This window comes from Triticum aestivum, chromosome 2A (genome assembly GCF_018294505.1).
Source record: "Triticum aestivum cultivar Chinese Spring chromosome 2A, IWGSC CS RefSeq v2.1, whole genome shotgun sequence".
NCBI classification, from domain to species: domain Eukaryota; kingdom Viridiplantae; phylum Streptophyta; class Magnoliopsida; order Poales; family Poaceae; genus Triticum; species Triticum aestivum.
Window position 1 is genome coordinate 136,795,228 of NC_057797.1, and position 72,089 is coordinate 136,867,316.

The 72,089-nt window shown below is 46.0% G+C and overlaps 1 long non-coding RNA gene and 1 pseudogene across 2 annotated transcripts; one reads left to right on the forward strand and one right to left on the reverse strand.

Annotated features, from left to right (window-relative positions):
- Positions 1-18,238: 18,238 nt before the first annotated feature.
- LOC123187997 (putative anthocyanidin reductase) lies at positions 18,239-32,226 on the reverse strand (annotated as a pseudogene).
- Positions 22,199-25,774, forward strand: LOC123187998 (uncharacterized). 2 transcript variants are annotated; one of them, XR_006494288.1, is made up of 4 exons: positions 22,199-22,663; positions 22,733-22,849; positions 24,618-24,738; positions 25,432-25,774. It is a non-coding gene; the product is annotated as an uncharacterized lncRNA (long non-coding RNA). The 2 variants fall into 2 exon arrangements; XR_006494289.1 differs by having other exon boundaries at positions 22,739-22,849.
- Positions 32,227-72,089: the final 39,863 nt, after the last annotated feature.

The window sequence follows — 72,089 nt, forward strand, 5'->3', positions numbered from 1 at the left end:
ATCCCCTTGGATGATTTTGCTAACTTTAGCTCCCAATGCCCACTTCAATTCCTCCTCTCGAAGGAGTTCTTTCAGTCTCAACTCCGCCTCCACTTTAGTTTCTAGCTCTCTGGTATCTAAAATAGTGGATTCAGCTTTTATATCAAGGGATTGAATAAGTAGATGGAGCCTTTCCTTATCAGCCTTATAAATCCCATGTGTATGCTTTGCCCATCCACAAAGGAATCTTCGTAGATGCCTAATCTTATTCTGCCATCTTTCAACATGAGACCTCCCTCCTAATTCTTTAGCCCATTCCCTTTCTATCAGATGCATGAACCCTTCTCTTTCAAACCACGATAATTCGAAAGAAAATAGTTATTATTCCCCACATGGGTGACTTCACATGAATCAATTAGCAACAGGGTGTGATCCGAGACTACGCGCGATAACGCTTGGACTATTACCAAGGGAAACTTCTGGTCCCATTCGACGCTAGCGAGGACATGGTCTAGCTTTTCAAAAGTCGGGTTTGGTAATGAATTGGCCCAAGTGAATTTCCTACCAGAAAGCTCTATCTCTCTAAGATCCAAGCTTTCGATTATGGTATTGAACATAAACGACCATCTGCCGTCAAAATTCTCACTATTCTTTTCCTCCCTTCTTCGAATAATGTTAAAATCGCCCCCAACGAGTCTTGGGAGTTGCTCGCTACCGCAGATACAAACGAGATCAGCCAAAAAATCTGGTTTGATTTCTGGCTGCGCAGCACCATACACCACCACCAATGCCCAATTAAACCCATCGGCCTTTGATCTGACCCGAAATTTTACCGCAAAGTCTCCCATGACCACACTCCGAACTTCCAATGGATCACACTTAACCCCAAGTAAGATCCCGCCAGACCTTCCTCTTGGGGTAGGCAATGCCAGTCAAAGTCGACACCCCCAGAAAGAGTGCTAAAGAACTGGGGGTGAAGTTGTCCCTTCCAGTTTCGGAAAGGGCGATAAAGTCCAGCTTGTGTTCAATAGACACATCGGCTAGAAACCTTCTTTTAGCCAAGTCTTTAAGACCTCTGCGATTCCAAAAAATTCCTCTCATATTTCATCATGAAATTTTTTAGAGGTACAGATCCTAGCACTTCTACGTACATCTGAAACTGGATAAACCTTCCATTTTTTACTTCCGCTTAGGCTTATTTTGGTCCGTCGTCCGATCCTCACAACTGGCCTCCGTGGACCTAACCTCTGGAACATCAACATGGATCGACTCATCCTCATCTTCCTCTGTCTCAGGAAGCGAAGGAGCAAGATCCACACAAAAACTATCAAGAACCCTGACCCCCAACGCGTCTATGTCGGGATCGTTCATGGGTTGAACAACTACTAAGTTACAAATCATTTCCAAAGCACGCTCCACTTCGAGATCGAGGATATCATTAACTGATCTAGTGATTTCACTACCATTACTACCTAGTGAGACCCCTAATTGATTTGCATTGTGAACAATCTCATCATTGGAAAAATGTAGAATCGAATTTGACGTATTGACTGACATACCAGTAGTGACCTCAACATCACGAAGCTTGGCCGCCTGCATAGCGCACCTCAACTGCATGTCATCAACATCTGGCTGCTCATGGAGACGACTGCTCGTCTGTCATCCTTCAGAAATAGGACCCAAGATCCCTCCAAAAGCAATGATCTCCTCCCACATGGCCCCGTTTGGGGTGGGGCCTCCTTCCCAACCCCCAATAGAGCTCGACTGAACTGGAACAACCGAAAAACCTTCGAGAGCCGTGGAAGCCTCCCGCGGCATCGTCCGGTGGCCGGATGATACGTCTCCAACGTATCTATAATTTTTGATTGCTCCATGCTATATTATCTACTGTTGTAGACATTATTGGGCTTTATTTTCCACTTTTATATTATTTTTGGGACTAACCTATTAACCGGAGGCCCAACCCAGAATTGTTGTTTTTTTGCCTGTTTTAGGGTTTCGAAGAAAAGGAATATCAAACGGAGTCCAAATGGAATGAAACCTTCGGAAACGTGATTTTCTCATCAGATAAGATCTAGGAGACTTGGACCCTCCGTCAAGAAAGCCACGAGGTGCTCACGAGGGTAGGGGCGTGCCCCCTGCCTCGTGGGCTCCTCGAAGCTCCACCGACGTACTTCTTCCTCCTATATATATGCACGTACCCCCAAACGATCGGGGAGGGAGCCAAAAACCTAATTCCACCACCGCAACTTTTTGTATCCATGAGATCCCATCTTGGGGCTTATTCCGGAGCTCCGCCGGAGGAGGCATCGATCACGGAGGGCTTCTATATCATCATCCAAGCCCCTCCGATGAAGCATGAGTAGTTTACTTCAGACCTACGGGTCCATAGCTAGTAGCTAGATGGCTTCTTCTCTCCTTTTGGATCTCAATACAATGTTCTCCCCCCTCTCGTGGAGATCTATTCGATGAATCTTCTTTTTGCGGTGTGTTTGTTGAGACCGATGAATTGTGGGTCTATGATTAAGTCTATCTATGAATAATATTTGAATCTTCTCTGAATTCTTTTATGTATGATTGGTTATCTTTGCAAGTCTCTTCGAATTATCAGTTTGGTTTGGCCTACTAGATTGGTTGTTCTTGCCATGGGAGAAGTGCTTAGCTTTGGGTTCAATCTTGCGGTGTCCTTTCCCAGTGACAGAAGGGGCAGCAAGGCACGTATTGTATTGCTTCCATCGAGGATAACAAGATGGGGTTTTTATCATATTAATTGCATGAAACTATCCCTCTAACATCATGTCATCTTGCTTAAGGCGTTACTCTGTTTTTAACTTAATACTCTAGATGCATGCTGGATAGCGGTCGATGAGTGGAGTAATAGTAGTAGATGCAGAATCGTTTCGGTCTACTTGTCTCGGACATGATGCCTATATACATGATCATACCTAGATATTCTCGTAACTATGCTCAATTTTATCAATTGCTCAACAGTAATTAGTTCACCCACCGTAGAATACTTATGCTCTTCAAAGAAGCCACTAGTGAAACCTATGGCCCCTGGGTCTCTTTCTCATCATATCAATCTCCATCACTTTACTATCGCTTTGCTTTTACTTTATTTACTTTGCATCTCTATACCAAAAATACCAAAAATATTATTTATTATCTCTATCAAATCTCACTTTCGTAAGTGACCGTGAAGGGATTGACAACCCCTAAGCGTGTTGGTTGCATTGAGCTATTGTTTTTGTGTAGGTACGAGGGACTCGAGCGTAGCCTCCTACTGGATTGATACCTTGGTTCTCAAAAACTAAGGGAAATACTTACGCTACTTTGCTGCATCATCCCTTCCTCTTCGGGGAAATCCAACACAGAGCTCAAGAGGTAGCACCAGACCCCAGGTACACCACCGGAACCGCACCAACCGTCGGTGCCAAGGGAGAGGAAGGAGTGGAGGCCACGTGCCCACGCCCCCCTTCCGACCTGGTCCCACCGACTGAGTGAGGCGATGTCACCACCGGACACACCACTCGGGGAGAAGCGGATGCCGCCAAGGGAGAAGTAGGGACGAAGGCCTCCTGCCCAAGTCCTCCTTCCGGTCCTGCCGCTGAAGCCGAGCACGATGAAGGAGAGGCAGGGGCGGATGCCTCCTTCCCACGTTCCCACCCTATCTGGCCCCAGTCACCGGGTGCGCCACAGGAGAATCATGGACGGAGGCCTCCTGCCCTCGCCCCCACCTGGTCCGACCACACCAATGGCCCGTGGCATGGCCTCCTCGGCAGCAGTCCTGAATGGGATCCTCACCTGCGGAGAAGCACCACTTAAAGAGGTAGATTGCATGGCTGCCTGCCCAAGATCATCCTCACCAACAATACATAGCTGGGTACCCAGATCAAACGTTGCTGGTGCTGTCGGTGCACTCTCCACCGAGGGTAGCACGGCAACAAACTCATCATCCACAGGAGCATCAGCATCAACAAAATCTAGGGTAGGAAGCGATTGTTGAAACACGTCATCATGCTCCACCCAATCACTCCACAATCTCGGAGGAGCAGATGTAGGCTCGAACGAACCAAATCTCAAAGTGCTCATGGGTGCAGTCGTGGAGGGTGAAGTCCCTTTCCCGGATGCCGTCATGTCGGATCCCAGGATGTTAGACGCCTCGTGTCCACGGTCATCCTATCGCACCTCCTTGTTACTCGAACCATCATCCTTATCAAGCATGTCAACATCATTCGCTGCCAAAGCCTCAAAGAAAAGCTCGGTGTCCTCGAACTCAATCTCGAGGTTATAAATCATGCCTCTATGGGTCCACTTAACGACATCTGGCACGTACTCAATATCGATGATGCTAACAAGCAATCTGGCCACCCCATGAGCACGGGTAAAGGCCATATCCACCCTCTCGGTTTTCCCAACCAACGTCCCCAAGTTAGTCAGCGGCTTGGACGGTGCCCCTGAGAATCCAAGCCAAACTTGAGTGAGTGGTTTACCTTTGGGCTCAACCTTTTTCCACTCATGAAACTCGAGGATGCACTCAGTTCCTAGAACTCTGCACAACCTGAAACTCAGGAGTCGCTCCAAGTCCTCAGCCAAGGGAAAGTCCACCTTGTATATATTATCCTCGAGCCTGATAAGTTTGTACTGATGGTTACATGGTGCCAACTCATTCAGCCTGTGCAAGATCTGTGCATCTGTCAAGTCACCCTTGGTAACTTTCAGCACCCCCATGGTTGCACTTCGAGGCATATCAGGTATCTCCGTAGCACTAGGAGACCCGAAAAACATCAACTCAGCACAGCACACACCATAGATCGTAACACCCAGCATGGGCTCATGCAGAAGCGGGCACTCTCCCGTAGCATGCACCGGTTTGGAACAAGTATCACAAAGCTCAGCAGTACATTCAGCAATGAAGTATCCTTGCTCACCACAGCGATAGCAAAGCATTTTCTCTTTCTTACGGGCCCATTTGCTAGCTTTCTCACCACCTCGCCTGTCAGATGCTCCAACAGAGCCTGCTACTGCCGGTTCGCTCGCGGGCACCTCTGTAGTAACCAAGGCTGACACCGCAGCCAGGACCTGGCCAGACAACGCGGGCGTCTGCTGAACAACCACCTTCGAAGACATCGTCGGCTCAGCGACGTCGGTAACGGTAGTGGCAGGCGGCGGAGGCTGACGGTAGCGGTTCTTGCCACCGCGGCCTGATGACCCACAAGTGTAGGGGATATATTGTAGTCCTTTTGATAAGTAAGAGTGTCGAACCCAACGAGGAGCAGAAGGAAATGACAAGCAATTTTCAATAAGGTATTCTTTGCAAGCACTGAAATTATCGGTAACAGATAGTTTTGTGATAAGGTAATTTGTAACGGGCAACAAGTAATGAAGGTAAATAAGGTGCAGCAAGATGGCCCAATCCTTTTTGTAGCAAAGGACAAGCCAGGACAAACTCTTATATGAAGGAAAACGATCCCGAGGACACATGGGAATTATCATCAAGCTAGTTTTCATCATGCTCATATGATTCGCGTTCGTTACTTTGATAATTTGATATGTGGGTGGACCAGTGCTCGGGTGCTGCCCTTCCTTGGACAAGCCTCCCACTTATGATTAACCCCTATTGCAAGCATCCGCAACTACAAAAGAAGTATTAAGGTAAACCTAACCATAGCATGAAACTTATGGATCCAAATCAGCCCCTTACGAAGCAACGCATAAACTAGGGTTTAAGCTTCTGTCACTCTAGCAACCCATCATCTACTTATTACTTGCCAATGCCGTCCTCTAGGCCCAAACAATGGTGAAGTGTTATGTAGTCAACGTTCACATGACACCGCTAGAGGAAAGAAACATACATCTCAACAAAATATCGAATGAATACCAAATTCACATGACTACTTATAGCAAGACTTCTCTCATGTCCTTAGGAACAAACGTAACTACTCACAAATCATATTCATGTTCATAATCAGAGAGGTATTAATATGCACAAAGGATCTGAACATATGATCTTCCACCAAATAAACCAACTAGCATCAACTAAAAGGAGTAATCAACACTACTAGCAACCCTCAGGTACCAATCTGAGGTTTTGGGACAAAGATTGGATACAAGAGATGAACTAGGGTTTTAGAGGAGATGGTGCTGGTGAAGATGTTGATGGAGATTGACCCCCTCCCGCTGAGAGGATAGATGGTGATGATGATGGTGATGATTTCCCCCTCCCAGAGGGATGTTTCCCCGGCAGAACAGCTCCGCTGGAGCCCTGGATTGGTTTTGCCAAGGTTCCGCCTCATGGCAGCGGTGTTTCGTCCCGAAAGCTTCCTCCTGATTTTTTCCAGGGTGAAAGACTTCATATAGCAGAAGATGGGCACCGAAGGCCTGCCAGGGGTCCCACGAGACAGGGGGCGCGCCTAGGGGGGTAGGGAGCGCCCCCACCCTCATGGCCAGGGTGTGGGCCCCCTCTGGTTGATTCTTTCGCCAGTATTTTTTATTAATTCCGAAACATGGCTCCGTGAAGTTTCATGACTTTTGGAGTTGTGCAGAATAGGTCTCTAATATTTGCTCCTTTTCCAGCCCAGAATTCCAGCTGTCGGCATTCTCCCTCTTCGTGTAAACCTTGTAAAATAAGAAAGAATAGGCATAAGTATGGTGACATAATGTGTAATTACAGCCAATAATACAATAAATATCGATATAAAAGCATGATGCAAAATGGACGTATCACAACCATTTCTTGATCCTCTGAAACCACTTTCTGTCTATAGTCCGGTCCGATGCCCCCTCAACAAAACCTCCCGGAGGGCCGAGGAACGGACGCTCTGCTGCCCCATCGCTTTTCCAGGCATAACCATGCCCTCCGCCCGAGGATGAAGAGTCGTGATGTTGACCTTCACCGTACACGTCATAGCCGTCAGCCCCCATTGACGTCGGTGATGCCCATGATCATCGAAGGCTCTGCCACGAAAAGCCGAAAAACGATGCCCAATTCCGCTGCCGCCACCACCAGGGCGTGTCGGCGGCCCATGACGATCCGCGGCAGATTGGCGCCCCCCGGCAGCCCCATGCACCGGCTCCATTTGGGTTGATTGTGGCTGTGCAACAACGTGCGGTGGCGGGGCTCACGCAGGAGACGGCACCGGCGGAGCTCCCCCCGCTCGGAGCTACTAGGTCGAGGCCCCGAACGAGGCGCCGCAGCCACTGTCCCGGGTGCCACCGGCTCAGGCCCCGGTGGCATAGCCCCATCATGACCCGCCATGCTCGTCGTAAGGGGGGGATGAGCGCCGCTCGGCTCGACGTGTATGAGGGGAAGCCGGGGAGGGCGCAACGACGGACCCTAAGCGGCGGCTGATGTTCACGACGCAAGGACTCACCCATGCATGCAGGTTCGATGTCACTTGTAGTAGGAACCGGTTTTGCCCGGGCCACATGCCCAGCTAGTCCAGGCCCACACTCAAGCAAGTCACACCGGACCGACGGCCCAAGCGAAGGCCCGCCCACACATGCGATCCGCGCCGCCCGGATCACGCCTGATCGGTCGATTGCCGGCGCCAGCGCCTGCGCCGCCGCCGACCGTCGTTTCTTCTTCCTCTTCACGACCTTCCAAGTATCTTCCGTAAAGTAATCTGACAAAATCGGTTTTGGTAGACTAACCTTAGGTAGAGGCCCTTCCAAGGACGGATCGCCGTGGCCGCCGTCCGTCGATGAACAATGCATCGGACGATCTCGATCTTGTCTTCCGCCCATAGACCTAGCCTCGCCAAATCGTCGGAAGGAATCGTCTGATCCACAAGCAGAGCCACCTCGTCCTCATGATACCCCACCCTAAGGGCTTCACAAATCGCGTCGGAAGGGGTGGGAGATGGCACGCCCGCCAGCCCGTCATCCGAGTCGCCATCGTCGTCGTCAGAGTCGTCGGTGCCTTCATCGGCCAACACCCAGAACCGGCCTCCCACGTACCTCCTCCCGCCGGTAGGGGTAGTGCCGGTGATCCCCAGAGATGGCCCCGATGCCGCCCCTCGAGTCGCCCCACTAGTCACTCCTCTCATGTACTCGCTCCTCGTTGTTGCATGACATGGTTGTGCACCATGTGGCACTGCGTCCGAAGTGGGAGTTCTTAAGTAATATGATTAATTGAACTTCAATTTATCATGAACGTAGTCCTGATAGCATTTGCATATCTATGTTGTAGATCAATAGCTTGGGATGTAGCTCCCCGTTTATTTTTGATATGTTCCTAGAGAAAAATAAGTTGAAAGATGAGAGTAGCAATGTTGTGGACTAGGTCTGTGATCTGAGGATTATCCTCATTGCTGCACAGAAGAATTATGTCCTTGATGCACCGCTAGGTGACACACCTATTGCAGGAGCAAATGCAGACGTTATGAACGTTTGGCAAGCTCGATATGATGACTACTTGATAGTTTAGTGTGCCATGCTTTATGGCTTAAAACTGGGACTTCAAAAATGTTTTGAATGCCACGGAGCATATAAGATGTTCCAAGAGCTGAAATTGGTATTTCAGACTCATGCCCGAGTCGAGAGGTATGAGACCTCTAGCAAGTATTTTGCCTACAAGATGGAGGAGAATAGCTCAACCAGTGAGCATGTGCTCAGAATGTCTGAGTACTACAATCGCTTGAATCAAGTGGGAGTTAATCTTCCTGATAATATAGTGATTGACAGAGTTCTCTAGTCACTATCACCAAGTTACTGGAACTTCGTGATTAACTATAATATGTAAGGGATGACAAAAATGATTCCCGAGCTCTTCGGGATGCTGAAATCGGCGAAGTAGAAATCAAGAAAAACATCAAGTGTTGATGGTTGACCAGACCACTAGTTTCAAGTAAAAGGGCAAGAGAACCAAAGGGATTTCAAGAAGAATGGCAGGCAAGTTGCCACTCCCATGAAGAAGCCCAAAGCTAGACCCAAGCCTGAAACTGAGTGCTTCCACTGCAAAGGAAATGGTCACTAGAAGCGAAATTGCTCTAAATACTTGGCAGATAAGAAGGATGGCAAAGTGAACAAAAGTATGTATGATATACATGCTATTGATTTGTACTTTACTGGTGTTTATAGTAGCCCCTGGGTATTTGATACCGGTTCAGTTGCTATGATTAGTAACTCGAAACAGGAGTTACAAAATGAACAAAGACTAGTTGAGGGCGAGGTGACGATGTGTGTTGGAAATGATTCCAAGGTTGATAAGATCACCATCACATACTCCCTCTACCATCGGGATTAGTATTGGAACCAAATAAATGTTATTTGGTGTTTGCGTTGAGCATAGATATGATTGGATCATGTTTATTGCGATGCAGTTATTCATTTAAGTCACAGAATAATCGTTGTTCTGTTTACATGAATAAAACCTTCTATGGTCTTACATCCAATGTAAATGGTTTACTGAATCTCGATCACAGTGATACACATAATATTGATGCCAAAAGATGCAAAGTTAATAATGATAGTGCAACTTATTTGTGGCACTGTCGTTTAGGTCATATTGGTGTAAAGCGCATGAAGAAACTCCATGTTGATGGGCTTTTGCAATCACTTGATTATGAATCACTTGATGCTTGCAAACCATGCCTCTTGGGCAAGATGACTAAAACTCCGTTCTTCGGAACAATGGAGCGAGCCACTGACTTATTGGAAATAATACATACTGATGTATGTGGTCCGATGAGCATTGAGGATTGCAGCGGGTATCGTTATTTTCTAACCTGCACAGATGATTTAAGCAGATATGGGTATATCTACTTAATGAAACATAAGTCTGAAACATTTGAAAAGTTCAAAGAATTTCAGAGTGAAGTGGAAAATCATCGTAAGAAGAAGATAAATTTTCTATGATCTGATCATGGAGGTGAATATTTGAGTTGCGAGTTCGGCCTTCATATAAAACAATGTGGAATAAGTTTCACAACTCACGCAACCTGGAACACCACAGCATAATGGTGTGTCCGAACGTCATAGCCGTACTTTATTGGCTATGGTACGATCTATGATGTCTCTTACCGATTTACCACTATCGTTTTGGGGTTATGCATTAGAGGCAGCTGCATTCACTATAAATAGGGCACCATCTAAATCCACTGAGACGACACCATATGAACTGTGGTTTGGCAAGAAACCTAAGCCATCGTTTCTTAAAGTTTGGGGTTGCGATGCTTATGTGAAAAAGCTTCAGCCTGATAAGCTCGAACCCAAATCGGAGAAGTGCGTCTTCACAGGATACCCAAAAGAAACTGTTGGGTACACCTTCTATCATAGATCTGAAGGCAAGATCTTTGTTGCTAAGAATGGATCCTTTCTAGAGAAGGAGTTACTCTCGAAAGAAGTGACACTACTAGGGAAAAGCCTAGCAGCAGCGCGAGTTTTAGGCCTATCAGTAGCGTGGGATGGAGCGCTACTGGTACGACGCTACAGCTAAAGGTTAGTAGTAGCGTGGGTTAACCCACGCTACTGCTATATCGACTTAGTAGTAGCATTTTCTACAAACAGCGCTACTGGTAATTACTAGTAGCTCTTCTCCCTACACGCGCTACTACTATTATTTCGTATTTTATTCTTTTTTATTTCATGTTTTATTCATACACCTTTATACAAGTTTTCATATAACAGCAATTTAGAGATTGTTTTTACATCATAATGAGTTATTACATCACTGGGTGAAAGAACCGTGGACTAGTTTCAAGTGGGGTTATGCATTAGAGGCAACAACAATTTAGAAACGCGCTACTGCTACGGGCCGTAGCAGTAGCGCTGGTCAGTGGTACATGCTACTACTAAGTGGGGCTAGCCATTTTCGCCCAGTACAAATATAGCAGCAGCGCGGTTTCGCGGAACGCGTTACTGCTAAAGTAGTAGCAGTAGCGCGGTTTAAAAAAATGCTACTACTAAGTAGCAGTAGCGACCTGTTTTGTCCGGCGCTACTGCTAAGATGCTGTGTATAAGGTTTTCCCTAGTAGTGTGTGTGGGAGGAAAGTAGAACTTGATGAGGTAATTGTACCTTCTCTCGAATTGGAAAGTAGCTCATCACAGAAAACTGTTTCCGTGACGCCTGCACCAACTAGTGAGGAAGCTAATGATAATGATCATGAAACTTCGGATCAAGTTACTACCGAACCTCGTTGGTCAACCAGTCAACCAGAGCATGTTCCACACCAGAGTGGTACGATAACCCTATTCTATAAGTCATGTTACTAGACCATGACGAACCTACAAACTATGAGGAAGCGATGATGAGCCCAGATTTCGATAAATGGCTTGAGGCCATGAAATCTGAGATAGGATCATGTATGAGAACAAAGTATGGACTTTGATTGACTTGCCTGATGATCGGCAAGCCATTTAAAATAAATGGATCTTCAAGAGGAAGACGAACGCTGATAGTAGTGTTACTATCTACAAAGCTCGAATTGTCGCAAAAGGTTTTCGACATGTTCAAGGTGTTGACTATGATGAGATTTTCTCACTCGTATCGATGCTTAAAGTCTGTCCGAATCATGTTAGCAATTACCGCATTTTATGAAATCTGGCAAATGGATGTCACAACTGCATTCCTTAATGGATTTATTAAAGAAGAGTTGTATATGATGCAACCAGAAGGTTTTCTCAATCCTAAAGGTGCTAACAAAGTATGCAAATTCTGGCGATCCGTCTATGTACTGGTGCAAGCATCTCAGAGTTGGAATATACGCTTTGATGAGGTGATCAAAAAGCATATGGTTTTATACAGACTTTCGGAGAAGCCTGTATTTACAAGAAAGTGAGTGGGAGCACTACAGCCTTTCTGATAAGTATATGTGAATGTCATATTGTTGATCAGAAATGATGTAAAATTTTCTGGAAAGCATAAAGGAGTGTTTGAAAGGATTTTTTCAAAGAAATACCTCGTTGAAGCTACTTACATGTTGGGCATCAAGGTCTATAGATATAGATCAATACGCTTGATAAAGACTTTCGATGAGTATATACCTTGATAAGATTTTGAAGTTCAAAATGGATCAGTCAAAGAAGGATTTCTTGCCTGTATTGTAAGGTGTGAAGTTGAGTAAGACTCAAAATCCGACCACGGTAGAAAATAGAAAGAGAATAAAAGTCATTCCCTATGCCTCAGCCATAGGTTCTATAAAGTATGCTATGCTATGTACCAGATCCATTGTGTACCTTTCCATGAGTTTCGCAAGGGGGTACGATAATGATCCAGGAGTGGATCACTGGACAGCGGTCAAAGTTATCCTGGGTTACCTAAGAGGACTAAGGAAATATTTCTCGGTTATGGAGGTGATAAAGAGTTCGTCGTAAAGAGTTATGTCGGTGCAAGCTTTTACACCGATCCGGATGAATCTGAGTCTCAGTCTGGATATATATTGAAAGTGGGAGCAATTAGCTAGAGTAGCTCCATGCAGAGCATTGTAGACATAGAAAATTTGCAAAATAGATACGGCTCTGAATGTGGCAGACTCGTTGACTAAACTTCTCTCACAAGCAAAACATGATCACACCTTAGTACTCTTTGGGTGTTTATCACATAGCAATGTGAACTATATTATTGACTCTAATAACCCTTTGGGTGTTAGTCACATGGCGATGTGAACTACTTATGTTAAATCACATGACGATGTGAACTAGATTATTGACTCTAGTGCAAGTGGGAGACTGAAGGAAATATAACCTAGAGGCAATAATAAAGTTATGATTTATATTTCCTTATATCATGATAAATTTTTATTATTCATGCTAAATTTGTATTAACCGGAAACTTAGTACATGTGTGAATACATAGAAAAAACAGAGTGTCCCTAGTATGCCTCTACTTGACTAGCTCATTAATCAAAGATGGTTAAATTTCCTAACCATAGACATGTGTTGTCACTTGATGAACGGGATCACATCATTAGAGAATGATGTGATGGACACGACCCATCCGTTAGCTTAGCATAATGATCGTTAAGTTTTATTGCTATTGATTTCTTCATTACTTATACATATTCCTCTGACTATGAGATTATGCAACTCCCGAATACCGGAGGAACACCTTGTGTGCTATCAAATGTCACAACATAACTATGTGATTATAAAGATGCTCTACAGGTGTCTTCGAAGGTGTTTGTTTGGTTGGCATAGATCGAGATTAGGATTTGTCACTCCGAGTATCGGAGAGGTATCTTTGGGCCCTCTCGGTAATGCACATCACTATAAGACATGCAAGCAATCTGACTAATGAGTTAGTTGCGGGATGATGCATTACGGAACGAGTAAAGAGACTTACCGGTAACGAGATTGAACTAGGTATGATGATACAGACGATCGAATCTCGGGCAAGTAACATACCGAGGACAAAGGGAATAACGTATGTTGTTATGCGGTTTGACCGATAAAGATCTTCGTAGAATATGTAGGAGACAATATGAGCATCCAGGTTCCATTATTGGTTATTGACCGGAGATGTATCTCGGTCATGTCTACATAGTCCTCGAACTCGTAGGGTCCGCACGCTTAACGTTCGATGTCGATTTGTATTATGAGTTATGTGTTTTTGATGACCGAAGATTGTTCAGAGTCCCGGATGAGATAATGGACATGACGAGGAGTCTCGAAATGGTCGAGAGGTAATGATTCATATATTGGAAGGTTGTATTCGGACATCGGAATGGTTCCGAGTGATTCGGGTATTTTTCCGGAGTACCGAGGGGTTACCGGAACCCCCTGGGGGAATATTGGGCCTACATGGGCCATAGGGGAGAGGGGAGGCAGCCCATAAGTGGTGGCCGCGCCCCTCCCTATAGGGAGTCTGAATTGGACTAGGGATGGGGCGCGCCCCCCCTTTCCTTCTCCTCTTCCTCTCCCTTTCCTCTTTCCCCCCTCCGGAAAAGGAAAGGGGGTCCAACTAGGATTGGGAGTCCTAGTTGGACTCCCCCCCTTTGGCGCGCCCCCTAGGACGGCCGCTTCCTCCCCTCCTCCTTTATATACAGGGGCGGGGGGCACCCCAAAGACACATCAGTTGTTCCTTAGCCATGTGCGGCGACCCCCTCCACGGTTTACCACCTCGGCCATAATGTCGTAGTGCTTAGGCGAAGCCCTGCGCGGATCACATCACCAACACCGTCACCACACCGGCGTGCTGACGAAACTCTCCCTCGACCCTCTACTGGACGTCATCATGCTGAATGTGTGCTGAACACGGAGGTGCCGTACGTTTGGTACTTTGATTGGTTGGATCGTGAAGACGTTCGACTACATCAACCACGTTAACATAATGCTTCCGCTTTCGGTCTACGAGGGTACGTGGACACACTCTCCCCGTCTCGTTTCTATGCATCTCCTAGGTAGATCTTGCGTGATCGTAGGATTTTTTCTTGAATTACTACATTCCCCAATAGTGGCATCCGAGCCAGGTCTATGCGTAGATGATATGCACAAGTAGAACACAATGAGTTGTGGGCGATAATAGTCATACCGCTTATCACCAACGTCTTACTTTGATTTGACGGTATTGTTGGATGAAGCGGCCTGGACCGACATTACATGACCGCGTTCATGAGACTGGTTCTACCGACGTGCTTCGAACACAGGTGGCTAGCGGGTGTCTGTTTCTCCAACTTTAGTTGAATCGAGTTTGACTACGACCGGTCCTTGTTGAAGGTTAAAACAACACACTTGACGAAAAATGTTGTGGTTTTGATGCATAGCGGTTCTTGCTAGAAGCCCGTAGCAGCCATGTAAAACTTGCAATAACAAAGTAGAGGACGTCTAACTTGTATTTGTAGGGCATGTTGTGATGTGATATGGTCAAGATGTGATGAGATATAAATTGTTGTATGAGATGATCATGTTTTGTAAAAGTTATTGGCAACTGGCGGGAGCCTTATGGTTGATGCTTTATTGTATGAAATGCAATCGCCATGTAATTGCTTTACTTTATCACTAAGTGGTAGCGATAGTCGTGGAAGCAATAGTTGGCGAGACGACAACGACGCTATGATGGAGATCAAGGTGTCAAGCCGGTGACGTTGGAGATCATGACAGTGCTTTGGAGATGGAGATCAAAGACACAAGATGATAATGGCCATATCATGTCACATATTTTGATTGCATGTGATGTTTCTCCTTATGCATCTTATTTTGCTTAGTACAGCGATAGCATTATAAGATGATCCCACACTAAATTTCAAGGTATAAGTGTTCTCCCTGAGTAGTGCACCATTGCTATAGTTCGTCGTGCCGAGACACCATGTGATGATCGGGTGTGATAAACTCTACGTTCACATACAATGGGTGCAAGCCATTTTTGCACGTGCAGAATACTCGGGTTAAACTTGAGGAGCCTAGCACATGCAGATATGGCCTCGAAACACTGAGACCGAAAGGTCGAACGTGAATCATATAGAAGATATGATCAACATAGAGATGTTCAACATTGAAAACTACTCCATCTCACGTGATGATCGGACATGGTTTAGTTGATATGGATCATGTGATCATTTAGATGACCAGAGGGATGTCTATCTAAGTGGGAGTTCTTAAGTAATATGATTAATTGAACTTTAATTTATCATGAACTTAGTCCTGATAGTATTTGCATATCTATATTGTAGATCAATAACTTGCGATGTAACTCCCCATTTATTTTTGATATGTTCCTAGAGAAAAATAGGTTGAAAGATGAAAGTAGCAATGATGCGGACTGGGTCCGTGATCTGAGGATTATCCTCATTGTTGCACAGAAGAATTAAGTCCTTGATGCACCGCTAGGTGATGGACCTATTGTAGGAGCAGATGTAGACGTTTTGAACGTTTGGCAAGCTCGGTATGATGACTACTTGATAGTTTAGCATGCCATGCTTTACGTCTTAAAATCGGGACTTCAAAAACATTTTGAACGCCATGGAGCATATAAGATGTTCCAAGAGCTGAAATTGGTATTTCAGACTCATGCCCGAGTCGAGAGGTATGAGACCTATGACAAGTATTTTGCCTACAAGATGGAGGAGAATAGCTCAACCGGTGAGCATGTGCTCAGAATGTCCGAGTACTACAATCACTTGAATCAAGTGGGAGTTAATCTTCTAGATAAGATAGTGATTGACATAGTGCTCTAGTCACTATCACCAAGTTACTGGAACTTCGTAATTAACTATAATATGCAGGGGATGACAAAAACGATTCCCGATCTCTTCGCGATGCTGAAATCGGCGAAGGTAGAAATCAATAAAAGCATCAAGTGTTGATGGTTGACAAGACTGCTAGTTTCAAGTGAAAGGGAAAGGGAAAGAAAGGGAACTTCAAGAAGAATGGCAAGAAAGTTGCCACTCCCATGAAGAAGCCCAAAGCTAGACCCAAGCCTGAAACTGAGTGCTTCTACTGCAAAGGAAATGGTCACTGGAAGCGGAACTACCCCAATACTTGGCGGATAAGAAGGATGGCAAAGTGAACAGAAGTACATATGATATACATGTTATTGATGTGTACTTTACTAGTGTTTATAGTAGCCCCTGGGTATTTGATACCGGTTCAGTTGCTATGATTAGTAACTCGAAACAGGAGTTACAAAATGAACAAAGACTAGTTGAGGGCGAGGTGACGATGTGTGTTGGAAATGATTCCAAGGTTGATAAGATCACCATCGCATACTCCCTCTACCATCGGGATTAGTATTGGAACCAAATAAATGTTATTTGGTGTTTGCCTTGAGCATAAATATGATTGGATCATGTTTATTGCGATACGGTTATTCATTTAAGTCAGAGAATAATTGTTGTTCTATTTACATGAATAAAACCTTCTATGGTCTTACATCCAATGTAAACGGTTTACTGAATCTCTATCATAGTGATACACATAATATTGATGCCAAAAGATGCAAAGTTAATAATGATAGTGCAACTTATTTATGGCAATGCCGTTTAGGTCATATTGATGTAAAGCACATGAAGAAACTCCATACTGATGGGCTTTTGGAACCACTTGATTATGAATCGCTTGATGCTTGCGAACCATGCCTCATGGGCAAGATGACTAAAACTCCATTCTCCGAAACAATAGAGCGAGCCACTGACTTATTGGAAATAATACATACTGATGTATGCAGTCCGATGAGTGTTCAGGCTCGTGGCGGGTATCGTCATTTTCTGATCTTCACAGATGATTTAAGCAGATATGGGTATATCTACTTAATGAAACATATGTCTGAAACATTTGAAAAGTTCAAAGAATTTCAAAGTGAAGAGGAAAATCATCGTAACAAGAAAATAAAATTTATACGATCGGATCGTGGAGGTGAATACTTGAGTTTCGAGTTTGGCCTTCATCTAAAACAATGTGGAATAAGTATCACAATTCACGCCACCTGAAACACCACAGTGCAATGGTGTGTCCGAACATAAGTTTCACAACTCACGCCACCTGAAAGACCATATCCGATTATTTTTTGCCCAGACATCCACGAATGTCATTTCAGCTGAAATTTTGCACGCAATTAGAAATTTTGTCAATGTTCATCACAAAAAAATAGATTTTTTTTGAATTTTTACTATTTTTTTTATTTTACTGTTCATTCGGGAGCATATGTGCTCGGGATCAAATACTCCATGTCCGAAGAAACACACACACACACACACACACACACACACACAAGCCTATGTACGTTTCCAATATACTTCCTCTGTCCGAAAAAGTTTGTCCCTTAAATGGATATATCTAGCATCAAGTTAGTGCTAAATGAGGGACAAGCTTTTTCGGACGGAGGGAATACATAGCAGTTCTCAAAAGAAAATGAGTGCACCTAGACAATCCTTATTGTCCTAACTGCAATAAGAGGGCGGAAGAGACCACTATGCATCTTTTATGGGATTGTAACTTTGCACAAGATTGTTGGAACTCATTGATACCAAATAGAAGGAGAGGTGCATCTGTGTATGAGGACACCACCTTTGCAAGGGAACTCCTTTCAAAACAATTTGCTTCGGAAATTGTTATATTGGGATGTTGGAATGTATGGATTTAGAGAAATGACAAAATTTTCAGAGCTCCGCAACAGTCAATTCAGGCATGAAGGTTCTATTGAAGCAAGACCTGAAACTCCTAAGATTCAATATTAAGGATAAGTATGAACAAAGTTTCTCCAAGTGGTTATACAATAATTTGTAAATCCATGACTCTTATACCTAGAACAGGCATTGGCTAGGTCCTCACTTGGATCTTTGGCCTTTTAGGTCTTCTTTTCCACTTTTTTGTAATATATTGGGTTTTTATAAATTATACCGTACAACTATTATTCTACGGTTTGGGGGTAAAAGAAAACGTTTCAAACATATGTTCTTTCAGACTCTTAATAGAAACAACTCATGAGACCAACCCAAACTAATCGCCAAAGGAGTACAATAACTTCATTGAGTTTCAAGAAAAAATTACAAGAACACGAACATATAACATCTAAAAGATAACTTGACCCAGTGGTGGCACATCCATATTAACCAGTTTCCACTCTTGAGCAAATTTGGGTAGCTCATCCGGGTGGTCTCTGCTTGAATATACTGTTCACGAGGCTTCTCCTCCGTTAGATCTTTTTTTAGGATCCTTGATCCGCCACTGACAGCACTCCTAACTTTTTCCCGCAATCGACGCTGCCATCAAGCACCGCCTCTGCCCGGTACTTAAACTTGAACCCCAGCTCCACAAGCTTGTTCGTGTTGACCTGCACTCTGACTCCCTCTCCCACCACCCTAACAATCGACACGCAATGAGAGATTAGTATTAATCACAATTCAAACGCACCATGAGATACCTGATTTGGAACATTTAGTCGAAGAAAAGTACTCTTTCAGCGTCAGCTTGAGCTCCGGGTGCTTGCTCGCGTAGTGCTCCACCAGATCCTGCATGTTGGGGTGTGCGGTGGCGCAGAGGTACCGACCGGCAGCGACGTCGCGCTGGCGCTCCATGCAGAAGACGTGCGCCTTGCAGACGTCGTCGACGTGCACCACCGGCACGGAGCCGAGGAGGGCCTGCGTGAACCTGAGGGCGTTGTGGTAAGGCTCGATGCCGGTGAAAGGCGACAGCATGAAGTGTTGGCTCTCGTTGATGTACGGCAGGAGGGTGTCTCCTCCTACGAGGCCCAGTAACAGGACGACGACGTCGAACGCTCTGCTCTCGGAGGGGCGGTCGTTGTACTTGACTAGCTCCTTCTCGGCGATGCACTTAGAGGAGAGGTAATCCTGCATATATAACATAAGTAACAACAACAAAATGGGGACAGATTGCTTGATAGTACAACAAGTGAGCAGGCTTGTGACAATGTTGCCGGCCTAGCATGCCGAGCCGGCCATTTGCTCAAAATATACTTTCATTTTAAGAACAGGCAAAAGACCGGCAGCTCTTATTCCACACAAACTCCGTGGAATAGCTTATATAATGCACAAGGTTGTCTATATCGCCAGATGCAATATCTTCACACACAAAATTATTCCGGAATTTTAAATTTAATAGGTTTTAAATAATATTATTTAAATAGTTTTAAAACGAAAATATGTGCTGGAAAATAAAAATATTCATGTTTCTTAATATAAAAATGTTCATATATTCGAGAAAAAAGTTCATCACATGTTTAAGAAAAAATCATGTGTTAAAAATGTTCATGTATTTAAAGAATATATATTCAAACACCACTAGATATGTGGTCATATACTTTTGAAAAATTTACTCATTTAGAAAATATTTGTGTTTACAAAAAAATTGTGTTAAAAAAGGTTCACGTATTTCGAAAAACTACTCAGTATAACATATATGTTTACATACTTCTTAAAATGATATCACCGTGTACAGAAAAAACATCAAAATCGCAAGAAGCACTCACGTCCATGAATTCGTTGTTGTGATCAATGGGCAGGCCGAGCAGAGTCCAGCAGGACTCATTCGCAAACTCTTTGTACCCTTTTCCCGTCCTCGTGGAGTGGCGACGCCGTGATAACAGACCCCGTACCGATGACACGTCTCACTGACTTGGACCGCTCGCACTGTTGTAGGATGGCACGCGTCGCATCCTCGATTGCTTCGGTGGTGTCCTTGTACTGCAAAATCAAATCATATAAAAGAAAGGCATGACATAACTTAGCTACAATCGATTAAAGTGAAATGTGACATTAGTGTATGTTGTGATTTGAATAGTCGTGCATGCAACTTGCTAGTAAAATCATCTACAGCCGGCATCCTCAAACGTTCTCTATGCGTCTGAGCACACGGTCCGGTCAGTGACCGGTCACAAAAACGTGACCTGGCCGGGCACCTCTGACCGGTCCTATATGTCGGGTTGGCTGGCACTTCATATCTATCCCATATCTGTGGCGGGTATGATAAGCCGGGACCCGCACGTCGAATTCGATAAACAGGATCCATCACAAATTCCACCAAATCTCCCCCGCCTTATCAGATGAGCCATTTCCTCTCTTCTCCCTTGTCCGCTCCAGCCCTCCCCTAAGTCCACCGCCATCACCGCCACAAAACTCAACGCCGGCCGACGGCCGTCTCACCGCTCCGTACACTTATGCCACCCCGGACGCCACGGTACGTCCGGCTATTCTCGGACTGCACCTTGCCGTCTATGTGTTCGACAAATTGTTCGAGCAGTTTTTTGTGATTCTTATGTAGGCAAAACGATGGATCCTGATGAGGAGTATGGAAACACGAAGCTTGATGAATTAATGCAAAAGAGTTCTTCGATTTGTTGGAGTTGGACGAAGATATCAAGATGATGATGAACATGAGCATCCAGAAGGAAATGGGCAGAGAGGTGGATCACATTCTGAACATCAAGGGTTGTATCAAAGGGAGGATACTTTTGAACCGAGATAGGGTCGCTGGAGCACGACTTCCCTACAAGTACTTTGATCCCAAACCGACATTCTTTGATACATGGTTTCTTCGACGCTTTATATGCAGAAACCCTTGTTCTTGTGCATTATGGAGGGAGTGAAGGAACATGATCCCTACTTCAGGTTCACCAGGGACTGCAGCGGACGACTCTCATTCTTTGTTAAGTAGAAATACACGACTACTATGAGGATGTTTGCACCAGGTACCACTGTTGATGTCGTTGATGAGATGGTTTGGATGGGGAGGACATGCCTAAAGACCACTGTGAGATTTGCACACGTCATGGTGCAGGTCTTTGGAGCAAAATATCCAAGAGAACCAAGTGTGCAAGATACAGAAAAGTTGATGGTGATTGGAGCGGCAAGATGCCTTTCACGTATTCTTGGTTCAATTGATTACATGCAATGGCAATGGAGTAACTTAGCCAAGGGTTGGCGCGGGATGCACCAAGGTCACATCAAAGAGGCCAGCATCATACTCGAAGCAGTCACATCAATGGACTTGTGAATTTGCTATGCTTTCTTTGGCATGTCTGATTCTCACAACGACATCAATGTGCTACAGCGATCTCTCATGTTCAGGAGACTTTGCAATGGGAAGCGTCGCCGTACGCAGACATGGTTTGGAAACAGCGAGCCCCGCAACAGCATCACTTCTTCACGTGGCTCGTGATGAGAAATAGGTGTTGGACCTCCGACAGATTGGCCCGGAGAGGCCTTCCGCATCAACAGGCCTTCCCACTCTGCAACCAAGCCAAAGAGACTATAAATCCCATCCTACTGACCTGTGTTTTGCCCGCATAGTGTGGGGACGCATTTGGCAGGGCCTCAGGTGTCCGGACCAGGCACCTATGGCATCTGACACTCTCATAGACTGGTGCACCACGCGGACGACCAGCCAGTACTCAAGGAGAGATCTCAAGGCCATCATCACTCTTAGCCTTTGGGAGATGTGGAAACACATGAATGATGTCGTTTTTAATGGCACTACAAAAAAACCTGTTAATCCATGACAGTATTCTGGTGAAATTCTCGAAAACTAACACAAATTATGACGGTTTTACCAGGTTTGTCACAAAATTCGTCATATATTAGCAACATGAGGATGGCCCCCCAAACCGGTAGCCCAATTATGACAGATAAAAAGGGACCGTCACGGAAACCGTCATGGCTCGACTGACTGGGCCTATATTTTTAGTTCGTATGCACCATTCGGGCCGTCATGGATGGATGGTGCTGATGTGGCAATCCAACGTGAGGAAAAACTCGCGTTGTGATTGGTTGAGGTAACCGTCCCACGGGTCGCAAATCCAGACCGTCTCCTCTTCTGTGATCCAACGGCAAGCAATCAACTCTATCCTCCCCGACTCCCCTGTGGATCTCCGCCCAGTTTTTCCTTCTCCTTTGTCCGCCCCGACTCCCCTGTTCTCACTGTCCTCTTCCAGATCCCCCACCCTCCCCATCCATGGCCGCCGCCACCTCCTCATCCATGGCCATCTTCCAGGAGTAGATCCGCCAACCAACACGACGATAGCCTCATTCCCAGAGGCGGGACGCCCCTGAAGGCGAACCTAGTGCACGCGGCGCCGATGTCGTTAATGCGGGTCGGGCGGCAGCCAGATCTGCCACGGCCACAACCAGCGTCCTCTCCTCCCTAGCCATCTTCCTCCCATGACTGAGAAGAGGGCCTCGTCAAGGATCCCATGGTGGAGGTCAACATGGGAGGCTGCTTCCTTCCTTCCCAGATTGACGGTCCATCAATGGAGGCCATGAGAGTTGCATGAGCACACACATGGCTGCGCTTCAAGGTCAGCCCTTGCCCATCTTTTCTATTCGATTTGATTTGACCTCCTTCCCTGATTTCCTTCCCCACGTAGCTGCAGCTCAATAGATGCAGGGACGCCGCAATGGAGCAAGTAAGGTGTCCCTTCTGCCACTGTTTCTTCAGATCCGCAACGGCCAGCCATATCCAGCGCCCCTGTACCAACGTGGTGGTAAGACGAACGACCTTCCTTCCCCTTTGCAGCATTTTAGTTTACCTCCCCCTGCCTAGCTAGCAAACTAGTTTGCTTTGGTCCAATCTGATCCTATCCTATCCATGGAGCAGATTGGATTTTGTTTCAGTTTACTTTGTACATGCATGGATGGTTGGTTTGAGAGAGAGAGATGGATGGTTAAGGCCTTGTTTTTGTTTTGTTTTAGCTATAACAAATTTATCAACCGAGCTAGCTTTCAACTTATTTTTCACAGTTGGTCCTGCTTAGGCCAAATTGATCCATTTGCTTGGTTCCATTTATACATAGCTCTTCATGCCCAAGTAAGATTAAATATTGCTGCCAATCCGATGCCACAATTGGCGTCTTTGTTTACTGTTATGTTATGTGTGCCACTGAACATTCAACCTTTAACCATTGCTTGTGTAAAACCAGACTTTCTTATTTTGTGAACGGAGTGTTTGCTTGCTGTACTGCAAAAATAATTCATTCATCGCTCATTTGACATGTGCAAGCAATGTGTACAGACTGCATTTAGATTCCAGCCCAACTAGATTTTAGTTGAAGCGTTTGACCAACCATCTTGGTTTGCTGCATTTTCGCCTTACTAGCTTTTTATTCTTCTTCATGTTTTGAAGGGGGTTGTTTGTTGGCACAGGCTCGACCTCACGCCGATGTAGCCGAGTACTTTCTGGCGATACACGCGTACGAGACAGCTCGATTACTTTCCGAGCTTGCCGAGTAACTGGTTGGAGACGTAGACGTAGCCGAAGTGCACGTAACACCGAAGCAGCCTAGCAAACTGCTGGATTGATTTTCTCCTGGACGCTAGCACACGCACGTACAAAACTGCAAGCCGCCGGCTTGCCTGATACGAGCTAGTTTAGCACGCACACACGCGAACACGAACCAACACAGAGACGCCGAGATGATGGCTAAAGGCCCGTGTCGAACCTTTGCTTTTCTTTCTATATTGATCTGACTTACATTTACAGGGCAGCCACGTACAATATATACAGAACCTATATTCTACTAGTACATGACCGACTTGGCTCAGGATGAATAGTCTGTACCGGACAAGCTAACCTAATCGTGATTAAGTCCAATATTGTTTAGGATAGCCATGAAGCAGAAAGAACAAACATGGCACTTTAGCAAGACCATAATGATCCTGATAATCTTATCATTTTGTTAATGACATATGTGTCCTGTCAATGCTTGCTGGACGCTAGTCCTACTGGATAGTATACCTAATTCTTTGCGCTTTAGAACATTCAAGAGCTCTTCAGTCCTACCAAAAAAATGTTTTTATGTTTACCTTACACAAAATATTCATATTTCTTACTTTTTAACTCATCTACTCACTGGTCACTGCCTAAAATTTCTACTGGATAGGGACTGTTTGGTTAGTGCTCCTGTTCTTGGTGAGCTAAACATATTTGTTTGTTTGTTTGATTTGGAGCATCAAACGCTCTCCATCAATGACCGGGACCCCATGCCTAAGTTGTTGAGTGCCTCATTTTATTCATCTTCACCATATATTCATTTGATTGGCTGCTACATCTTCAGTTAAATACTTGTGCTACTGTCCAGATTTTGGTAAATTGGACTGACTAGATATCTTTTCTTGTTATTTTTTTGGTGAGAAATAAATATCGCAATTTGTCTTATATTTTCCTTCAACTTGTCACACTGGTTACGTTGACTATATATTTTTCTTCCGTACAATTTTGATATGATCTTGCATTTCATTTTCTGGTTTCTCAAGAGGTGGAAGAAATCTCTTGAGGCCAAACCGCAGGGAGGACGACGGTCAACAATGGGTACAAGTTCTCAAGGTCCCAGGGAACTGGGTACAGGTGCGGCTGCGTGCTCGCTGCGCATCCAAGGTACAGTAGCGGCACCAAAGCTGCCACTTTCTCCCTATCCGTAAATGTTTGATATGGCCAGCGGCGACATGATTTGTTTCTATATAATCATCTCGACACAATAGGGAACTCACTATATTCGGATTGCTTTTCTTTCTGTCCATCATTGGATTTCACTATGGTCTTAATCAGGTCCAATTTTATCATTTTGTGTTGTTTTCATGAACATCTCAGATCTCATAATGTTGTATGCATCATTGTCACGCGGCTTGTTATTCCTCTTCTTTTTTCACATGATTGTACTTTATGAATGACTAGCTAACTGACTGGACCCTTTTGCATTGACTAGCATTTTTTTACCAACCTATATATAGAACCAAACCATGGAACTGATTTGCTCTCTATTGCGACTGAACGTTGTATTGTGAAATTAAGAAAGGGAAAGAATATATGTACCAGGATCTTTTATCATCCATTTCCGTGCTACTGTTTCTTTTCCTGTTTGATATTTCGAACGTGATGTTATGTTATCCTGAAAACGTTGTTAGTTGCTAGCTTGTGCTGCATTGGTGTCACAGTAAAAATACCATTATTTGATGTTGACATGCACGGTTCACTTTACCTTTGGTACAGTTTTGTGTATGGATGAAAACCCATGCTTCAACCCATACTTTTGATTTTTTTGAGTTAGTCTTACGGTTTGTCTATGTGCAGGCAACGTCGCGCCGTTCCTCGGGAGCATATGTTGAGGCAATATGCTGGCTTTCCTTCAATGATGTCGGCAAGGGTGGCTGGATCTGTGTCAAGGATGGCATGGGATTGACCCACGGTTGATGTCTATTATGCGCTGGGCGGCAGTGACTGTAAAGTAGCATAGAGTGTTCTCTAGCACGTGTTTGTACATTGAAGTTTCTTGTGTTTTTGCTCCTCCACGTGGTATCATCTGGTGTGTGTAATTTTTTTTGGTTTTTTCCTTTTATTTAATCACATAGCATGTATTTTCTTAAAAAAATATTGGCTTAAAATAAAAAAATCATGGACCAAGAGAATTGCGAGATGGGCTAATCTATATGGCTGAAATTAGTCAGGCTTGGACCGATTTGAAATTTAATGTGCTGAAATTCCAATTGGGCCGACTACATGGGGGGTAGGTCTTGCATTGAGATGGAAAATAATGGGCCGTAATTTTAATTGGGCTGCTAAGTTCATGGGCTGCCACGTCAGATCCATGTCAAATGATGACGTGGTAGAAAAGTTAACGCCGTTATGAGCATGTCAGGTAAGTGCCATCCATGACGGTCAAAAGCTGTCATGAATCAGTGACGGTTTCACAGATCCGTCAAGGATAGCATTGTGGTCAAATTATGACGCGATATACATGATAGATTTCAAATCCGTCACGCGTGTTCTTCCTTGACGATTTAACACTGGTCCATGACGGATTTATACCGTCACGTATTAACAGGGTTCTTGTAGTGTGGCGCGCTTCCATCCCCGCAGCAGGTGATCTCCAACATCCATCGGGAAGGCGGAAACTGGCGGACGACGGGACTCCTTAAAGGAGATTTAGAGTCTTTCTTTGGAGATCTAACTAGGTGGGTGATACGTCTCCAACGTATCTATAATTTTTGATTGTTCCATGCTATTATATTATCCATCTAGGATGTTTTATATGCATTTATACGCTATTTTATATGATTTTTGGGACTAACCTATTAACCTAGAGCCCAGTGCCAGTTTCTGTTTTCCCCTTGTTTTTGAGTATCGCAGAAAAGGAAAACCAAACGGAGTCCAATTGACCTGAAATTTCACGGAGATTATTTTTGGACCAGAAGAAGCCCACGGAGTATCGAAGATGGGCCAAAAGAGTCCCGAGGCACCCACGAGGGTGGGGGGCATGCCCTCCCTCCTGGGTGCGCCCCCTACCTCGTGGCCGCCTCGGGGACCTCCCTGACTTGTTCCCGACTCCAACACCTCATATATATACACCTAAACTTCTAGAAAGAAACCTAGATCGGGAGTTCAGCTGCCGCAAGCCTCTGTAGCCACCGAAAACCAATCTAGACCCGTTCCGGCACCTTGCCGGAGGGGGAATCCCTCTCCGGTGGCCATCTTCATCATCCCGACGCTCTCCATGATGAGGAGGGAGTAGTTCACCCTCGGGGTTGAGGGTATGTATCAGTAGCTATGTGTTTGATCTCTCTCTCTCTCTCGTGTTCTTGATTCGGCATGATCTGTATGTATCGCGAGCTTTGCTATTGTAGTTGGATCTTATGATGTTTCTCCCCCTCTATATCCTTGTGACGAATTGAGTTTTCCCTTTGAAGTTATCTTATCGGATTGAGTCTTTAAGGATTTGAGAACACTTGATGTATGTCTTGCATGTGCTTATCTGTGGTGACAATGGGATATTCACGTGATCCACTTGATGTATGTTTTCGTGATCAACTTGCGCGTTCTGTGACCTCGTGAACTTATGCATAGGGGTTGGCACACGTTTTCATCTTGAATCTCTGGTAGAAACTTTGGGGCACTCTTTGAAGTTCTTTGTGTTGGTTGAATAGATGAATCTGAGATTGTGTGAAGCATATCGTATAATCATACCCATGAATACTTGAGGTGACACTGGAGTATCTAGGTGACATTAGGATTTTGATTGATTTGTGTCTTAAGGTGTTATTCCAATACGAACTCTAGGATAGATCGGACGGAAATAATAGCTTCGTGTTATTTTACTACGGACTCTTGAATAGATCGATCAGAAAGGATAACTTTGAGGAGGTTTCGTACCCTACAATAATCTCTTCGTTTGTTCTCCGCTATTAGTGACTTTGGAGTGACTCTTTGTTGCATGTTGAGGGATAGTTATATGATCCAACTATGTTATCCTTGTTGAGAGAACTTGCACTAGTGAAAGTATGAACCCTATGCCTTGTTTCCTAGCATTGCAGTACCGTTTTCGCTCACTTTTATCATTATTTACCTTGCTGTTTTTATATTTTTCAGATTACCAAAACCTATATCTATCATCCATATTGCACTTGTATCACAATCTCTTCGTCGAACTAGTGCACCTATACAATTTACCATTGTATTGGGTGTGTTGGGGACACAAGAGACTCTTTGTTATTTGGTTGCAGGGTTGTTTGAGAGAGATCATCTTCATCCTACGCCTCTCATGGATTGATAAATCTTAAGTCATCCACTTGAGGGAAATTTGCTACTGTCCTACAAACCTCTGCATTTGGAGGCCCAACAACGTCTACAAGAAGAAGATTGTGTAGTAGACATCAGTGGGCCAGCCCAGAGTAGCCGGCTATTGCTGTGGGGATCATGGTAGATCCAGTGCTTGTAACCAGGTGTATGTAAACTTGGGTGGAGGGTTCTATCCCTACTCTTCTTCTATCAATATATGATATGCACGCTCGTGCATATTCTAGAAAAAAACATTATCAACGGGCACGACTACAACATGAGGTACTACCTTGCAGATAATATATATCCTCGATGGGCGGCATTGTGAAGACCATATCCAATTCCCATGACAACAACAAAGTCATTTTGCAAGAATGCAAGAAGCAACTAGGAAGAATGTGGAGAGGGCATTTGGAGTGTGCCAAGCTCGTTGGGAAATTATTCATGGATCCGCTATGATGTGGTAATCATGGAATTTGTGGAAGTTGATGGCATGTTGTGTCATTTTACACAATATGATTGTTAAGGACGAGTGTGAAGGGGCGGTTCGAACTCATGATTTTGAGAAGCCTGGTGAACAAGTCCACATCCCGAAATAAGATGCGAATTAGATTACAATTTTTTTGCAAATTCGTCATAATCTTTTAGATGAACAAGTGCACATGTGGGTCCACTACTAACTAATCTTGCAGAGCATATGTGGACCCACAATAGAAACTAAGAAGGACCAAAGAGTTTAATGTTTGAATTGTGCACTTCAAAAAAATGTTTGAACTATATACGTTAAAATTATGAAACTACACAATGATCTTATGATATTAATGTGTATGATGGACGTGTATGGATTTGAATGGATTTAAAGGGTTAGATATGAGGAGTGTCGTTGTCCGGCAGGAGATATGAGGGGCTCGTAATGCAAGAGCATTGCTGGATGGCGGGCCGTCTTGCGCGGCATGGCCTCACCCACGACGACGTGTGTGCCCTATGCGACCAAGAGCCAGAGACGATGCAACATCTTCTTGTAGGTTGTTCCTTCTCTAGGCAAATATGGCATGAAATACTTAGTTAGGTGAGTGCACCAACTAGCCTACCAGATGGTGACACCCGCTTCCAAACATGGTGGACAACTTCGTCCGACCAAGCGCCAGCCTCCGCTCGCAAGGGCCTCGCATCCATCACCATCCTCAATGTGTGGTGGATATGGAAGCATCACAACGGATGCGTCTTCAACCATGATCAGCAATCGGCCTCTCAGCTTAACGCCACCATCAAAGACGAGGCGCCTCTGGGCTAAGGCCGGTGCTACAGGGATAAGAAACATCATTCCCGAGAGTTAGCCTTTTTGTGTTTTGGGGGTGAGCAACCCCTTTTTCTGTTTGCTCCATCACTCACAAACATGCCTCTAGCACACATGGCAGGTGAGTGTGTGTAATCTCATGTTGACACTCTTCTTCTATGAATGAAAAGGTATGCAAACTTTGCGTATTCGCGAAAAAAAGATATGAGGGGCTGCCCAACAGGGGTCACTCACGGGCACGTCGACCGATGTGTAGGGGGCGGATTGCCAATCTGATTGCAGAAGCTCTAACACAAGAACGCTCTTACATGGGTGACCGCTGACCGTAGCCACGGTTATTTTTTCATTGCATGATTGCATGAATCATGTACCGTATTACTCTTCCTCGTGAGTCTAAGACGCGCACATTTCAAGGTTCAACTATGTCCATCAATTACACCGAGATTACTTCATTGCCATCAATTTTGGCCTAAGCATGACTCTGGATTAGTTTAAAGTGTAATGCAACAAATTGCCAATACACCAAAAATGAATCAAGATGGATAAATAAAATGAAGACATCGTGGATTACCCGTGTTGAGATGGCGATAGGAAATTTCATTTTGTTTCACAATATTTATGATCATGACTGAAAATATAAGTTATGTGACTTCAAAATTATATCTCCGGTCCAGCAGCGGACCAGAGGGCCCGACGATATGCGCGCGTTAAGGCACTAGTGGAGGTGGGGTAGTGGTTGGCGGGGTGCGGTGTTGTGTCACTTGGTGGGTGGAGTCGGCTTGCCGGTGTTCTACGGTGGTGTTGCAGCACGGTGGCGGTCTCTGGCGGGTATGGCTATTCGGGTTGGCATGGTCGATGACTTTTCCTCTAGTGGGTCAATATTGGGCGACGTGCGATGGACTTCCCTGTTGCAGTTTGGCTTTGGCATTGTTTGTGGCTTTGGACGAAAGTCTTGTTCGACATTGTCGGTGTTGGCAACGACGACACTCTTCACGACGCTCCATTCTTGGTGAGTGTTTGAGAAGCATTGGCACCTCCCATCCGATGGGGTCCATTACTTCGGGTGATAGCCTTGACTTGGCTTGCTGGGTCAGACTGTGGCGGCATTTTCCATGTCGTTTCCTTCTTGGAGGCACGGTCCTTGGAGTTCTGATCCCGTGGTTGGCGCATGTCCCAGCATTGGCAGATCCCAAGGGGGCCAACGATTTAGGGTGCGGTCAGGCATGGAGCGGCGATGCTTCCGAGTATGGTGTCTTGCCTTCCTCTGATTCTAGGGAGGCCCGGGACCGCTTCCCTTCTGTGTTAGCGTCTCTCTCAAACGGCGAGGTGGTGGCAGTTCAAGTGCTCCTTAGTTGATTTTGTGTCATTTTTTACGGCTCTCCTGGCCTAGGTTAGCTAGGTTTTTGTCGCCATGGGTACTGGTGGGTTTTGCCTGGTTTTTCTCTAATTAACCGAGCTATGTTCGCTTGTTGGGTCTGGTTTTCCTTGTAAACTGGCTCATTTCTGTAGGTTTTTTGGGTTCGGTTTTCCGTATAAACAGGACATGTTCTATCCTTCTAATGGAAATTGCAGGTAGCCCCTGCCCTCTCGAAGAGGTTCTTCGAAAGAAAATCATTGAATACATTTTTTGGAATACGAATTCAACTATATAACCTTTTGTCACACATAACTTATATTTGTTTGATTATATTGATGACCAAGGTAAAATCTCGTAATGCACACGGGTATTACTTGAGTATTTTTATAGGATGTTAGAAGACATATTGAGTTCATCCAAACAAATCTGATTCTTTTTAAATTGCATTTACTATTTTTTTGGATTTTACTGCTTATATTGATGTATTTGAGCTCGGAGCAGATGATTCATGTCCCTGTCTCAGTACTTTCTTTATTTTCGTATAAATATAGGAGTGCCTCCTTTATGCGGGTGTATTTAAGTTTGGATGTTCGGAATTATTAAAATTGTTGGAAAAATCTGAAAGATGGAGACATTTCTGAATGTTTGTGTTAAAAAAAATAAAGTTGTCGAACACCAGAAGTGAGAGTTGCAGGTGGTGATTGTCCTTCCGAAAGTGCCACAGTAGCTATCGGACAATGACCACTAGACCCTTGCTGGTCTTCCTGGTCAGCTGACCGCGGAATAACCTTTCCTGTGTGAACATATGTCCACCCGTGTTGTGTTTGTGATAGCAAAAGTGTTACTCTAATCCCCGCAAAGGTTCCGATAAAATTGTAAAAGAAAAAACCAAAACAATTTGAAACCTTTTGTGGACGAACATCAATAATTATTCTAACATCCAGCAAAATTTCGCCACCGAATGGCATCCATAGTGATTTGTGCCCAAATTTTTTAGAAAATTGAGTGCTCCAAATGTGTGTGCTTTTTTGCGGGGTCCAAATGTGTGTTTTTGATTCCCAAATTCTGCTTTTTTTGTACATGCCTGATGCCTCCACAGATGTCTTTTGTAGGTGATTTTTTACAGTATTGTTTTTTGGATTTTACTGTTTACGTGGGTATTTTTGAGCTCGGAGCAGATGATCCATGTCCCTGTGTACCTTCTTGTATAATTAAGAAGTACCCTTGTGATCCTCCTGATCGAGACACAACCGGCCGAGAAGACTAACGAGTGGGTTACCTTGGAGCTGCCGGAGTTGTGCTGCAGCGGGGTGGCGACGAGGAAGACGAACTCGCAGCCCTGGATGGCCGGCTCGAAGGAGGCGGCGTCGTAGATGTCCGCCTCGAACAGCACCAGCCTCTCCGCCGCGCCGGGGAGCCCCTTCAGCAGCCCCGTCTTCTTCTCATCCCCTGCGTGTCCACGACGGACCAAGAACGCTCAGAGAAGAATAGAAGACCGCGGGGGCCAACGGCACGCATGAAGACATCAGCGTGAGAGAGGGCGGGCGCATACCGAGGTTCCGTAGGGTCCCGTGGACGGTGCAGCCTCTTTCGAGGAGCTTCTTGACGAGCCAGGACGCGATGTAGCCTGCCGCTCCGGTGACGCATACCTTGCTCATCTTCTCCGGCCGGTCTCTTGTCTATGTCTATCCCTTGATCCTGTCTGTATATGTACGTGTGGGATGGGCGCTGAGTTCTCCCGGGTGATCGTGGGCAATGACGCTGTCGCTAAATATATTTTTTTGCTACGACGGTCACTAAATTTGCCTCGTCAAAGATATACTCCCTTCATTTCAAAATATAATACGCCCGCGCTTTCGGAGGTTAAACTTTGACCATAAATTTAACAAACGAGACCGACTGCGACGGAAGAAAAAATTACATAATTAAAAACTTCTTTCGAATACGAATTCAGTGATATAACTTTTGCCCCGCCGCAATCGATCTTGATAGTTAAACTTACGGTCAAAGTTGAAGCACGTGAATAAAAAAAGTACTACATTATGAAATGGAGGGAGTAATATCGGAGCCCGTAGTGGGTGTCCGGTCCACCATCGGTTAGCCGCCGGAGACTCTTGGAAAAGTGTAAGTTCGCACGCAGGCGGCCGCAGCAACCAATGATTTAGCGAATCTGATGATTATATAGCCGGTTAAAGACACCTGAACGCAGCCTCGGTTGTATTTCCCCGGAACAGAGCAGCCCTGCAGGAGACCGTCACATCCATATGGACATACGTCTTGAGATACAACAACGAGACGGACGGGCATGCTCGATCGAAACCACCATGTGACCGTACTGTGCCAACCGATACATACACTTGTCTAGCGTGCTAATCTAAACCAGCAACCTAAAGAAGAGGAGCTGACGGACGAGCAGACACAGAGACATGTTTCTGCCTCCGCTAACTGTTCGAGTTCTCTAGTTCAGTGCAACCTTTTCCACCTCCGCGGGCGAGGTATTCTTGGGGCCTGTACGTACACGCTGATCAGCTCAGCTGCTCCAAGCTGGACCAGAACGCAGGCAGGATGTTGCTGGGGCGAGCGTAACGCCAACTTCACCGCGCGACCCCATCATGTCCGCACGCGTTTATTTGAAATAAAATGAACGAATAGCGCGGTCCAACACACGGCTTCAAACGGACAAATGTCCGGATCCCGTCCTTTTTGACCCATCCCCGTCTCAAACTTGTGCTCGGTTTGGGATGAAAGGGATGCGCGCGGACAGCCTGGACGCACGCTCTTGTCCCTCCGTGGCCCGTCTGTCGGGGACACTAGCAGTCCCTCCGCTCCCAACACTTCCATCCTCTCTCTCCCGCCCCGCCCCGCCCCCGACGCCGCCGCTATTCTCCGGCCGCCTTCTCACCGTGCAGCCCCCGAGCGTCCCTACCAAACCACGTCTCGACATGGCCGCCACCACGCCCGCGCTTTGGCCGTAGTTTTGGCCGTCGATCGGAGGTTTGGCTGTCGCCGTCTTTGTCGGTCGCAGAGGGGAGACGACCGCCGGCGATGTACCACGGCGGCCTCGGCAGCTTCCGACGAGAGCTCCAGAGCAGCCAGTAGCCGGCCGACAACCACCCCTGCTGCGTCGAGGTGATCATCGCGGCCTCTTCGCCACCACGACCGCAAGGTGTTCGGCATTTTTCCCACAAAGGTATGGACAGTGGAAACGAGTTTTTCTTCCATCACTTCCTTTGTTCATCGGATGATTCGTCGTCGGATGATGAAGATCTCGTGGTGGCTGCACTGGTCGTTCACGACCACATTCAACGGCAGCTTCCTCGGTACAGGGGGTCAGTCCCTGGCCGTGCTCCCAACCTGAACCGCAACAGGGAGAGAGGCCACGCCCTGCTCTATGCCGATTACTTTGCCAACACCCCGCTCTTCAAGCCGGATAAATTCCGTCGCCGTTTTCGAATGTCAAGGCATGTGTTCAATCGTATCCGAGAGGGAGTGGTTGCTCATGACCCATACTTCGAGTGCAAGACGGATGCCCTTGGCAAGCTTGGATTCTTCTATTACCAGAAATGCACCGTGGCCATCCGCATGGTTGCATATGGAATTCCAGGCGATTTGGTGGATGAGTATGTGCGTATGAGTGAGACAACATGTCTGATGTCAATGTACAAGTTTTGCCAGGCTGTGATCGAGGTGTTTGGCCCAGAGTACTTGAGGCGGCCAACTGCCGCTGATACAGAGAGATTGTTGGCGACCAACGCAGTTAGAGGCTTTCCAGACATGCTTGGCAGCATAGATTTTATGCACTGGGAGTGGAAGAACTGTCCATTTGCTTGGCAGGGCCAGTACAAAGGGCATGTCAAGGCGTGCACTGTCATATTAGAAGCGGTGGCATCACAGGATCTTTGGATATGTCATTCTTTCTTCGGCATGGCAGGTTCTCACAATGATATCAATGTGCTGCAGCGTTCTCCAGTCTTCGCGAGGCTTGCAGAAAGCCACTTCCCATCTGTTAAATTTGAGATCAACGGCCACCGGTACAACAAGGGATACTATCTAGCAGATGGTATATATTCTTAGTGGCCAACTTTTGTGAAGACAATCTCGAAACCCCAAGGTGAGAAGAGAAAGAGATTTGCCCAAATGCAAGAGAGTGTTAGAAAGGATGTAGAACGTGCTTTTGATGTGCTTCAATCCCGGTGGGGTATCGTTCGAAACCCTGCACTGTCATGGGATGAAAGGAAGCTTTGGGAGGTGATGACTGCTTGTGTGATCATGCACAACATGATCGTCGAGGACGAGCGTGATGAGAGTATCTTCGACCAAGGATTTGATTATCAAGGTGAAAATATTGAGCCCCTGCACCAAGACCCAACCACATTTGAATAGTTTGCCCGATTCCACCGTGAGATGCGTGATTGGCACACTCATTTGAATCTTCAAAATGACTTGGTAGAGCACGTGTGGGATCACATTGGCAACCAATAGATGTATTGATCCATTTTATGTTCAGTGTAGACAATTTCGATTTGGTTGTAAAACTATTTTAATTTTCAGACAAACATTTTGGGTTGTAAAACTAGTTTTGATGAAAATATGGGCATTTTTGGCCGCGGCGGACAGGATGGGGCAAAGGGATGGGGCCGCACGCTGGGCGCACGGCCATCGCATCCCAGGACACGTTCGGACACGACCCCATTGCCCTACCCAAACGGACAGTATCCGGACAAAACGGACGTCTATTTGGGGTCGTGCGTGGAGTTGACCTAAACAGCACAAATGCGGCACGTACATGTTACCTCGTGCACGCTAGCCTGAGGGATCTGCTCCTCTGTTCACCGTGTTCTGCAGCACATCGGACAGTGCGTGTAAGACGTCGATGGCTCACTGGCAGCAAAGCTTTCAGTGAAGAATGACATACCTCGGCCTCGGTGTCCGCCTTGTCCACGCTATCGCTTCCGAGGAAGTCAAGCACATGCTTTGCCGCCTTCCTCGGCTCCTCGACATGGGGAATGTGGCCGCACTGCCCTACCTGCCTTAAAATTGCGCTGGGGAGCTCCTGTTGTAACCGCTGCAGAGCACCGCAACACATTTGAAATGGTGCGCATTTGTGTCCGAGTCTCTGAGACATGCATATATCTTGCAAGTTAGACCATGCACGTCATTTAGGCATTCTCAGGCAAACTTACGTATGCTTGCTTATTGCTAATTATCCCATCATCATCTCCACATAAGACCAGGCATTTTTGCTTTACCTGTCCACGAAAACAGGGCATGGTCAGAAATAACCATTCCCTTGCACAACCCATTTCATTTTTCTTCCATATCTTGCCAGATTGTGATATCCAACAGTTCAAAATGCTAGTGACAGAAGTATAGAGTCTATAATTGACAGTAAGCAGATGAGAATGATGTAACATTATGAACTGGTGCTTATATATACAATTGATGATATATTTGGAGGATGAATTTCATCTTTCCTTTTAGCTCAGCAAAAATTGATGATCTGTGAGGTAGCTGCGGTGTGTTGGACAATTTGGGAAACACACTGAGCTTTGTATTTTAAACATAAATTTCCTGATGATCCTTCGGCTGTAATCTTTAACCTGCGCAGCCACATTGACTCCTGGGCAATGTTGCACAAAGAACAAGATCGAATAAACCTTTAGGCTGGAGTGATACTGCTCAAGAAGGTGAGCACGGTCCACGGAGGCATGTGCATGATTGCATTGATGAGTGCTGACGACAAGGATCATAGGGCGAAAGTGATGTTTCTACAGCTTTGCTAGAGACCCATTTGGAGTTTCGCGGTGCTCTTTGTTTTGTAATAACCGGAAATGTCAGTGTTTATTTCTGCTTTGGTTAAGTTATGTAAGACAGTTATACTGTGGCAGTTTCTTTAGTGTACCGTTGTATACAAAAATTGCAAAAATTTATGCAACAGGTTCTATTAATGCTGCAGGAAGCACTTGAACTATCTATACAAAAAGAACCAAAACATTTCTGAAAGTAAACGAGCCAATATTGAGCAAAAGGAGAAACTCTGAACCAGCATCGATAGCATTTATTTGGGAGAGTTTTTACTGTACCCAGATACTCCCTAACAAGATGCGGGAGTACCTCAGGGTGCAAGTGGGACGGGCTCTAACCCGCGAGCGGCCACACGGGAGACGCGGGTCGTCGTAATGTGTGCGCACTGATATGCATGTATCAAAGTTTCTCGCCGACTGATACGAGCTGATACGCATGCATGCGTGAGCAATATTTGATATTTCTATCTTCCGACTGCACGTATTGCACGAGGAGGTCCTCCAGGTCAAGGCCAACGTTCAGAGGGAATAGCAGCTCGACTGCGGCCACGGGAATAATGGCACATACGTATAAATGTACATGGACGCGGGCAAATTGCGGGCACCGCCGGGACATCCGCATAAACCCGCTTGACTTTTGCGTACAGCCGCGGGAGCCCACTTATGATGTGTTTAGCGGGCGGCGTTGCGGGATTGGTGGGCAGCCCGCGCCGCTTGCACCCTTAGGAGTATCAGATAAATCTAACCGTCCATCTGCATGGGTATTCTAGACCTTTTCTCTCGACTAATTAGTTTTTGTTTTTATCCCGTCCAAATTAAGCGCATTGCTCAGCGACGATCTCGCACTGTTTGTTCCCGGCTCGTCGCGGACGATCATTCTAGTCTTTGTCTTCCCCATTGCTGCTCCCCTCATGAGATGCATCGAGTTTGTTCACCGCATCAACTATTAAATCAAGAAACACTCTATCCAACCATACACATGGATTCCCGTTAATTGCAGATCAATCGAGTTGCGCCGTACGAGGACTGTGCTCCTCCACAGACATCCGCGAAGGGGCATCCAGTGCAGCGGATGTGGCTCCGTCGCCGACCACTTCGCGTAGGCACGGCTATCGGCGACAGCAATTGACTGCAAATCACGACCCTGGATTGCAACACATGCATGCATGACTAAGCAGCTTTGCCTGCTCCTAAGCCACTCGGTGGTGGTGGCCCTGCGATGGTTATCCCCGCCACGCACGATCATCATACTCGTTTTGGGATTTCTTTTTGTGAAAGATATTGATTTGGGATTGCACTTGATTTCTAGTTAATTAATACAAAATTGCAATTATCAATACTAACTAAATCACCCATCAATTACCATTTTACCTTTCTCTAAAAAAAGAGATTACCATTTTACCCATAACATCAAGGCACTCCACCTATTTTGTGAGGTAGTACTCCCTAGGACTTGTGTTGGAGTACCGTGTAAGGTTAGCCGTGGGATTAAGATGGATGGATCGCTCACATTTATTTAGGGGTACTGTAAAGAAGCTCTTATTTGGTGCCTTGCATGATCAGTACGTAATCTTCACTTCACCCAAGTTTTGTTGCAGCAAGCAAGGCTACAGCCTTCAACAGTGATCATCTGGCGCATATATTTTACTGATTTGGTAACAAGTTGGCTGTGCATATTTGGATGCAGAGACAGGCAGAGTGTTCTCTTGCTTATCTAAATAAAATGAGCGAAGGCCACGAAATTGGATAAGGAATAAGCATATGTGAACAGCGGACAAAACCATAATTTGAATGTTTATAGAAAAGAACCTGCTTTATTTGGTTTAGGACATTATAACCTCCGGTAATCATAAAATTAACAGTAGCATCTTCCCACCAAGGAAGCAGACAGTGTAGACGGCCAATCTGTAATGAATAATAAATTAATAAAGGAAAAATATATGACTTGAAACCCAAAAGTAAAGAGGAAACTAAATGGTCCCAATTACGGATTGCGAAATCTGCACTATGTTAAAAATAGGATAATCAGGTGTACCTAAGCAGAATTCGATTGGCAAGAAATAGATGATTGGGATGCAAGTATAACATTGCAGCATGAAGCAAAAAAGGATTGTATGTTTTTGACACATCAAATGCAGCATGTCTGTCAAGTACTTGCAGAATGCAGATTGGGCTTTTTGTGTGTGGCAATTTTGGTCTATTTTTTGACCCCGAAACCGTAGAACAATTGTTCTATGGTAAATTTTCATTAATAAAGTTATGTACAAAATAAAACAACAATAAAAAAGAAAAAGGAAAGAAAATTATCCAACTCCCGTTTTCTCTAACATGGAAAAATCATAAGCTGGGAACTAAGGAAGATTGAAGTTTATCGATTGCTCTAGGCAATCGATGTTCTTATGCTTGGTTCTGTGCTTCACTAGAGAGAGATCGTGCCTGAGTCCAAATTTCCAGGCTTCCAAGGTTGGCCTAATGCTTCTGAAAATCTTCCTGTTCCTTTGCATCCATATATTCCAACAGCCCATTATAACAATGTCCATGGCAATCTGAGGGGGAAAAGCTTGTTTGAGGAAGATGATGCCATCAAAAGCGGATATCCCTCTATGCCTATTTCGGGCAATGCAGTCCCAGCAAGACTGAGCAGACTGACAGTCCCAAAGAAGATGCAAGTTTCTTCTGCTTGTTCTTGACAGAGAGTGCATGTGTAGCTTGGCAAAATATAGTTCTTTCTTTTTAGGAGACTTTTAGAGCTGATTCTGTCATAAAGTAGTAACCAGAAGAAAATTTGATGTCTGATTCTGCTGGCTGCCTTCCACAAATCTCTAAACAGGTGGTGCACTTCTGAGGTGAGGGATTCCTGGACTAAGGGGTCCTCGGGCGTCCGACCTATTAGACATGGGCCGGACTGATCGGCTGTGAAGATACAAAGACCGAAGACTCTACCCGTGTCCGGATGGGACTCTCCTTGGCGTGGGAGGCAAGCTTGGCGTCCGAATATGAAGATTCTTTCTCTGTAACCGACCTTATGTAACCCTAGATCCCTCCGGTGTCTATATAAACCAGAGGGCAAGGTCCGTAGACAGATATCCTCATAATCATAGTCAGACAGGCTAGACTTCAGGGTTTAGCCATTACGATCTCGTGGTAGACCAACTCTTGTAATACTCATATTCATCAAGATCAATCAAGCAGGAAGTAGGGTATTACCTCTATAGAGAGGGCTCGAACCTGGGTAAACATTGTGTCCCCTGTCTCCTGTTACCACCGACCTTAGACGCACAGTTCGGGACCCCCTACCCGAGATCCGCCGGTTTTGACACCGACATTGGTGCTTTCATTGAGAGTTCCACTGTGCCGTCGTCAAAAGGATTGATGTCTCCTTCTACCATCTTCAACGACACTGTCCAAGGGGAAGTCTTCCTCCCCAGACATATCTTCATGTTCGGCGGCTTCGTGCTGCGGGCCAACTCGCTTGGCCATCTGGAGTAGATCGAAAGCTACGCCCCTGGCCATCAGGTCAGATTTGGAAGCTTGAACTACGTCGCAGATATCCGCGGAGACTTGATCTTCGATGGACTCGAGATCGCGGCAGCCGCTCCCTGCCACCACGATGAACATGACATAAATCTGTCATCGGACCATACCCAGGAGATAGTACCTGTAGCTGCTCTGGCCTTAGATCCGGAGCAGATGGCGCCATCCAAGGACAGAAAGCTCAACCCCGCTGCGGAAGTCGCAGACTTAGCGGCATTGGAGCCGCACACAGACCTTACTTCAAGTGACATCTGTGTCACCGGAACCATGGACTCGTCTCCGGCTACAGGTTCCGAACCTTGTGCGTCCGCACACGTCGAGCTTGATCGGTCATCGATCGTCGAATTCAGCTCCACAGACATCTTCCGGCACTCGCCTTTGGGCGATGTGTTAAATTCGTTAAGAGCACTATCCTTAGCGGAGGGCTCACAGCCGAACTATATCCGGTTCGAATGGAGGCTGATGACGGAGAATTTCGCTTCCCACCCACCGCCCACTTCATAACCATTGTCGAAGACTTAACCGACATGCTCGATTACGGCTTTGAAGACATCGATGGCATGGACGACGATGCCGATGAGGAGCAGGGCCAAGACCCGCCGTTTACCGGATGCTAGACGGCCACCTCTTCTTACGCCGTGTACATGGTGGATACACCTAAAAAACCTAACGACGATGACAAGGAGAATCCAATTGAGGATGAGCCTCCTAAGATAGAACCAAAGCGATGGCGTCAGCGATGTCGCTCTAAATCACGCCACAGCAAAGACAGCAACACCGACACGGGAGACGATAACACTCTGGACGGTGCCGTAGACAGAGAAGATCCCGATGAACAAGCTGTCGAATAGGATGATCGGGAAGATGGGCAAGTTAGCCCTAATGAACAGGCCATAAACGAAGACTCGGAGGACAGTAGTTACCTTCTGCTCTCCGAGGAGGAGGTGAGCCTCGACAACAAGGATTTTATCGTACCTGAGGAACCTCTCGAGCAAGAGCGCTTTAAGCGCCAGCTAATAGCCACTGCAAGGAGCTTGAAAAGAAGCAGCAACAGCTTTAAGCTGACCAAGATCTGCTCAATGATAGATGGACCAATGTCCTAGCAGCCGAAGAATACAGCCCCAAGCGCCCAGCCAAAAGCTACTCGAAGCGCAAATTGCTACCTTGGTTCGACGACGAGGCGTTGGAGCCTATACCATCATCACACAATACGGCTGACCGACCACCACATGGTCGGGATAAAGCGGCAACTCAAGCCGAACACCAACCCGCCCCGCCTCATCGTAAAAGCAGAGGTAAAACAACTCGCGGTCATACATATGACCTTCGGCAGGACCTGAACAACAGAGCAGGACATACCAGATCGATCTACGGATCGCGAGGACGTGCCTAGACACGTGACGACGGCTATCTATTCGGACGCGATAAACCTAGTCATGCGCGAGCCGAAAACTACAGACGGACTCCATCAGAGCTACGTCACGATGTAGCCCAATATAGAGGCACCACACACCTTCTTTGCTTCACTGACGAAGTAATGGAGCATGAATTCCCAAAAGGGTTTAAACCCGTGAATATTGAATCATACGATGGAACAACTGATCTCGCGGTGTGGATTGAGGATTTTATTCTCCATATCCATATGGCCCACGGAGATGACCTCCACGCCATCAAATACCTTCCGTTAAAACTCAAAGGGCCAGCTCGGCACTAGTTAAACAGTCTGCCTGAAAACTCTATTGGAAGCTGGGAGGATTTGGAAGACGCCTTCCGCGACAACTTCCAAGGTACATATGTCCGGCCACCAGATGCCGATGACTTAAGCCATATAGTTCGACAACCCAGAGAGTCAGCCAGGAAATTTTGGACTAGGTTCTTAACTAAAAAGAACCATATCGTCGACTGTCCGGATGCCGAAGCCCTAGCGGCCTTTAAACACAGTATCAACGATGAATGGCTCGCCCGCCACCTCATCCAAGAAAAGCCGAAGTCCATGGCAGCCCTCACGACACTCATGACCCGCTTTTGTGCGGGTGAGGATAGTTGGCTGGCCCGTAGCAAAAACAATGCAAGCGACACCGGCACCCCTGAATCCAGAAATAGCAACGACAAGTCCCGACGCAACAGACACAAGCGTCGAGACAACAATGACAACACCGATGATATGGCGGTCAATGCCGGATTCAGTGGCTCTAAGTCTGGTCAGCGGAAGAAGCCGTTCAAAAGAACAATTCGGGCTCATCCAGCTTGGACCGCATACTCGATCGTCCGTGCCAGATTCATGGCACCCTAGACAAACCACCCAATCATACCAACAGAGATTGTTGGGTTTTTAAACAGGCCGGCAAGTTAAATGCCGAAAGCAAGGAGAAGGGATTGCAAAGCGAGGACGACGACGAGGAGCCCCGAGCACCGAACACAGGGGACAGAAGAAGTTGCCCCCTCAGGTCAAAACAGTGAACATGATATATGATACCCACATCCCCAAAAGGGAGCGCAAGCACGCGCTCAGGGACGTCTACACCATAGAGCCAGTCGCCCCAAAATCTAATTCATGGTCGTCATGCCCGATCACTTTCGATCGTCGGGACCATCCGACCAGTACCCTCATGGCGGTTCAGCCGCACTGGTCCTGGACCCAATAATTGATGGGTTCCACCTGACGCGAGTCCTGATGGACGGTGGCACCAGCCTCAACCTACTCTATCAGGAGACAGTGCGCAAAATGGCACTACAAAAAAAAGACACATCCGTGACATTTTGGGCCGAACGAATTTTTTTCTGTCATACATATGACACTTCTATGACGATAATTGTGACAAAACCCGGTATCATCATAGATGTGGTGGGCTTGTACTTCTATGACAAAAAATCATGACAGAAAATGGGCTTTTCGTCCTGGGCGGGCCGGAGACGCAACTGCATGACATTCTTTGGGCCATCCATGACGGAAAAAACCGTGGGTAGAAGCGAGGGGGAGGAAAATTTCGGGAAGTTCCCGGTTACGGTGGGAGGTCGGGGGCCGAGCGATGTGCGTTTCTCTCGTACACGTACGCGCGTGTGTGCGAGGCGTTGGCTCTAACTGAACCCGAGCGAGGCGTTGGGCTCTAACTGAACCCGAGCGATTGCACTGCAGGCTACGCATTACTGAACCCGAGCGATCGATCGATGGCTGTTAACTGAACCCGATCGAGCAATTCCTTGGCTACTGCTGCTAACTGAAGCCGATCGATGGGATGAACAGTGAGCGTTGCGGGGGTGGGGGGGGTGGGGGTTGGATGAATAGTGAGCGGTGGCGTTGCCTCTGGATGAACAGGCCCCCCGTGGTGTGGTGGAGGGCTGGATGAATAGTAGACGATGGAGGGGTGTCCGTGGAGGGGTGGATGAACAGGACCCCGTGGTGTGGAGGGAAGGATGAACAGTAGACGGTGGAGGGGTGCCCGTGGAGGGGTGGTTGAACAGGACCCCGTGGTGTGGAGGGCTGGATGAACAATAGAAGGTGGAGGGGTGGTTGAACAGTAGCCGGTGGAGTAGCGCGCGGTGGAGGCTGGATGAACAGGAGCCCGTGGAGGCTGGAGGAGGTCGACGGTGGATGAACAGTAGCTCGTGGAGGCTGGAGGGTGTCGATGGTGGAGATGAACAGTATCCCATGGAGTCCCGTTTTGCGGTACGCCACACCCCTCCCGATGAACAGGACCCCCGTTTCGACCGTAGCGCTCCAACACAAGTCCGTTTCCTCCGTTTTGCGGTACGCCACACCCCTCCCGATCAACAAGACCCCCGTTTCGACCGTAGGAGGCCCGTTTCCTCCGTTTTGCGGTACGCCACACCCCTCCCGATCAACAGGACCCCCGTTTCGACCGTAGGAGGTCCGATTCCTCTATTTTGCGGTACGCCACACCCCTCCCGATGAACAGGACCCCCGTTTCGACCGTAGGAGGTCCGTTTCCTCCGTTGTGCGGTACGCCAGGCCTCGTTTCCATCGCCTCTTCCGTCCAAGCCCTTCCGATGAACACGACCACGCATTCCGTTCTGACCCATGAACACGACAACGACGCTGTTTCTCCATTCCGACCCAGCCATGTACACGAGCCATCACCGTACATATGCGCGAGTAGGCGTTTGAGACCTCGCCCGTATGTACACATACATGATCGTATTTTCTTTCTTGCACCCTGGCCGCTGTACGTACGTGTACATGCTATGTGCGCGCCTCTACTACGACACGTGCGCGCCTCTACTATGACACGTGCACGCCTCTACATCGACCAGTATGTACGTACACGTTCGCGACCAGAATGTCAATGCTATGTACACTTCGACCAGGTGGGTCCCGACTGTCAGGCACTTCCTTGCCTGCGAAGATGTAGCTGGTGGGTCCCAGCAGTCAGGGGGCGAATCATTTTTTTGCCCGGACGCACTTCCTTGCATGCGAAGATGTAGCTGGTGGGTCCCAGCAGTCAGGGGGGCGAATCGTTTTGGTTTCTTTTTGCTCGGACGCACTTCCTTGCGTGCGAAGATGTAGCTGGTGGGTCCCAGTAGTCAGGGGGGCGAATCGTTTTTTTGCCCGGACGCACTTCCTTGCATGCGAAGGTGTATCTTGTGGGTCCCAACAGTCAGGGGGAAACGTTTTTTTCGCGAAATACGGTGGCCCGTCCGGTGGGTCCCTGTTGTCAGGTGGAGGAATCATTCTTTTCTGCATAATTAATAAGGAGGCACTTCCTTGTTGCATTCATGGACCCAGCTGTCAGCCTGTCCAGGTACAGTCCACGTCCGATGGAAGTCGTTCCTTGACCACGTTGACCACGCCGTGCGGAGAGCACCAGGGCGGTGGACGACGGCGAGGCCTAGGAAGGGGACGACGGGGAGACGGGGAAGAGGCGACAGTGGAAGCCCGCGCGCGCGGAGAGGAGTACGAGGGTTCACTGCTTCGGCTGCGGTGTGAGGCTGCCGTCGCCGCAGGGCATGGCCAGCGGTGGGAATAGTAGGGGGCGGTGAGGCCTCCACGGCAGCATAGCCGGCCACGGGAGGCAGGAGCATGCGGCACGACCGGTGCTGCTTTGGGAGGCTGGAGCAAGAAGGCCAGAGGTTGAAGAAGCACTACGGCTGTTGGATGGACATCGTACGGTCAATGGAGATAGAATCGTTCATATTGACTAAGTTGACAAAGCCCTTCGTCCCTGTCAACTTGGTAGGCCCACAAGTCAGCCTCCCACCAAGGTGGGTCCCAGCTAGCCGGGGGAGTATTCATTTTTTTGTGCGTAATAAGGAGGCACTTCCGGTGGGTCCGAGCTGACAGCGGGGGGAACGTTTTTTTTCGCGAAATACAGTGGCCCGTCCGGTGGGTCCCAGCAGTCAGGGGGAAACGATTTTTTTCACAAAATACTAGTGGCCCGTCCGGTGGGTCCCTGTTGTCAGGTGGAGGAATAATTATTTTGCACGTAATAAGGAGGCACTTCCTTGCTGTGGCCATGGACCCAGCTGTCAGCCTCTCCACGTACAGTCCACGTCCGATGGAAGCCATTCCTTGACCATGTTGACCACTCCTCACCGAGCGCACCAGGGCTATATATAATAATTTATATATAGCTCATGGAAACTTCTTATGAAATTTATTGCAGTCATTTTTTTTGGTTGACCAGGGCCAATTTCGCATATTTCTGTGGGTTCCAAACTATTTTTAATACCGAAATGTCCAGTCAAATTTAAAGTACTTTGAAAATATATTTAAATTAGGTTAATGCACAGTGAAATAGGAATCTAAAAATGTGATAAAATTCAGAAATTATAAAGTAATTGCCAATTTGTCATCCGTTTTTATATTTACAACCCATTTCATATTACTTCCAAGATTTGGAGGCGTCTTGAAAGAGTTGCAGCCCATCAGGGCGTAGAAAAATAAGTAGGCCTGGATTGGGTATTCTTCAGAAAAAATAAACTGGGCTCATTTTCACAAAGAAAAAATAGCTGGGCTGGTCACATGGTGAACATAAAATATAAGCCTGGGCTAGACGGGCCACAGCCCAGTTCAAACCCTGCTCCGTCTCAACAATACCAAACAAAAAAAAATACTGCTCGAGTAGCTACGTCCCAGGTGTCAGCCGATCTTGTGCTGTTCTCTTGTCTATTGATTATATACGCTAACAATGTCGTGGGTCCCAGATGTCAGGAAAACACTAGGAGGAAGCATTTTATTTTTCCATACGCTGACATGGTGGGCCCCTATTGTCATCCTCTCCACGTACTTCTGCCGATTCCTGTTGTTTGTTGACCATGTTGACAACATGAGAGGGCGGCACCGCGGTGAGCGCACCAAAGTGCGCGGAGGACGTCGGCGTTAACGATTTAGGAGACGGTGGGACGGCGATGCGTGCGCTGAGGCGCAGCCAGCCGTGGGAGGCGGAAGCAGGCGGCCCGACCGGCGCTGGTTTGGTTTTGGCGGCTAGATGAAGACATGACTGAAGAAACACGACAGACTGTAAAAGCAGCAGGAGTACTTAACAACCTTAACTGAAACCAGCAGGGGCACTTAACAACCAAAGCTGAAAGAAGTATGAGTACTTATACAGGTTCAACCGTACAAAGCACGCCTCGAACAGTGCTACTTTGCCTACAATTAACCAAGGGTGAGGCCGCCAAGCCCCAGGACAAGGCCCAGGCGCCACCCCGCGCATCCACAACCTTCTGAAAGCGGCTTCATCTCGCAACGTGGTCAATAAGTAGGATATTCACTTTAGAGCCATGGAAAAGCATGAACATAATCTTCTGTCCTATTCTCCAAGATGGACGGGCCTTCATTATTTGAGACCACCCATGAATAAGTATCTTTTCACCTCCAAGGGGAATTGAGTAGGTCGACATATACATCATGTTGTGACCAAGCGCAAGTCTGACCCGACCATGGTCAGGCATCTGTATAGGAACAATAGAACTCGGTAGTTCCTGTTTTAAGAAGATCACAACTGTAAAACTGAAGGAAATATGCCCTAGAGGCAATAATAAAGTTATTATTTATTTCCTTATATCATTATAAATGTTTATTATTCATGCTAGAATTGTATTAACCGGAAACATAATACATGTGTGAATACATAGACAAACAGAGTGTCACTAGTATGCCTCTACTTGACTAGCTCGTTAATCAAAGATGGTTATGTTTCCTAACCATGAACAAGGAGTTGTTATTTGATTAACGAGATCACATCATTAGGTGAATGATCTGATTGACATGACCCATTCCATTAGCTTAGCACCCAATCGTTTTGTATGTTGCTATTGCTTTCTTCATGACTTATACATGTTCCTATGACTATGATATTATGCAACTCCCATTTGCCAGAGGAACACTTTGTGTGCTACCAAATGTCACAACGTAACTGGGTGATTATAAAGGAGCTCTACAGGTGTCTCCAAAGGTACATGTTGGGTTGGCGTATTTCGAGATTAGGATTTGTCACTCTGATTGTCGGAGAGGTATCTCTGGGCCCTCCCGGTAATGCACATCACTTAAAGCCTTGCAAGCATTGCAACTAATGAGTTAGTTGCGGGATGATGTATTACAGAACGAGTAAAGAGACTTGCCGGTAACGAGATTGAACTAGGTATTGAGATACCGACAATCGAATCTCGGGCAAGTAACATACCGATGACAAAGGGAACGACGTATGTTGTTATGCGGTCTGACCGATAAAGATCTTCGTAGAATATGTAGGAGTCAATATGAGCATCTAGGTTCCGCTATTGGTTATTGACCGGAGACGTGTCTCGGTCATGTCTACATTGTTCTCGAACCCGTAGGGTCCGCACGCTTAAGGTTTCGATGACAGTTATATTATGAGTTTATGAGTTTTGATGTACCGAAGTTAGTTCGGAGTCCCGGATGTGATCACAGACATGATGAGGAGTCTCGAAATGGTCGAGACATAAAGATTGATATATTGGACGGCTATATTCGGACACCGGAAGTGTTCTGGGTGATTTCGGAGAAAACCGGAGAGCCGGAGGGTTACCGGAACCCCCCCGGGAGAAGTAATGGGCCATATGGGCCTTAGTGGAGAGAGAGAGGGGCTGCCAGAGGTGGGCTGCACGCCTCCTCCCCCCTGGTCCGAATTGGACTAGGAGAGGGGGGCGGCACCCCCCCTTTTTTCCCTCTCCCTCCCCACTTCTTTCCCCCTCCTAGTAGGAGTCCTACTACTACTAGGAGGAGGACTCCTCCTTAGCGCGCCATAGAGGGCCGGCCGACCTCCTCCCCTGGATCCTTTATATACGGGGGTAGAGGGCACCCCTAGACACACAAGTTGATCCACGTGATCATATTCTTAGCCGTGTGCGGTGCCCCCTTCCACCATAGTCCTCGATAATATTGTAGCAGTGCTTAGGCAAAGCCCTGTGACAGTAGTACATCAAGATCGTCACCACGCCATCATGCTGACGGAACTCTTCCCCGGCACTTTGCTGGATCGGAGTCCGGGGATCGTCATCGAGCTGAACGTGTGCTAGAACTCGGAGGTGCCATAGTTTCGGTGCTTGATCGGTCGGGCCATGGAGACATACGACTACATCAACCAAACGCTTCCGTTGTCGATCTACAAGGGTATGTAGATCACAATCTCCCCTCTCGTTGCTATGCATCACCATGATCTTGCGTGTGCAGAGGATTTTTTTTGAAATTACTATGTTCCCCAACAGTGGCATCCGAGCCTAGGTTTTATATGTTGATGTTATATGCACGAGTAGAACACAAGTGAGTTGTGGGCGATATAAGTCATACTGCTTACGAGCATGTCATACTTTGGTTCGGCGGTATTGTTGGACGAAGCGGCCCGGACCGACATTACGCGTACGCTTACGCGAGACCGGTTCTCCCGACGTGCTTTGCACATAGGTGGCTTGCGGGTGACAGTTTCTCCAACTTTAGTTGAACCAAGTGTGGCTACGCCTGGTCCTTGTGAAGGTTAAAACAGCACCAACTTGACAAACTATCGTTGTAGTTTTGATGCATAGGTAAGATTGGTTCTTGCTTAAACCCATAGCAGCCACGTAAAACTTGCAACAACAAAGTAGAGGACGTCTAACTTGTTTTTACAGGGCATGTTGTGATGTGATATGGTCAAGACATGATGCTAAATTTTATTATCTGAGATGATCATGTTTTGTAACCGAGTTATCGGCAACTGGCAGGAGCCATATGGTTGTCGCTTTATTGTATGCAATGCAATCGCGCTGTAATGCTTTACTTTATCACTAAGCGGTAGCGATAGTCGTGGAAGCATAAGGTTAGCGAGACGACAACGATGCTACGATGGAGATCAAGGTGTCGCGCCGGTGACGATGGTGATCACGACGGTGCTTCGGAGATGGAGATCACAAGCACAAGATGATGATGGCCATATCATGTCACTTATATTGATTGCATGTGATGTTTATATTTTATGCATCTTATCTTGCTTTGATTGACGGTAGCATTATAAGATGATCTCTCACTAATTATCAAGAAGTGTTCTCCCTGAGTATGCACCGTTGTGAAAGTTCTTTCTGCTGAGACACCACGTGATGATCAGGTGTGATAGGCTCTACATTCAAATACAACGGGTGCAAAACAGTTGCACACGCGGAATACTCAGGTTATACTTGACGAGCCAAGCATATACAGATATGGCCTCGGAACACGGAGACCGAAAGGTCGAGCGTGAATCATATAGTAGATATGATCAACATAGTGATGTTCACCAATGAAACTACTCCATCTCACGTGATGATCGGACATGGTTTAGTTGATTTGGATCACGTAATCACTTAGAGGATTAGAGGGATGTCTATCTAAGTGGGAGTTCTTTAAGTTAAATTAATTGAACCTAAATTTATCATGAAACTTAGTACCTGATAGTATCTTGCTTGTTTTTGCTTGATTGTAGATAGATGGCTCGTGCTGTTGTTCCGTTGAATTTTAATGCGTTCCTTGAGAAAGCAAAATTGAAAGATGATGGTAGCAATTACACGGACTGGGTCCGTAACTTGAGGATTATCCTCATTGCTGCACAGAAGAATTACGTCCTGGAAGCACCGCTGGGTGCCAGGCCTGCTGCTGGAGCAACACCAGATGTTATGAACGTCTGGCAGAGCAAAGCTGATGACTACTCGATAGTTCAGTGTGCCATGCTTTACGGCTTAGAATCGGGACTTCAACGACGTTTTGAACGTCATGGAGCATATGAGATGTTCCAGGAGTTGAAGTTAATATTTCAAGCAAATGCCCGGATTGAGAGATATGAAGTCTCCAATAAGTTCTATAGCTGCAAGATGGAGGAGAACAATTCTGTCAATGAGCATATACTCAAAATGTCTGGGTATAATAATCACTTGATTCAATTGGGAGTTAATCTTCCAGATGATTGCGTCATCAACAGAATTCTCCAATCACTGCCACCAAGCTACAAGAGCTTCGTGATGAACTATAATATGCAAGGGATGAATAAGACTATTCCCGAGCTCTTCGCAATGCTGAAAGCTGCAGAGGTAGAAATCAAGAAGAAGCATCAAGTGTTGATGGTCAACAAGACCACTAGTTTCAAGAAAAAGGGCAAAGGGAAGAAGAAGGGGAACTTCAAAAAGAACGGCAAGCAAGTTGCTACTCAAGAGAAGAAACCCAAACCTGGACCTATGCCTGAAACTGAGTGCTTCTACTGCAAGCAGACTGGTCACTAGAAGCGGAACTGCCCCAAGTAATTGGCGGATAAGAAGGATGGCAAGGTGAACAAAGGTATATGTGATATACATGTTATTGATGTGTACCTTACTAATGCTCGCAGTAGCACCTGGGTATTTGATACTGGTTCTGTTGCTAATATTTGCAACTCGAAACAGGGACTACGGATTAAGCGAAATTGGCTAAGGACGAGGTGACGATGCGCGTGGGAAACGGTTCCAAAGTCGATGTGATCGCAGTCGGCACGCTACCTCTACATCTACCTTCGGGATTAATATTAGACCTAAATAATTGTTATTTGGTGCCAGCGTTAAGCATGAACATTATATCTGGATCTTGTTTGATGCGAGACGGTTATTCATTTAAATCAGAGAATAATGGTTGTTCTATTTATATGAATAATATCTTTTATGGTCATGCACCCTTGAAGAGTGGTCTATTCTTATTGAATCTCGATAGTAGTAACACACATATTCATAATATTGAAGCCAAAAGATGCAGAGTTGATAATGATAGTGCAACCTATTTGTGGCACTGCCATTTAGGTCATATCGGTGTAAAGCGCATGAAGAAACTCCATACTGATGGACTTTTGGAACCACTTGATTATGAATCACTTGGTACTTGCGAACCATGCCTCATGGGCAAGATGACTAAAACACCGTTCTCCGGTACTATGGAGAGAGCAACAGATTTGTTGGAAATCATACATACAGTATATGTGGTCCGATGAATATTGAGCCTCGTGGCGGATATCGTTATTTTCTCACCTTCACAGATGACTTAAGCAGATATGGGTATATCTACTTAATGAAACACAAGTCTGAAACATTTGAAAAGTTCAAAGAATTTTAGAGTGAAGTAGAAAATCATCGTAACAAGAAAATAAAATTCCTACGATCTGATCGTGGAGGAGAATATTTGAGTTACGAGTTTGGTGTACATTTGAAAAATCGTGGAATAGTTTCGCAACTCATGCCACTTGGAACACCACAGCGTAATGGTGTGTCCGAACGTCGTAATCGTACTTTACTAGATATGGTGCGATCTATGATGTCTCTTACTGATTTACCGCTATCGTTTTGGGGATACGCTCTAGAGACGGCCGCATTCACGTTAAATAGGGCACCATCAAAATCCGTTGAGACGACGCCTTATGAACTATGGTTTGGCAAGAAACCAAAGTTGTCGTTTCTGAAATTTTGGGGCTGCGATGCTTATGTGAAAAAGCTTCAACCTGATAAGCTCGAACCCAAATCGGAGAAATGTGTCTTCATAGGATATCCAAAGGAAACTATTGGATACACCTTCTAACACAGATCCGAAGGCAAAACTTTTGTTGCTAAGTTCGGAAACTTTCTAGAGAAGGAGTTTCTCTCGAAAGAAGTGAGTGGGAGGAAAGTAGAACTTGACGAGGTAACTGTACCTGCTCCCTTATTGGAAAGTAGTGCATCACAGAAAACTATTTCTGTGACACCTACACCAGTTAGTGAGGAAGCTAATGATGATGATCATGAAACTTCAGAACAAGATACTACTGAACCTCATAGATCAACCAGAGTAAGATCTGCGCCAGAGTGGTACAGTAATCCTGTTCTGCAAGTCATGCTACTAGATCATGATGAACCTACGAACTATGAAGAAGCGTTGGTGAGCCCAGATTCCGCAAAATGGCTTGAAGCCATGAAATCTGAGATGGGATCCATGTATGAGAACAAAGTATGGACTTTGGTTGACTTGCCCGATGATCGGCAAGCAATTGAGAATAAATGGATCTTCAAGAAGAAGACTGACGCTGACGGTAATATTACTGTCTACAAAGCTCGACTTGTCGCAAAAAGTTTTCGGCAAGTTCAAGGGATTGACTACGATGAGACCTTCTCACCGTAGCGATGCTTAAGTCTGTCCGAATCATGTTAGCAATTGCCGCATTTTATGATTATGAAATTTGGCAGATGGATGTCAAAACTGCATTCCTGAATGGATTTTTGGAAGAAGAGTTGTATATGATGCAACCAGAAGGTTTTGTCGATCCAAAGGGAGCTAACAAAGTGTGCAAGCTCCAGCAATCCATTTATGGACTGGTGCAAGCCTCTCGGAGTTGGAATAAACGCTTTGATAGTGTGATCAAGGCATTTGGTTTTATACAGACTTTTGGATAAGCCTGTATTTACAAGAAAGTGAGTGGGAGCTCTGTAGCATTTCTGATATTATATGTAGATGACATATTACTAATTGGAAATGATATAGAATTTCTGGATAGCATAAAGGGATACTTGAATAAGAGTTTTTCAATGAAAAACCTCGGTGAAGCTGCTTACATATTAGGCATTAAGATCTATAGAGATAGATCAAGACGCTTAATTAGACTTTCACAAAGCACATACCTTGACAAAGTTTTGAAGAAGTTCAAAATGGATCAAGCAAAGAAAGGGTTCTTGCCTGTGTTACAAGGTGTGAAGTTGAGTAAGACTCAATGCTCGATCACTGCAGAAGATAGAGAGAAAATGAAAGATGTTCCCTATGCTTCAGCCATAGGCTCTATCATGTATGCAATGCTGTGTACCAGACCTGATGTGTGCCTTGCTATAAGTCTAGCAGGGAGGTACCAAAGTAATCCAGGAGTGGATCACTGGACAGCGGTCAAGAACATCCTGAAATACCTGAAAAGGACTAAGGATATGTTTCTCATATATGGAGGTGACAAAGAGCTCATCATAAAAGGTTACGTTGATGCAAGCTTTGACACTGATCCGGACGATTCTAAATCGCAAACCGGATACGTGTTTACATTAAATGGTGGAGCTGTCAGTTGGTGCAGTTCTAAACAAAGCGTTGTAGCGGGATCTACATGTGAAGCAGAGTACATAGCTGCTTCGGAAGCAGCAAATGAAGGAGTCTGGATGAAGGAGTTCATATCCGATCTAGGTGTCATACCTAGTGCATCGGGTCCAATGAAAATCTTTTGTGACAATACTGGTGCAATTGCCTTGGCAAAAGAATCCAGATTTCACAAGAGAACCAAGCACATCAAGAGATGCTTCAATTCCATCTGGGATCTAGTCCAGGTGGGAGGCATAGAGATTTGCAAGATACATATGGATCTGGATGTTGCAGACCCGTTGACTAAGCCTCTTCCACGAGCAAAACATGATCAGCACCAAGGCTCCATGGGTGTTAGAATCATTACTGTGTAATCTAGATTATTGACTCTAGTGCAAGTGGGAGACTGAAGGAAATATGCCCTAGAGGCAATAATAAAGTTATTATTTATTTCCTTATATCATGATAAATGTTTATTATTCATGCTAGAATTGTATTAACCGGAAACATAATACATGTGTGAATACATAGACAGAGTGTCACTAGTATGCCTCTACTTGACTAGCTCGTTAATCAAAGATGGTTATGTTTCCTAACCATGAACAAGGAGTTGTTATTTGATTAACGAGATCACATCATTAGGTGAATGATCTGATTGACATGACCCATTCCATTAGCTTAGCACCCGATCGTTTAGTATGTGTCTATTGCTTTCTTCATGACTTATACATGTTCCTATGACTATGAGATTATGCAACTCCCGTTTGTCAGAGGAACACTTTGTGTGCTACCAAACGTCACAACGTAACTGGGTGATTATAAAGGAGCTCTACAGGTGTCTCCAAAGGTACATGTTGGGTTGGCGTATTTCGAGATTAGGATTTGTCACTCCGATTGTCGGAGAGGTATCTCTGGGCCCTCTCGGTAATGCTCATCACTTAAAGCCTTGCAAGCATTGCAACTAATGAGTTAGTTGCGGGATGATGTATTACAGAACGAGTAAAGGGACTTGCCGGTAACGAGGTTGAACTAGGTATTGAGATACCGACGATCGAATCTTGGGCAAGTAACATACCGATGACAAAGGGAACGACATATGTTGTTATGCGGTCTGACCGATAAAGATCTTCGTAGAATATGTAGGAGCCAATATGAGCATCCAGGTTCCGCTATTGGTTATTGATCGGAGACGTGTCTCGGTCATGTCTACATTGTTCTCGAACCAGTAGGGTCCGCACGCTTAAGGTTTCGATGACAGTTATATTATGAGTTTATGAGTTTTGATGCACCGAAGTTAGTTCGGAGTCCCGGATGTGATCACGGACATGACGAGGAGTCTCGAAATGGTCGAGACATAAAGATTGATATATTGGACGGCTATATTCGGACACCGGAAGTGTTCCGGGTGATTTCGGAGAAAACCGGAGAGCCGGAGGGTTATCGGAACCCCCCCAGGAGAAGTAATGGGCCATATGGGCCTTAGTGGAGAGAGAGAGGGGCTGCCAGAGGTGGGCTGCGCGCCTCCTCCCCCTGGTCCGAATTGGACTAGGAGAGGGGGCGGCGCCCCCCTTTTTTCCCTCTCCCTCCCCACTTCTTTCCCCCTCCTAGTAGGAGTAGGACTCCTCCTTGGCGCGCCATAGAGGGCCGGCCGGCCTCCTCCCCTGGATCCTTTATATATGGGGGTAGAGGGCACCCCTAGACACACAAGTTGATCCACGTGATCATATTCTTAGCCGTGTGTGGTGCCCCCTTCCACCATAGTCCTCGATAATATTGTAGCGGTGCTTAGGCGAAGCCCTGCGATGGTAGTACATCAAGATCGTCACCACGCCGTCGTGCTAATGGAACTCTTCCCCGACACTTTGCTGGATCGGAGTTCGGGGATCGTCATCGAGCTGAACGTGTGCTAGAACTCGGAGGTGCCGTAGTTTCGGTGCTTGATCGGTCGGGGCGTGGAGACGTACGACTACATCAACCAAACGCTTCCGTTGTCGATCTACAAGGGTACATAGATCACACTCTCCCCTCTCGTTGCTATGCACCACCATGATCTTTCGTGTGTGTAGGATTTTTTTTGAAATTACTACGTTCCCCAACAAAAACTATGTATAAGCAATAGTTTATGAACAACATATATAACAGAAAACAACTCGTACCATAAGTTTCTCGACACAGTTGGACCTATTCAACGAGTGCAGCAGTGGCACACATATCCCACGTGGCCTTCCACCATTGAAACGCCCCACAAGGACCTCAAGACGATCAATAAAGTGTAGGAACTTGTGGATGTCGATCCAGTCAACTTCAGTGCCATTAGTAACAACTGAGTTATTACAGAGTAACAAACGAGCAGACTGCTTAACTCTGAAAAAACCTACACGTGCCACCAATTATAAGAAAATATTAGTTAGAAGTAGCATCTTCGTGAGAGATTCGTTGCTACTTCTAAAGTTAAATTGTGATTAATTAGACAGAATAGGTGGATTAAGAAGTAATCGAGGCAACAAGCAAGAACCAGATACAAAACTAACATGGATGAACAATAGGAACGATGTCGGGGTGGAAGATCGCAGTGAAGATGAGACCAGGTTCTGTTATTTCCGTCAACATTCGTGCGCCAACTTTCATTCCGTAACACTTGAGGAAGTTTATCCAAGTTCGGCCATAAAAAAAGCAGCGATCTTCTTGGTTCATGAACCCAACTCGGAACTTATATCCATGGCTTGTCTTCACTGTGACCATTAAACTAGTGTATTCAGTTATGGCAAGGCCGAGCATCTTGAGTACATGTGTTCTGGCAGAGCAAATAATACACTGCAGGAAAAATAATATGAGAACACAACATGTTCAAAAAACCCCCACCCTCCCGGATAGAAAAGAGGATTCTAGGAACATACTGTGCGCGTTTCAAAATGCTGTGTTAGGATGAGAAGGAACAAGTGTGGCATCTCGCCGAGGGCGCAGAAACCTGTAGGGTACTCGCACTTTGGACATTGCAAATGAAACACACTAGATTCAGTAGGAAGAAAAATGCATCAATGGCGGCGGCTGCCATCCTAGGATTACCTGCGACCAAGGGACTTGGGTTTATCGAGGATGGATGAAGAATTTGTACCTGGTTCTCCATGAGAAAACCATATGCAATCGCCGAGAGGGGGTTTTCTCTAAACAAGCAGACGAGGGAGAAGGGGATTCAGGCCCAGTGAAATATTGCCGCTTCGTCCGTCCAGCTTACTGCTAAAGCTGGAATGGGGGGGGGGGTTGTGATTTGACGGCTCATTGGGCATTACTGCGGCGCTACGACCGGGGTGTGTCTACCGTGAAGTTGTGCACTCTAATTTGTGCATATGGCACGTGGACCTCATTGCCGGTTGCCCCACATATCAGTGAAAGGAAGTAGAAAGACAGGACTAACTAGTTACACATAAATATATTTTTTGACAGAGAGATACTCCCTCTGTAAAGAAATATACAAATCTTTTATATCACAAGCTCACCTTACCGAGAAATATACTCCCTCTGCAATGCACGGGCATTATGGGGGTTCAGTTTTTTTTATGGGGGTTCAGCTGAGAATATAATACTCAGATAGGCTCACGGTTCTGGACTTTGGGCCGCAGGACGACCCTACATGTTTGGGGGCCCATGTGTTCTACCTCAGCGCTTTTCATATTGCAAGCGATCGGTACGGCGCTGGTTTTAGATGCTGTCGCAAGGCGAATACACAAAATTGAATAAAGCATAGCAACTGTTGGAATGAAATTGAACGACAGTTCCTAACCAGTAATCAGAGTTGCAATTCTATCAACGATATACCATGTGATAAATAATACTGTCGTACTACTTATACACACAGGACACTTGTTTCACCATGCCAGATTATTACATCAAAATCTCTCGGAGGATAGATCAGTTCGGCAGTTGCGTGCTGCTAATTTCAATGTTGGTTTGGACCAGGTCTCCTTGCCGAGAAAGTTCGATTTTGACATCATCCCCTACCGCAAGATATGATTTAGATTTGAACCTTGACCATCCTTTAGCATCAATCATCATGCGACCATCCTTTGTACTTACGGTATATTGAGCAGGTTCATTCACACCAAGGCTGCGCATGGTAAGAGAAACTTGGCCGCGGTCGCCCGGATTGTTGAACGACTCCCTCGTTGCTCTAAGAATTCTCTGTTTGCAAACAAGAAGACATACCCAAACAGTTAGATCAACACAGTGAATCATGTGAAACAACATGGAAAGAAAAAAGAGCGAATCACTTGGGCGGCCAATGCTTACCAAGAAGGTGAACATGTCGGTTTTTGTAAGGACTTTGGTATATGAAGTGCGAACTGCAGCCCAGTCTGTTGCCGGTGCAACTGCACGTGCCAGAGCAGATGCAAGTGCAAGTGTTGGTGCAGGTGCCGAAGCCGCAGCTGCTGCCGAAGATGGTGCTCCTTGTAGAGCTGGTGCCGGTGTCGGAGCAGGTGCCAGTGTCGATGCCCGATCCTCCGGTAGATCAGACTGATCCGCTGACGCGGTCGGTGCCCAATCCTCAGCTGGATCAGACCGAGCTGCTGCCGCTGTCAGTGCTAGAGCAACTGCCGGTGCTCGATCTGTGCAAGACAACGACGATCGTGTCTGGTCTGCTATGATCAGCTTTCTAACTTGACTAGGATCCGTGACCGTGATCCAGTTTTCTTCTTCATTTCTTTTAAATGCGAGAAGGACTAATTGTGGCGTTTTTGTTAAACCAAACTACAGTTCATCATAGGGATTCAGCTTGTACTTAGACAACAGACTGATCCAATTTTTTCCAGTAATATAAGTAATGGACAGTGCCTTCGTTACTGACACTACATAAGAAGTGAAACCAGCAAAAATAGCCATCGTAGAGAAAACCAAACGGTTTATTCTGTGATGAATGTCACATGCCAAAACCTGCATCGTAAAATTACAGGAAAAGAAAGAAAACATGACATTAAATCAATAAGATTTAGACAGTAAATCAATAAGATTTACTTGATGTGACATGAGTGAATCCTTACCAGGAAATCACTATGTTGAAGTACTAAACAGAAGATTGATCGTCCAACTACGCGTGGCATGCAGGGGCACTGCCTACTCCCACAAGTAGGACAATCCAAAGGTCGTGACAAATCGTATGGACTGAACATCCATGGGACTGGAAATCCTGGTGGGTGCGATAAACCTAATGCATACAGATATTGGAGTGTAACCATAATTGATAAACCGTCCTCACAAAAAAATATGATCTGGATACTTCAAAATATACAGACTGAATTGAGTGGAGAGACATTAACATAGACTGTTCTTAGGACCGACCACACACCAAAAGCGGCAGTACTAATAAACAATACAGGGTTCACAAACACAAATCAATTACTGAACAATAGTACTTACTACAGACAAGCAAAGTTGCACTAACTAAACTCTGCAGACTATTTCTTGCCACCGACCTACGGGATGAACCCCGCATAACTGACTAGGCCATGGACTTCGTGTGAGATCTCTACCCGCACCATCACCATCTTGTCAACCTTGGAGAACCTAACAAAGTGGTCTTTCCACTCATAAACATGATGATGAAGACAGGCCGCATCAGATTTGTTGGGAAGCTTTACAAGAACCACACCCTTCATAATCGAAGGCACAACCAGGAAATTGTTGTGGTCAAGTACAACCTCGAAAACACGCCTGATAACAATGCTACAGGAAAACACTAGTTCAGGACACGTGGCGACAAGGACACAGCAGCTGGATAGTTCAGCAGTAGAACTCATCATCAGGTCTTCCAGTTCACATGGCATGACTTTGAGAAATTCATATCCACCGCGGACCTGGTTCTAATTCAAACAGAAACCATATTTTATTACTACCTCCGTTCAGAAATATAAGATGATTTTCGATATTATACTCCATATATGACTACATATATGCATAGAAATGAGTGAACAAAGACACTAGAGCATGTCTTCAAAGGCATGCGAGCAGAGGGATTACATGCAAAATCCATAACACAAGTTACCGAGGCAAATATACCCTCTTAAAAGGTAGCATTGATGTTCATAAAGTACTCCCTCCGTCCCAAAATTCTTGTGTTAGATTTGTCTAGATATGGATGTATCAAGTCACATTTTAGTATTAGATACATCTGTATCTAGACAAATCTAAGAAAAGAAATTTGGGACAGAGGGAGTAGTTGAAAGTAATCTATAAGAAATCAGTGTCAACCTCTTGCATGTTTTGGTCAAAAGAGGAATTTAGAACCGTCATTTGGCACACAAAAATCACATGCAGGATCACCTAGAAAGTTGTACTACTAGTACTAGTACTGCGTATTAGATGAAAAAACACGATCAAGATCGAGAAAAAGATCGTCAAGAAGAGATATTACCTGGACTTGCTTAATGAGGGATCCCGGAGAGGGGGGCTTGGATAGGGAGATGGCTTTGAGCTTGTCTGCGGTAGTCTCGGCGGGGTGCTTGCGCTTCTTCGTACCATGAGCCTCGACGGTTTTGGCCGGAGCCATAGACATCACTTCGGCTGGTGCTCCAGCGTCCATCAAGAAACTGTCAAATAGAAATAAAAGAAAAGAAACCATAATCACAAACCCAAAAGAAGAAAAGAGAGGGAGTTATAGGATCAGTCTCGAGGTTGCAAGACCGGGCCTTGGCCAGAATCAACACCATTGATGCGCTCACCTTTCCTTCTTTGGGAGAGAAGAACAATGGCAGAAGCAGGTCGGGGTTTTCTTGAAGAAATGAGGGACAAGATGAGGCAGAAGCGAGGGTTGGGTAGAGAGGAAGCTGAGAGAGAAGAGTGAAATGATGGTTGCTTCATCCGTCCAACTTACTGCTGGAAAGGAGGGGGTTTTGTGATTTGACGGCTCATTGGGCATTACTGTGGTGGTTCGATCAGGGTAGTCTACCGTCACTCTACTACGGAGTAATTTAGTGCATGGTTGGTGGACCCCGATGCTGGCTGTCCCACACGTCGGCGAAAGTGAGTAATTTAGTGCATGGCTGGAGGAGGATCCGCACGGTAGAGCGTGTCCATTGTTTTTCAAAAGAAAAAATGATTACAGCAAGCGTTTCCACTCTTACGATGGAGGAATGCGAAACACGGCAGCCACTTGAACATACACAGTGCTCCTACTATTAGGCATGTGCAGTGGTTCATACGTCAGTACTACACATTCTTGTTGCTAGTGTAGTAAGATATGACGATAACAAATGATGTTGTGCGCATGTCAACTACTCCTATATGTAACAAATACACGAAGAGGAAACAACTATATTGAGATGAGAATGCAACCAAACACACCCACACGCTTTGTGCTACAGTACCTGATCTACACCGTCTGAGTTTGATCCAACGGTCATGTTGCGCCGAGACATGGACATGCCCATGCAGAGGGTGCCTAAACACCACCGAAGTCCCTCTTCTTCTCGAGGCGCACGACGTTGGTGATGCAGGGTGCAACCTCCCACGGAGCCCGCTCCCGGTCGACAGGAGCCAGCTCGTCAAAGACGGCGTCCAATGACACGAATGGATTCCGGTGACGGAGCCCTGAAAGGATTAGCCCGACAACAGCGACGGAAGCCCGCAACCCCTCCTTGTCCAGCTCAGCCCCCACCATCGCGCGGAGACGGCTCAGCTCCTCGGAGATATAGGTGAAGGAGACCAGGTCAGGAAGCCGCAACTCGTTGAAGTCGACCGGGTGGTTGAACGGGTTTAGCCCGACGGCCGGCATCGTCGCGCTGGCACGACGGTAGGCATCACGCAGCCGCAACACATGCGTGGAAACTTGGTTCACCAAGTGGCTGAGGTGATCCTGGACCTCGTCACGATCGGCCCGCTCACGCTCCAGCCGGCTCCCCTGATGGCCTATTGTATCTCCCGCTTTCTGCAGCAACGCTGCCGACGCCTCGAGCATCTTTGTGGTGGACGCCTGCCACTTTTGAAGCTCTTTGAACTCCCGCACATAACGGAGGAGCATGGCACTCCTCTCCTCCTTGAGCTCAAGGAGCTCCACGTCCTTGGCCCTGAGCTCCGCATCCTTGGCATGGAGCTCCTGTGTCAGGAGCCTCACCTCGGACTCCGTGATCTGCTGCGCCGCCATGGCACCAGGTAGAAGCAATGGGGAGAGGAAGCAAAGGGGGTGAAACGGCTGAAAGGTAATGCAATCTACGGGAAGGCGGAGGGAGCGGGGAATCTTTTGGTTTTCACCACGGTAAAACACCAGTCGACGACTTCTCACATCAGGGAGCGGTGGGTTTTTACAGGCGGAGTCATCGTGACTAATTGCTGCCGCGCCTGCTCCTGTCAATCTAAAAATTAAAAATCCTGCTGCGCCCGCTCCCGTCAATCTAAAAAATAAAAATCCTGCCGCACCCAAACACTAGAGCAACGCCGCGGTGGATATTTATATTTACCTGCCGGCAAGTAGATAAAAAAGGGGTGAAAAAACAAATTTGGCGGCGGCCTAGCTAATCGGTCGAACTAGCCCAACTAGCTAGCCACCATGCTTCACTGATGTACTCGGCGGGAAAGGTGGTCTTTCGTGATTTGATGACTCATTTACTTACTTTGGCGCTACGACCGAGGAGGACCCAGAAAACGCGCGGTAGGGCGTCCCACGTCAGGAAGAATATATGCGTGCACCACCCGGGAAGACCCCGAAACCGCGCGGTAGGGTGTGCCACGTCTCGGCACGGAGGAAAAATGTGTGTGTAAAAATATACTGTATCGGACGTAGTACCTATGGTTCGACCTCGGGACCCAGCCAGTCGGTCGAAAACACCCCACTAGCCACACAGCTTCATCGTGCAAACATGGCACGGAGGATAGATGTGGTTAGCCCTGTCTCGACCAGCCACAACGTCTCTTATTCTTGGCGATTCTTCTATTTTCCAAGCTTTTTTTAGTTGTAACAACACCACGGCAAGCTAGCGCCGCTCTTCGTGTGTGCCCGTGCAAAGGTTAGACGATGAAGAGAGATTAAGATCGTAGACCTGGGACCCATCAGTAAGTGAGACAACGGTCATGCACGTGTTGACGAGGCACTCCCTCTACTCTACTCAACAAAAGTACTGTATAAATAAAATCAAGTTATGGGACAAAGCCACCAACCGTTCGTTTTTTCAGGCTATCAACTTACGCTTTGTAGTCTAGGTTGCCAGTTCGAATCTCGTCTTTCAGATTTGTTAGTTTTAGGTCCAAATTTGATTAATGACAAGTGGGACCCCCGTGTGTAGTTCCGATATTTCAGTGTAGGATGGTTTTTTTGAACAAACACTTTGCACGGTTAGACAAGTAATGGCACGAGTTACACGTATTTTGCAAGTTTACGAACAAAAATGACAGCGACATAGAATATCACATCCACCCCGCAGCTTAGATACTATGGTGATACGAGTTTTTACACCGTTGGAAGTGAGATCCAATGGCTTGGGAGTTGTCTTTGTAATTATGCGCAATTTCCAAACTCTCCAAAGGTTTTTTTGCAAAGAAAACATTCAGGCCTCGTGTGTGCCGCTGCATCTTCGATCCAACGGCTCCTCGGTGCTCATATTAGGTGCTCCCCGTAGCTTAATTACCCGCTATGGTGATATGAGCATCTAGGTCGTATGATCAGTGATCAGATGGCACATTCATAGTACTTGTAGTTTCTGCGCATTTCCCAAACTCTATCAGCCGTATATTTCAAAAACATTCGAACCTCCTATTGTGGGCCGTTAGATCTCAGTGAACTTGTATCACCATAGAATCTACGGTGCGGGAGCACCTCATACTCTCCCGTGCGAGAAAACATAAGGTGCTATCGCAGCTTGGATGCTACGGTGATACGAGCGTGGAGGTTGTTTGATCTGAGATCCAATGGCATCTGAGCAGTGTTTGTGCTTGTAAGCAGTGGCCGAACTCTTTTGGGGCTTTTCTGCAAAAAACCATTCGAACCACCGAGGAGGTGTTGGGTCACAAATCCAACGCCTCCAAAGACCTTGTATCACCCAAGCATCTAAGGTGTGGTAGCACATGATATTCTTACATATAGGAGAATATGATGTCCTCCTTCATCTTAGATGCTATGGTGATACGAGCTTCGAGGTTGTTGGATATGGGATCAAAGGGCATCTAAGTAGTTTTTGTACAAATTGTGTGCAATTCTCAAACTCATCAAGGTTTCCTGCATAAATATTAAGACACATCATGTGAGCTGCTATATCTCAGATCTACAAGCTCCAAGGAACTCGTATCGGCATATAGCATCTAAGGTATGGGGGTACATGATATTCTCCCGGGAAGGAGGGGTGGGGGGTGCACAACCAATCGGTTGCTGGGAGAGTGGGGACAAATATAATCTAAACAACCCTAAACAAAGCTCCACAATTTTATCTAAGGTCGAGGGGTTGACCCCCGACAATCATAGCTCCGCCTAAACAGAACATTTGCATGTACTATAGTAATAGACTTAATATTCATGTTTCAGTTTCATGTTCATTTTAAATATTGAACTGAGGACCATGGATGTTTTACATTTTACTCCCTTCGTTCCCAAATATTAGTCTTTTTAGAGGCTTCAAATGGACTGGCACATACAGATGTATATAGACATATTTTAGAGTCTAGATTCACTCATTTTGCTCCGTATGTAGTCACTTGTTGAACTCTCTAAAAGACTAATATTTAGGAATAGAAGGAGTATTTTTGAATTCGTGTCATACATGCATGGTTTGGAAAAATAGATGCAGTATACTTACTGGATTGTTGTTGTGTTCGTGCGTGTGTGTCTCTCTGTGTGTGTGTGTGTGTGGTCATATGCTTGATACATACAAAGTTCTCTCACCTCCATGTTGTTCATCTTTTAAATTTGAATTTGCATTGGAAAACTTACTAGGGATACCATGAAATTTGAAATCCACGTTGAGATCACTATATCACAAACTCACTCTAATTCAACAACTCGTCATAAATCAATTACCACGTTGAGATTAGTATTTGCAAGGAAAATACGGGTATTGTAATACACATAGATTCGTTCGGCAATTTAAAAGGTTCCTTTCATATTCTCGAATGGTAGAACCCAACGACGTACCAGCCAGACCTTGGCTCGTGTTAATCCTAAAAAAAGCGGGCTCGTGTCCTTCGGTGGCGTGCGTGGTATGCACATTAGGCAACCCCATTACCCCAACCAGTCGAGCCTCAGCGTTTCAAGTCGAAATATCTGGCGGCCAGAATTCCAGCCCTAGGAAATTCCCCTCATGTCCCCGGTCCATAATGACTACTGATGAACACTGGAGGGATTCTTTAGTAACTAGACAATGTTACCTACCGTGCCGAGCTCGGTTCAATTCCCTCGGTCGCCGCTCGTTAAGGTCACCCGCCAACTGCATTGCCTAGTACTACTACTACTACTACTACTACTACTACTACTACTACTACTACTACTACTACTACTACTACTACTACACCAGGATGAGCACGGAATTGAGCCCGTTTGTTCGTGCCTAGTACTTGAGTTAATATATCAGGCAATGCACTGGTACGGAGGGATTATCCTTTTACTCTACATATATAACTTGTCTGAAGTCTAACTAAGCAAAATGTTTGACCAAATCCTTTCTTAAGAAATACAACAGGGTAGATGTACGACTTGAAAATTTATTGCATGATGCAGGTTATGATATTGTTTCGAATCCTGGATCTTAAATTTCTGAAAACCCAAAAGTGAGCATAAATTCTTGAAAGTAAGCATGGTCACGTGATATAGCACATATATTACTTCATAAGTTTTTTCTTCAATTTGAGACAAGCTGCTTATGACAAGTTGCACAAATGAAGAGCCAAGGTATTTTGGAAGAAAGACCTATCACGTTAAGCCGAACGCTTTCACTATTGAAACCGTGGGCATTTACGTGCCGCCACGAGTCCCCGCTTCTCATCGGCAATCGGCAGGTGCCGTCCGAGCAAGCGTGTGAGTCGACGGGAGGCGTGCGAGCAGACCGCTGCGCCGGCTATCAGGGAGGCGTGCGAGCAGACCGCTGTGCAGGCAAGCCCTTTGACCAGGCTCCGCCGCCCATCGTCGTCCCAACTGCTCCCACTTTTAATGTCGCTGGCGCCGCACATTAAAATCAACCCCGCACTACCCGGTACTCCCTCCTTTCCGGTTTATAGGGGTTATCTCAAAATATTAGTTTTTCCATTTTATAAGGCTCAATTTGTTGTTTCCCATCACATTTCAGATTCCAAGGTAAATTAAATCATTGCATGCAAGTATTAAGAGAAAATTGACCAATGCATGTAATTTATGCACGCATGCATTGCAATTAATGCATTGGTAAACATATTTTTTTGAGAAAAACAAGAGCATTAATTGGGTGCTTTTGCAAACTACAAAAAGTATTCCACCACTCACCATCTTCCTTGGTTGGTGAGATTTTTGAATTGAGCCTTATAAACCGGAAAGGAGGGAGTATCACTACAATCCTCTCTCTTCCTCTCCGATTCTCCTGTCGTCTACCTCGAACTAGCCTGACCTAAACGTATGCCATGCCGCATCACGATGGTCTGCCATTAGAGTTCCAGTTTCCTGAGGAAGACACCCAGCCGGAGTCTCAAGAACATAAGGCGCTTTGGGACGAGCTTGAACTGGCCTTGCGGGAAGACGCCGCGCCTGTCCCCGCTCCCGTTCCGGCTCCCGTCGCCCCGACTGTGCCAGCGCCCATCCCCGTGGCATTGATGGGCTGGGAGCCGCACATTGTCGCCGAGCTTGATCCCACGGGGTTCCACGAGGTGCCCGCCGACTTTCACGCTCCCGTGCACCTGCCAGCGCATGCGCCTGCACGTGCACTGATGCACACGCCCGTGCCGGTGCCCGTGCACCTGCCAGCGCCTGTGCCTGCGCGTGCATTGACATGCACGCCCGTGCACACGATTGTCTCCGCCGCGCCGTTGATAGCGCATGTCCCCGCGCGGGTGCCAGTGCCCCCCTCAGCGGCATGGATGGCCGCCGTCGACCTCTTTCTTGCACCAACGCCAGTTGCCTCCTCCCGCCAGTTGACTCGCTCCGAAGTCCAGAACATTTTGGCCTTCCTTGAAGCTAGGCCAACGTCCAGGAGTACGCCAACAACGGTGCAAGACGCCGCCGTCGCCGTCGGTCAGTGGCCCGACGACACACAGAGCACGGCAGAGGAGCCGCTTCCCACCGCGAGACGCCCCCCCCACCGCCGCGTAATCTAAATTTTCCATGAAAAACGTTCGGATTGCCATGCTTAAAATCTGAACGTTTATCATTTTTGTTTATTTTATATCGATCGTCGTATAATTTAAAGTCGGAGTCAGACTGAACGATATGTATGGTTTGATCGATTGAATGTTCTGCTAGAGCCGTATCAAATTAAATATAAAACGTCATCAAGCCACATGTATTCCTTGTCATCCAACGACCTAGACTGCTTCAATGTCGAGCGCTCAACACGTTTAGCATGCAGTTAATTTCATGCCAAAATAGTGCTAATCACATGACAACACGCAAATAATATCCTAGTAGTTAATATCTGCATGCAGTTAATATACATCCAAATTAACGTGCATTGCACGTACACACTGACTAGTGCTGCTAGTACGTGAAACTAGTGCCGTGACTTGTGAACGCGTCCAGATATGGTCAACGGCAACATCGCCCGCGAGTTCTTCCTGTTTGCCCGTGCGTCTAAACGCAGAAGGGGAGGAGAGAGAGAGCACACATGGAACCCACTAGTAAGTCAAGACATGTAGATATATTTTGTGCGTGGGAGGAAGCAAGGTCAACCGATCACATAGGGTCGCCGTGCGATCAAAAGAGTGAGACGGGTTGGAGAGAGTGACCTAGATAGACGATGTGCGTGAGAGAGTATACAATATGAATAGGTCGAATTGGGCTCAAACATGGTGATATATTGTTTGTTGTGCTATTTTGTAGGTCATATGTTTGAATCCATCCAAAAGTTTTCTCACTACCATGGTGTTCATCATATACATATGCATTTGTATTAAAAAAGTAGCGTGGATACAGTGAAATGCGAAATCCACGTTAGAATTGGAGATCGCTACGTGACACACACTCTAATTCAAATAACTAACTACGTGACACACACTCTAATTCAAATAACTAATTATGTGAGACACACTCTAATCCACATTAGCGTGGGTACCGTTTTGATTTTTTTTCAAATAACTCCTCATTAATTAATTTATAGTACTCCCTCTGTTCACTTTTATAAGACCTTGAAGACATTTCAGACAATGTGCAAAACAGTTCATTTTAAGTTGTTTGAAACGACTTACAAAAGTGAACGGATGGAGTATCTCGTTTCGAATGACTAATTATTGCAAGGAAAACACGGGCATGGTAATACATATAGATTTGTTTGCAAATGAAAGAAGATTCGTTTGCATTCTCAAATGTAGGCGCACCAGGCAAACCAGGGTCGTGTCGTTGTGGATGCTGCTTCAGTGCCTTAAAGGCAACTGCCTTTGCGTCACTGACATGTGGGCCAGCCACCTGTTGGGCCCATATGTCATGGACACAAATGCAGGTGCCGTAAGGCACCGAAGCATAGTCCTGTTGGGGTGGTCGCGTGTGTCGGACGGACGCGTAGCACCCAGCCACCCACCCCCTTCCCCCCCAAAAGAGGACGACGACAATATAAGTTCGCGCTTCCACGTTTCGGATTGAAATATCTGGCGGCCCCAATTCCAGCCCTGCAAAATCCCTCTTCTCCACCGTCCCCTTCCGCGCCTAGATTGCTCAAATCCCTAATTCGCCGCCAACCCTCGAATCGCCCCTCGTCTCGTCTCTTTCCCCACCGTTCCCCACCTCTGTGCCGGAGGACGATGACGAAGACGACGGTCGCGCTTCACCACTGCACCGGAGCTACCTCATCTACGCCCTCGTCCACCGCGCCGGGTGGTCCACCGACAACGTCGGCCACCGCAACCGACGTACCTCACAGACACCGAGTTCCACCGCATCAGGTGCGCTTCACCGACGCCGTCTCCCAGCTCACCGGGGCTACTTCACCGAGAACATCGTCGCACCTCCGCCCCCCGAGGCCATTGGGGCTTCACCAACGGTCTCGTCCACCGCATCATAGCGCTCCGTTGCCACTCAAGATCTGCATCCGTGCGCAGCCAGCCAATGCCAGCACATCACCCTCAACGGCTCTGAAGTGACCCGCACTCTAGCTAGGCGAGCATGCCCAAACGCCGGCCCGAACTAGGTATCCACACATCACTCCCTTGTGCACTGTTCCAACGATGTTTGGATATCCTTTCACTGCTCTCTTAGCTTACACGCCTATGCAACTCTGACCTTAACTCTTATTTCTTCTGGAGATATCATCTGAAACAAGCAAATCCATATTTTAGCGAAGCATGACGGCGCTACGGGATCTGGTACACATCTTGCACACCCGTATAACCTTGTAAGTATCTGTCCTCCGGTACAACATCAAGGTCGATTCCTCTTATTTGATCAACCATTCGCCATGTAAAAAATGCAGAGGGGGATGCAAGGAGCACAAGGCCTGCGCATCCAAGCAAGTGGTAACATGGACTTGTACATGGAACATCCCAAGCGCAAGCAGAGCTGCAGTGAGCCTGTACAACGAGCTAGCATAAGTCCCTGCATTTCATTTAATTCGTACTGACATTCGTGTATGATTTGTGTGCAGTGGCTGATCCACGAATTCAAGTTACCAGGGGCGAACATTTAACTTAAAAAATACAAAGGCACTTGCACTCTGGAAATCAACATAACTTGAGAAATGTGAAGCTACATGCACTTTGAAAACTAGCTAATGATCCAAAGTAGTTCAGATTATAAACACTAAATGATGCAAGCACCAAAAAACACAAAATGCAACATGGTGTACAAGGACTACAAACATGGTCTGTACCTGCTTGAAAATTTCGTTCTCTGGCTGAAAATATCAAAGTGTAATTGCACGTATAACCAGTGCGCAAACTGCATATCGATATATCTATCCTGCACAAGTATGCCAATAGTTTCAAACAACAGATTAGAAAAGTATTTATGCTATGTTGTCATGATACGGGGACTTTCTGGTAGATGGCCTCGATGTTTCCTCAAGCTATGAAAATGCACTATAATTTGCTTGTCATCAATGCCTGCAAATCTCTGTCTCTCTTAACATAGTAGATCATCATTAGACACTAAATCCTTCAATGAGCTTGCAAAATGCTTGCATTAGATCCCTCATTAGACACTATATGTTCATCACCAGGAGCATGTAAAATGTTTGCATCAAATCCTTCATTAGCAGTCTGTTCATTAGACACTTCAGGCTCAAGAACAACATGAGCTTGTATGTTTGCACCGGAAACTTGATTAGATACATCAGATTCAGTCAGTTCAGTATTGATTGGGGGAGTTATAAAATAAGTAGAAATTGGTTTCATTTTCTCATAGATTCCCTACATACAAGCAGTTTTACAACACCGTCAGGTTTAACTATTGGCCAGAAATTGAAGAGTTGAATTAGATATAATCAGGGATGTGATGTACCTGCTCGTTGTGCATGCTATTCTTGCAATTAGCGACTGTCCGTTTGCGCAAGCTCGATGCCATGCCCGTGCTGCCGCTGCTGCCTCCCACGCAGGCTACACCCAGGGTTGGATCTTCATCTTCTTGTCCTTCCGTTCGCTTGAAGCCCGGCGACCGCCCTCCAACGAGGGCGCGAGGAAGTGCTGTGTTAGTCTGTCCAACGGTGGCTAGGTTAGGAGCAAACCATACTGGAGGCTGCAGCGAATGAATTGGGATTTTTCCTGCTGTCGATCGATATGGGAGGCGCTCGTTTGGGCTGCGAGCCTGCTATAGGGGCTGCCTTGCACTTATGTTATTTGCCCATCCAAATAGAAACATTTTTCTTCATTTTTTACATTGCCTGCTCGTGCGTTGGGACGAACAAAACTAGCGTGGGCCAACCTGCACGACTCAAACTAGGTGCACACTTTCCAACCACCTGAGGCGGCCGCCCATACCAGCCCCTATGGTGGCGTCGCCCCCTTTTTGCGTGTATGATTGGATAGTGAAAAATATTCCAGTGGCGCTTTTGATTTACCCACAAAATGGTTGAATTGCTTGTTTCTATGAACTGAGTTCGCCAATAATGTGAAGGATATCAGTCTTTCATCCTATTGTAGATTGCTTAGATCTCGATGCCAAAAGTAATCGCATGAAATATACAGTAAAAGCCAGTGTGATGTGTTTGGCTACAACTAGTCTAACTACACGTCCTCATATAACATATCAAGGACGCACCATCTTACCAGATTAACCATTCGACTTACCCATGCAGTGTGGGAAGAAAGAAGTATTGGGACTGCGTATCCAAGCAATTGATGTCATGGACTCCTTCGTACAACCATGTAAGCGAAAAAGAAGTTGCAGTGTGCCTATACAAAGAACTAGCGTAAGTTCAGTTACCCGCTTCTCAGAATTTTAGTTAGCCACTTATTGCAAAATTGTTCAATTACGTTGCTTGGCTTAATTTAGTTTGCTACTGATTACATAATGGCACAACCTATTAATCATATTGTAGACTGCGCCTATCTATGTGTTTGATACTTACTGTTAAGAATTACCTGTTTGCCTTAACTTAAATATCTACTTGTTTGTTTAACTGCTTTGTTGCTGCAACAACGGGTTACAATGATGTTAATAACTACTTTTCAGCATCCAATTGAAACTCTTTAATTCCTTGTTTGTTTAACTGGTTTGCTGTTATAACTCCCAGTTGAGATGTTTTGCTAACTTCAACTTTTCTGAATCCAATCGGAACTTTAATGGCAAAACAGGTTAGCCCAAGATCAAAGAGCGAGGTCCCCATGGACGTTGCATCATCCCACAGCAGTGGCACCGGCCCAATCGTGCATTATGAATTGCCAACTGCTGATGCTCTAGAGGCTAAACTAGTGGTAGAAAGAGATTCTGCTTCTGCACTTAGAGATGAAGTTGACATGTTGAGGAAGCAAACAACACAATCACAAGCAGTACTCAAGACAACCATTAAATATTTGGTGGATTTCAAAACGAAGCAAGCTGAGACTGACCAGATTGTTAAGATCCCGAAGGAAAAAAGGAAATTAAATTCCTACTTGGTAAATCATAGGTGAAATGTTCTTTCCATAGTTGAATAACCTTTGTGTTGTCTGTTCATGTAATCAATCAAACCATTTTTTTAGAGATCATGTAATAATTGTTTTTTTGTTTTTTGTTTGTAATTTTATTTGAGCACAAGTCTGTATTAATTGATAAGACTCGGAGACATTTCATTTGGATTGCTGTGCCAGACCTACAAATATGCCAATCGGGGTGAATGTGCATTCAGCAATACTAGTGTAGATGGACCATAAGTGGCACGCATCGGAAAGGGCCAAGATGCTGGCTAAAGAAAGGATGCTGTTGTAGCCAAAAAATAGTACAGCGGCCTGGCTTATCTATGTTAGTTGATATTATTGATCCATATACTCTATAAGTGTTTATATGTCTGTTAGTTCCGTACATTCTTGGTTGATTGACTCGGTATTTGAATCTTGATACATCGCTTGTGTACATATCTAAATGGGAGTACACATTATGCT